Here is a 72,089-nt window from a genome sequence, read left to right as displayed (position 1 = left end):
GAAGGCGTCGTCATTTGCGTCATATTGCGGCGGCGAGTCAATGGGGCGCGTGATAGGCTATCGGCATCAGAGTGCTTTCGTCCGGACTTATAGGTTACAGTGATATCATATTCTTGCAGTCTTACCCCCGTATTCACAAACGCTCCTTGACTCGACCCTCCACTTGAAACGCTCCTTGAGGGTCGTTTTTCATTTCACAAATCGCCCTCGACTTGAAACGCTCCTCAAGTGAAGGAAAACCCGAGCGCTTTCCTCGAGAATCTCAAGGTAGCATCGAGGCTACCTTGGGCAGCTCCTTCACTCGAGTGTTATGGCGGACTACGCTTCGTTTGTCGATTACGTTCTCCGTGTCGACGAGCTATTCGGCGTCGTCATGGACGACAGCGATATTGCAGACGTACCACGACAGAGGCTGAGGGACCGCCTGAATCCCGTGGAACACTTCACCAACAGCGAATTTCTCGCACGCTATCGGTTCACGAAGTCTACCGTGAAGAAGCTGCTTGACTGCCTGCCTCTTAAACAGAACGCCAGCAGCCGTGGCCACCCTCTGCCACCAATGCTTCAAGTTCTTCTCGCTTTACGCTTTTATGGAGCGGGCACATTTCAAGTTGTGACAGGTGACCTAGTGAACGTGTCGCAACCGACAGTGAGCCGCGTCGTCGAACGTGTCTCACGACTAATTGCTGCGCACTTGTTCCCGGTCGTCGTGAAGTTTCCTAGCACAGATAGCGAGTTCCGTGCGACGATGGTGGATTTCTACCACATTGCCAAGTTTCCTGAGGTGACGGGGTGCATAGACTGCACCCACATCCGCATCAAGGCACCGGGTGGGCCGAATGGCGAAGTTTACCGCAATCGGAAGGGTTCCTTCTCCATAAATGTACAGGTAAATTGCTACCTCTTTTCTTTTCTCTATATTAGCGCAGCATTAATTCTTAAAGAGACAGTCATGTGTTAATGTCTACCAGCTTCAATAAACAGTATACTGGCTAATTGGATCAGTCATGGTAGAAATCAATTAACTATCGTGATATCGTGATAATGCGCGGTGATATGGCCGAGTAAATGAAGATTGGCGTAGCAATAGTGCTAGACGTTTTATATTAGAAGACTATCGTACATATTGGGGCTCATCTTATCTTTGAATTTCTTTAGATCACCAAAAGGGAAGTATGGCCTTGCAATTCTAGAAAGCAGTGGCTGCTTCTGCTCAGAAAAAGACAATCGTGTATGTATGAATTGCGCGGCTTACATTCACTTCAGCTGAAAAAAAAATGACAACCGATTTTTCTTTTTCATTAGGTCATTGCAGGGCCGCAGCTGCAATTTTACGACGTCGTGTCTAGCTGGCCCGGATCCGTACATGACAGTCGAATCTTCGACAACAGTCGTGCACGTGTTCTCTACGAGACAAAACGAATGCCTGGACTTCTACTTGGCGATGCTGGCTATGCATGCATGCCCTTCCTAATGACCCCACTAGCTTCCTCCGGACGTCCGAACAGCCCCGAGAGCAAGTGAGTACCGCTGCATAAAGCAAAAAGCACAATAATCCTTATGTAATGACGTACAGTTTCTTGCGTTTGAAGGTTTAATTAGAGTAAGCGTGATCGATATTTTAGTAGTAATGACGTAAATTTCCAAAATATAGCTTTGTATTATTACCTTCATGTATTTCATGCAATCTGTTCTTGCTACATCGAATATAAGACGCAATATAATTAACATATTAGCTGCAAGAGCTTTGACGACTGACCTGCTTATGATGCCAAGGTATAAAGTGCGTCTCAGAGTAGTTAGCATAAGGGTAAACTAACATTGTCTGTTTTGCACACGTATCAAGCGGCTCACATCCGCACCCGCAACACTGTAGAGAGAGCTTTCGGTGTGTGGAAGCGTCGCTTCCCGTGTTTGGACATGGGGCTTCAGCACTTGACGGAGCGTTCTGCGGTCATTACGACAGCCTGTGCTGCCCTGCATAACCTGGCAGTCCTGAGGCAGGACCCGGAACCTCCAGCTGTGGTGATCCCACAACACTTGAGGCGGCAGCAGCCTGATGTGGCGAGGCAAACTGACACACTGAATGGATCGCAATGTCGAATGAGGCGTATTGCTCGAACATTTAACTAAAACATCATAAAAGCGAATTTGCACCTACGTTAATCCAGATTTCAAAACGAGCACATATTGGAAACTCCAATTATGTGCAAGTTAAGATAAGGAATGACATCAAAGTGCAAGCACACTTTACTGCTCAGGACACTCCTTTAGTACTTCTTTCATATGTATATTTTGGTGCTTTTTTCGTGTATTGTGTATATTATTGCTTATTCGCACCAGTAGCTTCAATCATTAACCACAGTTGCAGCTGTATCATACTCCTTACATATTAAAGCATAGACGTGTGTGAAAATATAATGAAACATTTAGTTTTATGCCTGCTGGCTTTATGTAAGTTGCTGCTTCTTTGCCTCTAATTCAAGAAACAGCATCTGGCGCTCCATGTCATCGCGCCACTTTTGCTGCTCCAGCTGCTGTTGCCGCAATTGCACTTCGATTTGGTGCAGTTCCTGTTTCCGTTGTTCGTCCATCCTGTGACGTTGTCGTTGCTGGAGGAGCTGCTGCCGACGCAAGCGCATCTCTACAGAGTGCAGTTCTGCTTTGCGCTCCTCATCTTTCTGAATCACCTTTAGTCGGGCAGCTCCTTCAGGTGCGAGCACCCGCTCTATCGCAGCTGTGCGGCCTCGTGCTGGTCTCAGTTGCTGAGGTGTGTCAATGAGAGCCGCAGCGTCTGAAGCTTCCACTCGAGCAGGTGTTGGCACTACATGTGGCGTGGTCTCAGTCGTCGATAGCGGCACGGTACTGGGACCTGCCAAGACAGCACTTTCCTGAGCCGGCAGTGGTGCCTGAACTGGATTATCTGCACACATAAAACAAACATTAACTTAGAGCCTAGGACGCACTGCAGTTGAAAACTCATTTTTGTAAGCAGTGTCGATTCATAGTTTGAACACCTTATGAATACAAATACACATACATGAAGGCACACTGTTCAGACAGTCACAAGTGATCAGTCACACACGAAATGGAAAGCGCTAGTGGCTCTAAACTTTAACCCAGGCCAGCAAGTGAAAAGAAAAAGTAAGCAGCTTATCCATATGATGCCCTCCAAGTGTGTTAGTCACAGAAATAAATAGGAAAAGTGTGTTCCAGTCTAGACTCAGTGTTGCCGTAACAACAGACTAAAGTTTCACTACTAAATAGTGGCGCCTGAGTAGCATGTAAATTGAAATAGCAATAGATACAACTTCACTCTGTGATGTTTCTGACAGATGTTAGTTGCACAAATATGCTGTCAAAGGAGGCTCAATTCCACACAGGTTCCAGTGCTGCTGGATAAGCAAGCTATTTAGTTTCACTGCTGGCTGGATGCGTCTCCGCTGTAGCATGAAATTTCAGATAGCAGGAGAAACAACTTATCTGATGATGCCTGCTACATGTTAGTCGCAGAAATCAGCTGCAAAGAAGACATGTCGCCAGGAGCCGGTGCTGCTGGAGGAGCATGAGCGTTAGAACCGAAGGCGCCCGAGCTGTAGAAGGCGACATGCCCGTTGCTTCTGATAGAGCGCAGACTTCCGAAGCTGGCTGTGGTACCACAGGGGTAGGGCCTGAAAATACAAAGGAAGCAGAACTAGTGCCCCACAGGCAGTTGGTGCAATCAAAAGAGCATTCATACATTGGAACTTTACTGTAGAGGCACTTTTGTTTGTCTGCATGCACACTTATTTTTGCACATGTACACACAGGAACCACAATGAATGTCTTCATGTTATCAGCATTAAAATTGGATAACAGGTTGTAGGGGGCACATTGCAGGCACTATGCAAACACACAGGCACCTCGGAAAGAATGAGAGATGGGGACAGCTCGTACAAGTGCATGCTAATTTTGCAGGACACAAATTGGAAAAAAGAGGCTGTCCTTCACGAACAGGGGCTTCAACAGCCGCCAAATGTTGAGTTGACTGGCGGAGTGAAGCATTTCAGCCGTGGCAGGTGAAAGTTAGCCGTTTATTGAAAGGCCAGCTATTTCCTGCGCTGGAAGTAGTGCTATGGAAGAGAGGATCTGCACATAGAAAACAACCAGGCTCAATTACAGCTCTAAAGGGATGCAAGCCAATCAAACTAGCCTTAATCTTCGTGTTTACTTATGACACACAGACACCTCAAGGTTAAAAATACTTTCCCATGACAATTATTTAGTGAAGTAACAGCAAGATGCTGGCACAACATGGTGTATTGCTGTTAGATAGTAACGACAGAAACGTAAATTTTAGTGAAACAGACACACAAGCTATGTGAACACCTGCGCCAGCTGCGTTACTCACAAAAATAAACGACACAGAAACAGAACATCTCAGAAACAGTATACATCCATGCAGTCATATCACAACACAACGGCAGCAACATGCCAATTAACAGTTTTTGCCAAATCTGGCTTCACCAAGCCACTCGTCCATGCTGTCTTGATTTCCAGATACCATAGCCTCAAAGATGCGCGCAGGTGGTAGAGACAGTACTGGCTGGTTGGTATGGGCTCCGTCGCTGTCGTATGGGTTTGGGAGCCGTGTTCCAATGTGAGAGGCAGCCGCCCCGACAAGCGCCAATGATGGGCTCATTGGCCGGCAGGTAGGTGGTCCACCCCCTGACGTAAGATAGTGTAAATGTATGTGCACATTCAAAATTACAGGTTACAAAACAACGCACACGCATAAACGCGACGAGCAGCTTATCGAACTGTAACGTCAACATATTCTATTACATACAGATACTAGCTACGCTTTCTGATTATGCCGATAACTATTCGCGTGCGCATAACGTGCGCAGAATATTTGTCGTTAACCTGACACCAGCAAAAGCATTTTTTTCACTTTGCATTACCTTTATTAATAAAATTGTGCAGCAGCTCGGGGATACGCAGCGTATACTAGAAGGGGGGCGGGCGGTGGGTTGAGTGGTTCAATGATGCTGAGGCTGCATACAATTCTTTTACACATTTAGTTTCACCGTAGTCTTCAGACCTCCGCGGTGCTTAATTTTGCCAAGCAAATGTAAGGTGAAGTTCTCACCTGTTGCGTACAAATCCCGCTTTTCTTCGGAATCTTTCTTCTTCCATTTCGATTTTTCGTTGTCCCACAGCTTCCGCAGCTGCATCACCGTAACGCGACGAATGCCTGGTTGGCTGTTATATTCTTCGGCCAGCTTCTCCCAGGCACTGTCCTTGGCGCGCTTCGATACATTATCAGTTTGGCGATTTTGTATAACCGCTCTGTGCCTCACCACTAGGTTACGGAGCAGTTCCCGTTCTTCAAGCGTGTAGACGAACCTCGACACGCCGGTCTTATCGCCACGACGATTAACGCAGTTGTCGCTATTCATGCTCATTTTAAACATAAAAACGCGCACAGAACACGGCAGAAAAAGCTGACAGGAGGAGCAGCAGCCGGCAACAGAAGCATGCGCGTGCGAACCTTCAGATTTTTACGGATTCTGCTCTGGCACGGCTTGGCGAAGCTTGGCTACTAGCCAGTTTTGCCTACATCAACGTTTGATTGACCAAATATTATGTTGCAAGTGTAATAAATTCACAGATACATTGAAGAAAACTTCATCAATTACAATAAAAAACATGTCGTAAACGTTTAAAGTGTTTTTCGCTGTTTTTATTGCAATATTTTGCCACACACTCTCGTTATCAGGGGCGCTTTCCGGAAGTCGCTCACCGTTGAAGTGAAGGCCGGTTTCTCAAGCAGTCCCTTGACGGAGTAATGCTCAAGTAGTGTTCACGAAACGCAACGACGCCTTGAGTGAAGGAAAGCGCGTCACCTCGACTTGGCGAAGTCAAGGTGAAGCGCCAAGTGAAGGCGCGTTTAAGAATACGGGGGTTAGGCTCCACCGCGCCAGCCGTCCTGAAGGATCCTTTAAATTCGCTAGCCAACACAAGGCGTGATGGTCGGTGACGACTTTGAATGGCCTGCCATATGGGTAAGGGCGAAATTTCGCTGTAGCCCAAACGATGGTGAGGCATTCCTTTTCAGTTGTAGAATAATTGCCTTCAGCTTTTGACAACGACCGGCTACCGTAAGCTATCAGGTGTTCATGTCCATCTTTTCTCTGGACTAGGACGGCACCGAGGCCTAGGCTACTGGCGTCAGTGTGGATTTCGGTATCGGCGTCCTCGTCGAAATGCGCAAGTACGGGCGGTGACTGCATGCGTCGTTTGAGTTCTTGAAATGCATCGGCCTGCGGCGTTTCCCACTTGAACTCGACGCCACATTTAGTTAGCTGTGTCAGCGGCTCAGCGATGCGTGAAAAGGCCTTGACAAAGCGCCTATAGTAGGCGCACATGCCAAGGAATCTACGCACTGCCTTCTTGTCGATGGGCTGCGGGAACTTTGCGATGGCAGCTGTCTTCTGCGGGTCGGGGCGGACTCCAGACTTGCTGAGGAAGTGGCCTAGAAACAGAAGTTCATCGTAAGCGAAGCGGCACTTTTCTGGCTTCAGAGTGAGCCCTGATGACTTGATGGCCTCTAGTACTGTCGCTAGCCGCCTAAGGTGATCGTCGAAATTTCTGGCGAAGACAACAACGTCGTCCAAGTAAACAAGACAGGTCTGCCACTTCAATACTGCTAACACCGTGTCCATGACGCGCTGGAAGGTTGCAGGCGCCGAGTACAGTCCGAATGGCATGACCTTGATCTCGCAGAGGCCGTCTGACGTGATGAAGGTGGTCTTTTCGCGATCTCTCTCGTCGACTTCTATTTGCCAGTAGCCAGACTTGAGATCCATCGACGAGAAGTATTTTGCGTTGCAGAGCCGATCTAATGCGTCGTCTATCCGTGGCAGGGTTACACATCCTTTTTTGTTATCTTGTTCAGTCGACGATAATCGACGCAGAAACGTAAGGTTCCGTCCTTTCTTGTCAGAATGACAACAGGGGATGCCCACGGGCTTTTCGACGGCGCGATGATGTGGCGTAGCATTTCGTCGACTTGTTGCCTAATAGCTTCACGTTATTGCGTGAAAACTCGGCAAGGGCTCTGGCGGAGTGGTCGAGCGCACTCCTCAGTGATTATGCAATGCTTTGCGACTGGTGTCTGTCGAATCCTTGATGACGTCGAGAAGCAGCCTTTGTATCGTCGGAGCAGACTTCTGAGGTGTTCTTGGTTAATCATGGGGAGACTTGGATTGATGTTGTAGTCTGGTTCGGGAACCATGGTCGTCGGGATAGATGCGGCAGAATCCGAGAGGACAAACGTATTACAGGTTTCCAGAATTTCCTCGATGTACGCGGTCGTCGTGCCCTTGTTGATGTGCTTGAACTCCTGGCTGAAGTTTGTCAGCAACACTTCAGTTTTCCCTCCGCGCAGTCGAGCGATCCCTCTTGCGACGCAAATTTCACGGTCGAGCAATAGACGTTGGTCACCCTCGATGACGCCTTCTACGTCGGCAGGTGATTTGGTGCCGAAGGAAATGACAATGCTGGAGCGAGACGGGATGCTCACTTGATCTTCGAGCACACTCAAGGCGTGGTGAATACGAGGCCTCTCCGGCGGTATCGCTTTATCTTCCGACAGCGTTACTGACTTCGACTTCAGGTCGATGATTGCGCCGTGTTGGTCCAGGACGTCCATACCGAGAATGACGTCTCGTGGACACTGTTGGAGGATAACCAAGTTGGCAGGGTAAGTTCGGAAATGAACGGAAATGATTGCCGTGCAGATTCCAGTCGGCGTGATGAGGTGTCCTCCAGCGGTCCGAATGTGAGGGCCTTCCCATGCAGTTTTTACTTTCTTCAACTGGGCGGCGATGTGTCCACTCGTGAGGGAGTAATCAGCCCCTGTGTCGACTAAGGCGGTAACTGTGTGGCCGTCGAGAAGCACGCCGAGGTCGGTGGTTCTTTGTCTTGCATTGCAGTTCGGTCTTGGCGTGGGATCACGGCTGCGTCGTGTTGAGCTGTGGCTGGTATGTAACGTCGTCAGGTCGTCTTTTATCGTCGTTTTCTTTGCTTCCACACTACGTCGGGACGGCGGCGTGTGGTTATGTCGTCGAGGTAGGTTCTTCGGCGTCTTCGTCGGCGGCGGAGGATCTTCGTCAGTTCGGCGAACAGCAACCGCATCACCATCCGTGGCTGCTTTTAGTTTTCCGGATACGGGCTTGCTGACCGGCCCCGGGCTGGGCCAGTGTATGATCGGCGCTGCGGCGACATATAGCGGTCTGGTGATGGCGAATGAGACGGTCATCGAGGGCTCCACTTTGTGGCGGCAAGGTAGTCGGCGATATTGCGAGGTCGTTCGCCAATCTGTGGTTGCGGCGCGTTAACGGCGAACCCTCGCAGTCCCATCTACCGGTATGGGCATCGGCGGTCAACGTGACCCGCTTCTCCGCAGTGGTAGCAGAGCGGGCGGTGGTCAGGAGCGCGCCAAATGTCCGTCTTCCTCACGTAGTGGCGCTGAGCGACGGACGGGCGTGCTGATGGTGGCGGCGGTCTACGACGAAATTGTGGAGTTAAAGGGCCCTGGCGCGGTCGTGCACGGGGGCCTTGACGGCGGGCGATGGCGGCGTAGGTCATCGCATCTGGCTGGGGCTGCGGTGATTCTGGTTGCACCAGGAACTCCAAGCGATCAGTGCACCTCTTCTTTCACGATGTCGGCGATCGAGGCCACTTGAGGCAGCGACGAAGGCAAGACCTTGCGCAGTTCTTCGCGCACAATGGCCCTGATGGTCTCGCGCAGATCATCCGTGGCCACTGATTGCATTCCTGTGTAGTGGGTAGAGTTTCTACGGTGGTTCAATTGCCGGTTCCGCATTTCGAGTGTCTTCTCGATGCTGGTGGCCTCGTGTAGGAACTCTACTACGGTCTTCGGTGGGCTTCGTATCATTGCGCCGAAAAGTTCTTCCTTCACACCACGCATGAGATGGCGGACTTTCTTCTCCTCGGGCATATCTGGGTTGGCGTGGCGGAACAGACGGTTCATTTCTTCCGTGAAGATGGCAACTTTCTCGTTAGGTAGCGGCACTCGGGCGTCTAGCATGGCTTCGGCCTTTTCCTTGCGCACGACGCTCGTAAAGGTGCGCAGGAAGCCGCTACGGAAGAGGTCCAATGTTGTCAAGGTCGACTCCGGTTTCTCAAACCACGTTCTGGCAGCATCTTCTAAGGCAAAGTGTACATGCCGCTGCTTGTCGTCGGAGTCCAAGTTATTAAAAGTCGCGATTCATTCGAAGGTTTCCAGCCAGGATTCCGGGTCTTCCGTCGCTGCTCCATGGAAGGTCGGTGGGTCTCGATGTTGCTGTGGGATAGCGGGGGACGCTGGGGTAGCCATTGGGGTTGTTTTCACCACGATCTTCTTTGTCGACTCAGGTAGAAGTGCATGCTCTGGGGGTCAGTCTTTGCAGTCTGCGGCTAGCACGCTGGTCTTGGGCGATGTTGGTTTTGTCCTCGGGCTTCGGGCTTGGATCGCGGCTTTGCGGGGGCGTTCGGGGTACATGAACGTACTAGCACCTCCACCAGATGTCACGTGGTAGTGACGGTTAAGAAGGCAGTAATACTGTGATTAACTTAACGTGCATTTTATTGGGCGAACTTGTGCCCTCAAAACTAGGCTACACTCAAAGAACAACGGTAGCGAAGAACACACTCGGCGATCGTCGAAAATCTGATCAGCGGGTCAGGCGCGTCGGCTTTTATACAGCAGTCGTCGAATGTTCCAGACTAATCGTTGGGACCCGCGTGCCTTCCACAAAGTTCTACACCATTCGCGTCAGGCGATGAAGTCAGATAACACAAGGGTCGGCTACAACAGACAGCGGATAGAAGCATCGATAACTTTCCAGAACCTTCTTATACATGCGGGCGCGTCCCGCGCGGTGCGATAACATTTGTTAGGCGGCGGAACGTGGTCGCCCGATAAATGACACGTGTCAATATCATGGAGTTCTTTTTTTTTTTCATTTCGGTAATTAGTATCGAAAGAAAGAGATTTGGTCGCTTTATAACAACGTTAGTGGCCGTGGTGGTGATGTACAAAAGCGAGATTAGCCTGGCACACCTGGCCGGCCATTTCTCCGATTTTGCGTCTCTTTCTAGGCGAAATAGGTCGCCATGTGACGCTCAGTCTATTCTCTCGCAGACTTGTGAGAAGAATATGTAATAATTGCACTCAAATTCTTTTGGTGGCGGTGCGGTGAACGGGCGAACGCGGTTGCGCTTGTCGGCGGTGTAGCAGACGCCCGGAAAAGGAAGCTGCATACTATGGCTGAGCAGTGATTTGCTGTAACCATATAGCCTCAAGTGCACATGCATGATCTGCGATCATGCTATCAGGTGACAGCAATTTTTTCATTTCTTGTCGTATAATCTGAGCTTTGCTTCCTCCTCGATCTCATACGACACCGTAAATTAATTGCGCTGCGACTGCGGTTGGACCCTTATCTCAGCCTAATAACTTTCTGGCTCAGAAATTGCACACGAACGGCGCAGCTTAGTGAATTCCACCCCAGTTTCGCAATTACACGTGCCCTGAAGTTGGTAATTAAGAGAATAACGATAATATTTTAATTCAGTGTTGTAATTGCGGCCTATACTGAGGCCGCTTGCTCGGTAGTAAGCTAATCAGCAATTAAGTCTTATTTAATTGAATCCCGGCCACTGAGGCCTCATTTCAATGGAGGCGTAATGCGAAAACACCCGTAGGCTTAGATTTGGGTGCACGTTGAAGAACCCCAGGTTGTCCAATTTATTCCAGAGTCCCCCACTACGGTGTGTCTCATAATCATATTGTGGTTAGGCACGTAAAACGCCATAATTTAGCTCTAAATAAGTAAATAAAATTAGCCTACCTTACGTGCCAGATACCACGTTATCATTATGAGCAGCGCTGCAGGAGGGGGTAGGCTACGGGAGAATTTTTACTACCTGGGACTCTTTAACTCACATCTAAATGACGGTACATCAACGTTCTTGCATTCCGACCCCATGCGAATGTGTCCGCCGCAACAGGGATTGAGTCCGCGAGCTCCAACTCAGCAGCGGAACACCAAAGCCACAGGGCTAATGAGGCGCGTAGAGTAACGCGCTTTGTCACTCTTTCTCGCACGGAAGAGTGCTGGTGGCTGTGACTTTTGTGCATCTGAGCCTTAAATTCTATATCCTTTCTTTGCGAGTCTGTTTATGGCATAATATATCACTACGGAGTATCTTAAATGTCACTTACCACACACAAGAAAAGTGTGCATAACAATGCAATTCACGAAACAAACCAGCATTAAATCAGGAAGACATAAAATATTAGGAAAGCGCCTATATAATTTAACGTTAAAGGCCGATAAAGGTTACAAGGAGGCAATTTAGTGGCAAAAACGACCAAGAGGAAAAATAAATGTTAGGCACGGTAACTCCTAGTTTCCCAATCTGTCTGTGGGCAGAATACATCCCTAAACATACTCACTTATTTATTTTTGCTGTTAACATTCCGTTGAATAAGAAAACATGACTGAATAGACAATAAATAGTGGCGTTATATCGGAAAATTAACAAAATTTCCGAAGAAAAAAGAATACTACTTCCTTGGAGGAAGGTACCTAAGAAGAAGAAAGAAGAAGAGCTCCCTCCATGCCTGGCAGTCGCAAGATGCTAGATTCATCTTCAGAGAAGGTAAGTGGACGCCCCCGTCTGCCGGGAGCAAATATAATGTGGTTCGCAATCGCACAATTAACTACAGGCTACAGCAAACGACCGCTACTTATGACATCCAGCGAAATATCAAGTTCAGTTTTGCGGCATGATGGCGATCAGATTGAAATTAGGCTCCAGGCGCTTTCATAGTAGAAATCTCGTCTCCAAAAGGATGTGCTGCGAGAATTTTAGGCGAGAGTAGCGTTTTTAACAACCTTATTTCGGGGGAGTTCCACCCTGCTAATACCCGGGGCGCCCGTACTCGCAGCACATTTCTTTTTGAAATTTTTGTCCACTGCCTGCGGATCAGAAATGGAGCTTATCTAAGAGATGTTTTGTGAATACCAAACCTTATTTGCCTTTCGAACATGTTCAAACGACTTTAGGAAAATTGCGAGAAGTTTATGATGTAGAAATTCTCATACTACCACATATTCGGATTTGCCCGGTCATGGCCAATGAGCTGTTCTTGCGGCGACGCCTTACTATCGCTGCTTTATCATGTAAGGTGTTACAATTTGCTTGTTAACCACGTTTTGAGCTTGAATGTAAGTTTCCCACATCAAGGTATTATCCTTCAGCAACGTCAAGGTGTTTCCCACGTCAAGCTAGTAGCCACTGAATACAGCTTACGTTGTCAATACTTATATATTTTGTCATGTTTTTCATAAATAGAATATTTTAAGACTCATCCAACTCACTCTTCTTCTACATGGAAGCTGTTTAAGAGGAAGCTTTAGCTCGAGTGCTGCTATCTAAATACATGTACACAGAGAATTCGTTTTTCTCGGCAACCACTACACTAAATTTGACGAGGTTTGTTGGCGAGCTCAAAATCTAGTGACTGTTTGTTTCGAGTTTTGATTAGGATCATGAGTTTTTTATTAAAAATGGGCAAAAATTTCACATTTTCAGAAAACTAAACTATCAAGTTTACAACCCCGTAACTCATCAATGAAAAGTGATATCATAATTATGTGAACTGCATCTAATAGTACATCTAACGCGGACAATATTGATATGTTACATATGACTCTAAAGAAGTTTAGTAATATGGAAATACAGCTTTTGCAGAACCCTTGTACACAAAGCAACAAATTCACGTAAGATATAAAATGACATGTAAAATTCGTCCGCTTTGAATTTTCTAATAGGTGCCGTTTAGAGAACCGCGATATCAGTTCTTGATGCAGAGCTATTCATTTGTAAATTTTGTGCTTCTACTCGTTCAAACGTTCACATTTTTGAAAACCTCTTTAACAAAATTCAGGCCGTAAATTGAAGTGCCGCTTGAAACAGTCACTAGAATTTACCTTTGACTCTCAAATGCAACATATTTTATTAGAATCTTTCCAGGGGTTATCTCGGAAAAGCGTTTTTGCGTTTTATATGTATTTCAATAGGCTGCGTCGGAGTTGGGCCTGAGCTAAAGCTTCATTTTAAGACTGCGGTAACTTTCGTGTGGCGAAAACGGCGGTGAACGGTGGGTGCGGCAGTGTAGTCGGTATCACATATGAGAACAGCCAGCAACGCAACCTGCGTCAGAGACACCGAACTTGCTTTAAAAATGGTTATCATTAAGTATAAAACAAAAGTTGATTTCGTATAGCTCACTCAAATAAAAAACTTCTTTAGCGCTGTTCATCATAGCCAGCAATGCGTGGTTTTTTTGCTCACGTCGCGCCTTGCAGTCTCCGCGCTAGAGATCAGCTAGGAATCGCCTGCTGAAGTAAAAACTGACGGCACTATCGGCATCAAATTTCAGTTGAACAGAAGGCATCAACAGAACCTGTGCGCAGGACATTGGTGAGAACGCACAGCCGGAAGCTGACGTAGGTGATAAATCACCGTTTTGAAGGAAGGACTTGTAACGATCTAGAAAGTCCTTAGGGGCTGTATTTTCGTTTGGACCTTACGCGAGTACCTATTCTATTTTGACAATGTATCACCCTCGCCTGAGGAGTTTTTGTCGAACTTTGGGCTATACATCACCATTAAAGGCTCGTTTATACAGGGTGCTTTTAGAGCGCAGCTCTTAGCAGCCCGTTCCTGTAGCGAGCGTCGGCATTCTCACTCGTAACCGAGCGAAAGAACGCGTCGAAGGTTGAAGGCGAACAAGGAGCGCAGCGCGAGATGAAAGATTGCAACATCGATGAGCGCAAGGAGGAAAGCGGAGTGGAGGGTACGGCGAAAGCATTAGAGGAAAACCGCAGGGCCGCGCAAGACCCACTTTGCGGCGACGATGGCTACAAGATGGCGCCAGAGTTGCACGCGTCGTTTGTATTTAAAGAAAGCGCTGCATAAGCAGATGTCTGTCTGCAGCGGCTGCTATGAATCGCGCCCACGCGTCGCCTCTCGCGATCTCCCAATCAGCGAGGGAGTCACGCCACACAGCACTCCGTTTGCAAGGCGCCGCGCAAGGCAGATGGTTCGCGCCAGCCACTATATCGGGAAATGAAAACACGCATACAGCTACGCTCAAATTTCGCAATAAGGAGTATCGTAATCGGTGATATATATATATATATATATATATATATATATATATATATATATATTTATATATATATATATATATATTGTCGCGAAGCACTTTGAGCAGAAAGCGTTGGCGACTAGAACGCTGAAGCAGCGAGAGGTAGTGTAGCCGACCGAGCACCGAAACAAGGTTGTTCTTTCTCGTCGTCGCTGTCTCTCTCCTAGCCACAGCCCCACTGCTCCCTATTTTACAGTACAGTTATCTCCCCCGCGGAAAAGGGAGCCGTCCCGGCGACCTACGGGTAGGAGAGCACAGGCGGATCATAGTAGGGCTTGAGACGCTGGGCATGCACAATTTCGCGTCCACGACGGCGATGATCCAAAGGTAGCTCGAGGGGTTCCACAATATAGTTGACTGGAGACGTTTGGTTGATCATGCGGTATGGGCCTTGGTACTTCGACGCGAGTTTCGGTGACAGTCCGGTGGTAGAGGCTGGAACCCAAAGCCACATTAGCGAGCCAGGAGCATACAATACAGGAGCATTGGAACTTTCTCGATGGTGCTTCTGGCGTTGCTGGTCTTCTGACGTAAATATACGGGAAAGCTTGCGACACTCTTCTGCGTGTGCAGCAGCTTCGGATAGGGTAGTCGTTTCCGTGGAGTCAGGGCGATACGGAAGGATAGTATCCATTGTGGAAAAAGGTTCGCGTCCGTACAGGAGAAAGAAGGGCGAAAATCCCGTGGTAGTCTGCGTGGCGGTGTTGTAAGCGTAGGTCAGGAAAGGTAGAACATGGTCCCATTTGGTTTGGTCGGATGCAACGTACATGGCCAGCATGTCACCAAGAGTGCGATTAAAGCGCTCGGTCATGCCATTAGTCTGCGGATGATACGCAGTAGTGGTGCGATGAATGATGCGGCATTCTTTGAGGAGAGCCTCGATGACGTCGGAGAGGAAGACGCGGCCTCTGTCACTGAGTAGTTCCCTGGGAGCTCCGTGGCGAAGGATGATGTGGCGCAGGAGGAACCAGGCGACGTCACGTGCAGAAGCGCTGGACAAAGGGGAAGTTTCCGCATAGCGCGTAAGATGGTCGATGGCCACGATTACCCAGCGATTGCCATCTGAGGTGGTTGGCAGAGGTCCATAAATGTCGATGCCTACTCGATCAAAAGCACGTGCTGGGCAAGGCAAAGGCTGCAATGGCGCGGTTGAACGACGAGGGGGATCTTTACGGCGTTGGCAAACCAGACAGGAGCGGACATAATGATGGATGAATCGATACATCCCCCGCCAGTAGTAACGAAGGCGTAGACGCGCGTATGTCTTCAGTACCCCTGCATGCGCGCACTGGGGATCGTCGTGGAACGCTGCGCAAATATCCGAACGCAGGTGTCGCGGGATGACAAGCAACCATTTGCGGCCGTCCGGGAGGTAGTTGCGACGGTACAAGAGCCCGTCGCGAATGGAGAAGTGATGTGCTTGGCGACGTAATGCGCGATTGGTAGTGGGTGTCGATGGGCTGGACAAAAAACGCAGCATGGACACAATCCATGGGTCTTTCTTCTGCTCCAGAAGACTCGGACAATGAAGCCTTCGGGAAGCTAGCCTCGTCTGTTAGGGGCGAACGAGACAAGGCATCCGCATCCGAATGTTTTCGGCCAGAACGATACAGCACGCAAATGTCGTACTCCTGCAGTCGAAGGGCCCATCGAGCAAGACGACCGGACGGTTCTTTTAAGGACGACAGCCAGCACAGCGAATGGTGATCAGTTATGACATCAAACGGGCGGCCATAAAGATACAGACGGAATTTGGTTATGGCCCAAATTATACCCAGGCATTCCTTTTCTGTGACAGAATAGTTCGATTCAGGTTTAGTGAGTGCACGACTGGCGAAGGCAACGACGTACTCATCGAAGCCAGCCTTTCTCTGAGCGAGAACGGCCCCAAGGCCAATGCCACTGGCATCCGTGTGTATTTCAGTTGGAGCACTTGGGTCGAAATGGCGCAGGATTGGTGGTGACGTCAAGAGACGACGCAGCTTCGTGAAGGCGGCATCGCAATCCGGTGACCAGGTTGAAAGGTTGTGGCCACCATGAAGAAGCTGCGTTAAAGGTGCTATTATAGAGGCAAAATTGCGGATGAAACGGCGAAAGTATGACGCTAATCCAATGAAGCTGCGCAGTTGTTTCAAAGTCGTTGGTCGGGGAAACTGGGCAACAGCTTGTAGTTTCGCCGGATCAGGGAGTACACCTTCTTTCGACACGACATGGCCGAGGATGACCAGCTGGCGGGCAGCGAAGTGACACTTCTTCAAGTTAAGCTGGAGGCCCGCATCGGCGATGCACTTTAGGACGCGTTCAAGTCGAAGTAAGTGGGCAGGAAAGTCCGGTGAAAAGATAACGAAGTCGTCCAGATAACATAGGCATATCTGCCATTTGAGGCCGCGCAAGATGTTGTCCATCATTCTTTCAAATGTGGCAGGCGCATTACACAGGCCAAATGGCATCACGGTGAATTCAAATAAACCGTCAGGTGTGATGAAGGCCGTTTTCGGACGGTCTGACTCAGCCACTGGCACTTGCCAGTACCCGGATCGTAAGTCTAAGGATGAGTAGAATTCAGCGCCTTGGAGGCAGTCTAGCGCGTCGTCAATACGGGCTAGCGGATAAACGTCCTTGCGTGTGATCTTATTAAGTCGCCGGTAGTCCACGCAAAAGAGATTTGTGCCATCTTTCTTTTTTACCAGCACTACAGGAGAAGCCCAGGGACTGTGCGAAGGTTGTATGACACCGCGTTCGAGCATGTCTGCAACTTGCTCAGCGATCACGCTACGCTCCGTGGCGGATACACGATACGGCCTGTGGCGTAAAGGCGCATGGTTGCCAGTGGCGATGTGATGGACAACAGTAGAAGTGCGGCCTAAGCGAGATTGTTGTAGGTCGAATGACGTGCGAAAGCGGTCTAGAAGATGGACGATCTGGGCGTGCTGCGCTGGAGTGAGGTTGGGATCAACATTCTGGTAAAATGTTGGGTCACACGGCGGCGTGGGAGGAGAAACTTGAAGGCCCAGAGTGTCAACCGGAGGAGAAGCCGGGTCGTCAGGCACATCGTAAAGGAAACTTGCTTCGATTCCGTCGGCATAACCAAGACACTCATTGTGGAGCAGCCTAGCAGGGCAAGGAAACAGGTTTGATACATAAAGTGCGCTCGAACCTTGTCGAATGGCAAGAAGGGCAAAAGGAAGCAAGAAAGGATGGCGGCGAGTAACAAGCTTAGACGGCGTGAAAAAAACTGTGGAGTCGGAAAACCCAACGCAGGAAACGGGTACAAGTGCGGCAGAGTATGGAGAAATCTCGGTGTCGGCGGTGACGAACACACGACCGGAAGTGTCATCAGTATCTTCAAAAACGTTGGTGCCGAATGGCGACAGCACGAGTTCAGCACGGGCGCAATCTATAACGGCATGATGAGAGGACAGAAAGTCCCATCCTAAAATCATGGCATGGGAGCAGCGAGGCAGAACAAAGAACTCAATATGGTATAAAGCGCCGCTTATAACAACACGCACGGTACACTTCCCTAAGGGTTCAATCGGCGCAGCGCTTGCTCTACGTAATGAAATGGCTGAATAAGTCGTCGCTACTTTTCTAAGGGTAAGACGAAGCTGGTCCGAAATCACTGATATTGCAGCTCCCGTGTCTACAAGCGCATGAACGGCAATGTCTTCTGCATAAACTTCAAGGACATTCGCAGGAAATAAATGAGGTCTTGAGGAGTTCGCTAAGATCGCAGTTCTTGCCTCCGGAACTGCGGTCCTTAGTTTTCCTCTCGGATAGCTTCAGGACGACGGATAAGCGGCGACAGAGAACGCCGACGGGGAGACGGAGACCGACGGGTATTGAAGGGTCGGGAAAGAGGAGACGAGGCTTCGAAGGGCTGAGCGGCAGTAGCAGAACGGGACGGAGAGTCGAAACCGTTACTTTGTGCCCTCGGAGAATCCGAAGGATACCATCCACGCCGACGGCAAAGCCGTGCTACATGCCCAGGTAGGCCGCACGAATAACAGATAGGCCGATTGTCATGGGTGCGCCATGGATTGAGAACAGCGGGCGGAGACTGTTGGAAATATTGGCCATGTGGGCGCACGGGCTGCTGTGGCGACCAGTAGCTGCTTGGGGGGGCAGGAGAATATGTTGCAGCTGTTTGCGGAGGTGAGGGAAAGGCACTAGTAAGTCTGGATTGATTACCTGCAGAAGGAGGCCTTGGATTAGCGACAACGGCAGCGTACGTAAGTGGCACAGGCGTAGGAGGCGGTTGATGAGCAAGTGGTACTGCGTTAGCGACTTGTTCTTGTATAATGTGACGGAGATCTGGAGACAAGCGCGGCTCTGAGGCTGGAGCGACTGGCAGAAGAGAGAGTTGGCGCGCCACTTCTTCTCGTACAAATTGCTTGATTCTGTCAAAAATTTCTGGACTGCAAGGAGTAGAGGTGACACCATCACTCAGAGGTGAAAGCGCGACGTCCGGAGCGAGTGCTTGGCGCGTAGAAAGCCGTTGTTTGCGCAGCTCCTCATAGCTCTGGCAAAGCGTTATGATGTCGTTGACCGTCTGAGGATTCCTTGCCAAGAGCATTTGGAAGGCGTCATCTTCCATGCCTTTCAAGATGTTTTTGACCTTGGCATCTTCGGTCATATCTGGGTCTATACGCCGGCAGATGTCAACTACATCTTCAATGTAGCTCGTAAAGGTTTCGCCCTTTTGTTGGGCACGACAGCGAAGCTGTTGTTCAGCCCGAAGTTTGCGCACAGCAGGGCGACCGAATACTTCCTGAAGTGCCGTTCGGAATGCTGACCAGGTGGAAAAGTCAGCCTCATGGTTGCGGAACCAAAGATGGGCGACCCCGGAACGATAGAATGGTACGTAGCCAAGCTTTTCAGCTTCAGACCATTTGTTGTGTGCACTCACTCGGTTGTATGATGACAGCCAGTCCTCTACGTCATGATCGTCAGTGCCATTGAATATGGGAGGATCCCGTTGGAGTGGCGCACCAGGACAGACGACTGGAGGCGGTGCCATGGGTGGCGCGGTAGTACTAGTCTCCTCAGGCATGGGAGATGTGAGAGGGATCGTCCGGCTTCGGAGTTCCAGGTTTGCAATAAGTCCAGCACCTTCCACCAAATGTCGCGAAGCACTTTGAGCAGAAAGCGTTCGCGACTAGAACGCTGAAGCAGCGAGAGGTAGTGTAGCCGACCGAGCACCGAAACAAGGTTGTTCTTTCTCGTCGTCGCTGTCTCTCTCCTAGCCACAGCCCCACTGCTCCTTATTTTACAGTACCATATATATATATATTATTGCTTGTTGCAGCCAGCACAATTTTAACCCTTCGCCTCAATTACTCGGTGGTTACATCTCCGCGAAATCAAAATGCTTATTTGAATAATAAACGTATTTACGCTAAGTGGTTAATTATTTAGGGCAAAAATATTAATCTACGAATTGCAGCTCGTGAATCCGCAAGGCCTATCCTCTTGGAACGAGGTCTCGGGTTTGCAGCAATTTCTATATATCATATCTCTAAATGTCCGACGTAATGCATTGGCCTCCTAGTTACCTTGGTGCTTCAGTGCATAAATCAAAGCTTTATTAAAGGAAAAGTAACAGAAACGGCAGTTAAGAAAGAAGCCGGCAAATTGCACCCACTGTGAGAACCGATATTATGCGAAGCAGTGTGCGGGGAGCATACCAAGTTAGCGAAACGACCATGAGAGCACTGAGACGTAGGCGGCTGCTTTTTTGACCCACGTGACACGCATCTCATGACCTATCAGTTATGTTCGTCATACACTCTAGTCATACAATACCAATTTTGGCAATCACCAAGTCAAGAAAATGACCATGAGAGCACCAAGACGAACGCGGCTAGATAGATAAATAGATATGGTCATAGTGAGAAATGTTCGCCAAGAACAGCTTCACAAAGAAAAACAAAAGAAAGAAAACACCATATCGACCGGCGTAGCCCGAGGGTCTGCGAGCGTCGGTCGAAGTCTACGTGTCGCACTGCACGCTGTCCAAATGTGCCGTGGAAGGAGCAATTTATAGTCTGACGTTTTCAGCGTGCCAGGCAGCGGCCAGCGTTGTCGGATAGGCCGCGCTACAGTACACTGTGGCCGCCCTGGCAACGCCAGGATCGGCGAAGATTTCCCTTTGGAGTGTTTCGCTATTGTGTATTAGAATGGGCTAGTGTGTCGTTCGTGCAGGAAAACAATGGGAGAACCGTGGTCGCTTCGGCGATGACGCTGGCAGAAGGGCGCTGTGACCTACCGCTGTGCCTAGCGTGCGAAAGCTCAATTTGCTGTGCAAAATTGTCTGCATTTATGAACTAAAATGCTCTCAAAACACAGCTCAAATCATTATAATTTGCAAAAATAAATATTACGAACTGTTAGCCTACATCAATAATGCCGCCTAAGCTTGCACGTTTACAATCACACAACATTCAGTGTACCCGCCGCGGTTGCTTAGTGGACATAATGTTGGGCTGCTAAGCACGAGTTTGGGGGACGGAATCTCGGCCACTGCGGTCGCATTTCCATGTGGGTGAAATGCTAAAACACCGTGTACTTAGGTTTAGGTGAACGTTGACGAACCATATGTGGTACAATAAATCCGTCCACTGCGGCGTGCCTCGCAATGAATTCCTGGTTGTGGCACGTAAAATTTCATAATTAGGTTTTTAATTTAGCATACAGTGTTCCTGATTGCCTGCTCAGTGTTTCGGTTGCAGAAGACAAACAAACGCTCTTCGGCTCGTTCCGTTCGGTGAGCACGCTTATGTTCTTGTTATCAAAGTATTTCGAAACACACGACGATGAGAAGTCCGGAAAGAGCACCCACACAGTGCCAGATGGGTTGTGCGTTATTCCTTTCCCACTGAATCAGCCAGAAATGTGGCGGCCAGGATTCGCTGAAGCGAAAAGAATAATGTTCTGTTGCGAATGTTGCCACCATCGTTTTGACATTTCGCTCCGCAAAAGGGCGTAGAAGGGCAAGCATGCCAATGTGCCAGACATGAAGAAGCCCGGAGTTGTTCTAAAGGTTGCGCAGGAATAACAATGCATAAAAACGCCGCTCATGTGCCCCATACTGATGGTAAACCAGCGAAGCTGAAATGTGCGGCCCCGATGTTTATCGCTGGGTTAATTTGGACGGTTCGTTAAACTCTTTCTCAATTATTGGTAACGTCCTTGTGTTTCTTAATGAGGTTACGCACATGTTTGGCTTTGGTTTATCATATTGTTTATTTGAAATGCCGCACATTGGGCTTCGCATAACCACTATCATGGAGGGGTGCAATCTGCGGTTCATTGTGTTATTCCAGCGGGTTCATCAAAGTATTTCCGAAATATGTTACACATTTTTGTTTGGTAATGCGTTATCTATAGTGTTTAGGGCTGGGTTGTGCACTGTAGTTACCAAGTGACACACAGGGGCCCCATATTTCATTTAATTAAAGACATAGACACATATTTGAACTTATTGCGAAGCCGGTGAGACAATGCTACGCGCTGGCTTTGCTGCGATAGGGAAACGACGCTATATCGACGTGGCCAACTGCACGCCGCACTTTGCACCGGCGGGCTTCCGTGGTCGGACCGCGAGCCATTAGCCTAGGCATATACAGCTTTGCTGTAAAAGTACTTCTTTAATTATGTCATGATGATATTGTCTTAACCCTGTCCCCCTCTGTGTCCGTCCCCTGCAATAATACCTAGATTTACTTGTATGCCTATTCAACGCTAAATTTGTCCATGCAATGGACAAATTTGTAAGACTAATGCAATGACTCATACCCCCTCTAAAGAAAGGCTAAACAAACGCACCCAGTAGGGTTTCTGTGGTCGGGCGTAAGAGTGTTTCGCCTAGGCATATACAGCTTCGCTGTAAAAAAAAAAGAGTCAGTGCCCTTCCACTTTGTGAAAAAGGATGACCAGGGAATCTGTGAATGCGAGCCCCATAATGGCGAATTGCACCTCCGCCACGGGTCCACCTGGTCTTGTACCATCTCCGGGATGTCCCATGTGTGGGAAGTGCTTAATAGTGCAGCAATATCAAACCGCTTTTGCGGGAAAACCGGTTATCAGGTTATTCCATTGACCGGTTATTCGAATTTGAAAACCGGGTATCCAGAGTTATCGGTTATTCGGTTGGTTATTCAGTGATTAGTAACCGGCTATTCAGATTCGGATACTGTGGTATTTGTTCATCTGTACTTGGGCCCAAATAACCTCTCTTTCTTTCTTGTATTAGATCTATAGTTATTTCTGCAACCACTCGTGCAAATCCGATATCCTGTCTCGTTAACCTCCTTACCCTTCCATCTTTAAGTTTATCTTTCCGAATGGCTGTACTCTCTAAAATGGTACTAGAGGTTGTCCCCCTGAAATTATTCGAAGCACCCGCTATTTTAGTCGAAGCGCCAGTAAGTTAACTTTCAGTGCCAAACAATTTATTCTACGCCCCACATATTTTAATCCTAACGCCAATTAATTTAATCCAAAGTAAATACGGATTTGCGGAGGTGTTATAGACGTTCAAAAAAATGTCAAAATGTTATAATTTTGCGCCGACCAGACATAAGTGAAGAGCTTTATTGAAGAACATTGTCTTGTGACTCCAAATACCTTTCCCGCGCCATACATCTTCGAAATATTGAACTGTTATGGACATTATATTACTGGCTTGAACAGGTCATGCAAAACGAAGCTATTTGATGGGTTTGCTGACATGCACTGATACAAAGGGGCATCCAGCAACAAACTGTTGATTTCTAAAGCTAATAGAAGCTGGCTGCCTATCATCATTTCTTTTCTGCAAGGCCGTTGATATGGACATCAAATGAACGAGCTTCGAACAATCTCAGCGATTATCACCACGTAACGCATCCGAGATCACGTCAAAGAGGGTGCTAGGGGATCTCACGTAACATTCACCAGCATATTCCTGATTCTCAACTATATCGGCATGAATATCAAACGATCTGCCTTCGAACGAGCTCTGTGATAGTACCCACGAAGAGTACGCTAGGCCAAGTGTTAAAGAATGTCACGCTACCTTGCGTAACTTACGGAAGCCCACATGTGATTCACAAACACAGTGAAATGGGTGTCAAACGAATGGGAATCGCAATAGCTATGCGAAGAAACACACGTATCCAACGTCAAATTACGTGGGAGACGCTGTCCTGTGATCTCACGTATATGTCGTTGGCCCATGCGTGATTCCCATTCATACTCTACTGACGTGGAACAAGGTCTGCGATGGCACGCACTTCGCGTACTTCATATCAAGTAAAAAAGAGTCACATGACATTACGTAATTTTAGCTAGCCCATGGGTACTTGGAAACCATGCGGACATGGATATCAAACGAACGGGAATCGCAAAAGCCATGCGATGATACCCATGTGCCGAAAGTCAAATTATGTTGGAAAGGGTGTCACGTGATCTCACGTATCTTCTGCAAGCCTATGTATGATTCCCAACCATACTGACATAGATATGAAACGATCGGGCTTCGAGCAAGGTTGGCGACGGTACGCCATTGACGTACGTCTGACCATGTGGAAAAGAGTGACGTGACATCACGTAACTTTAGCCAGGTTCGTGGCTCTTTTCCCACCATACTGACATAGTGGACAACCCGCCACCCTTCCTACCATCTGCCCACCATCCTTCAACAAATCTGCGATTACCTGATCCTCCCTAGCGGCCTTCCCCCTTTGGGAGCTATGCGAAGGGGGAAAGCAGCTGGGGAGGATAAGGTAACCGCAGATCTGTTGAAGGATGGTGGGAAGATTCTTCTAGAAAAACTGGCCACTCTGTGTACGCAATGCCACACCCACCGTGGTTGGTCAGTGGCTGTGGTGTTGGGCTGCTGAGCAGGAGGTCGCGGGATCGAATCCCGGCCGCGGCGGCCGCATTTCGATGGAGGCGAAATGCGAAAAACACCCGCGTACTTAGATTTAGGTGCACGTTAAAGAACCCCAGGTGGTCGAAATTTCCGGAGTCCTCCACTACGGCGTGCCTCATAATCAGAAAGTGGTTTTGGCACGTTCAACCCTATAATTTAATACACAATGCCTCATGACTTCGAGCGTACCGGAATCTTGGAAGAACGCTAACATAATCGCAATCGATAACAAAGGGGACGCCAAAGACTTCAAAAATTATAGACCGATCAGCTTACTGTCCGTTAGCTACAAAGTATTTACTAGGGTAATCGCAAATAGAATCGGGAACACCTTGGACTTCTGTTAGCCAAAGGACCAGGCAGGATTCCGTAAAGGCTACTCAACGATAGACCATATTCACACTATCAATCAGGTGATAGAGAAATGTGCGGAATATAACCAACCCTTACATATACTTTCATTGATTACGAGAAAGCATTTGATTCTCTCGAAACCTCAGCAGTCATGGAGGCATTACGGAATCAGGGTGTAGACGAGCCGTATGTAAAAATACTGAAAGATATTTATAGCGGCTCCACAGCCACCGTAGTCCTCCATAAAGAAAGCAACAAAATCCCAATAATGAAAGGCGTCAGTAAGGGAGACACGATCTCTCCAATGCTATTCACAGCGTGTTTACAGGAGGTATTCAGAGACCTGGATTGGGAAGAATTTGGGATAAGAGTTAATGGAGAATACTTCAGTAACTTGCAATTCGCTGATGATATTGCCTTGCTTAGTAACTCAGGGGACCAAGTGCAATGCATGCTCACTGATCTGGAGAGGCAAAGCACAAGGGTGGGTGTAGAAATTAATCTGCAGAAAACTAATGTTTATCAGTCTCGGAAGAGAACTGCAGTTTACGATGGGTAGCGTTGCACTGGAAGTGGTAAGGCAATACATCTACTTAGGACAGGTAGTGACCGCGGATCCGGATCATGAGACTGAAATAATCAGAAGAATAAGAATGGGCTGGGGTGCGTTTGGCAGGCATTCTCAGATCATGAACAGCAGGTTACCATTATCCCTCAAGAGAAAAGTGTATAACAGCTGTGTCTTACCAGTACTCACGTACGGGGCAGAAACCTGGAGGCTTACGAAAAAGGTTCTACTTGAATTGAAGACGACGCAACGAGCTATGGAAAGAAGAATGATGGGTGTAACTTTAAGGGGTAAGAAAAGATCAGATTTGGTCAGGGAACAAACGCGAGATATTGACGTCTTAATTGAGATCAAGAAAAAGAAATGAGCATGGGCAGGACATGTAATAAGAAGGGAAGATAACCGATGGTCATTAAGGATTACGGGCTGGATTCCAAGGGAAGGGAAGCGTAGCAGGGGGCGGCAGAAAGTTAGGTGGCTGGATGGGATTAAGAAGTTTGCAGGGACAACATGGCTACAATCAGTACATGACCGGGGTAGTCAAAGAAGTATGGCAGAGGCCTTTGCCCTGCAGTGGGCGTAACCAGGCTGATGGTGATGATGATGATGATTATGATTATGATGACTGAGATGGTAATGAAACGAATGGTCTTCGATGAAGCTCTCTGATGGCACCCGCCAAGACGCGTCCGACCAAGTGGTAGATAGTGTCACGTGACCTAACCTACCTTTCGAAAGTCCACATACGTGATTCACAAACACTGACAAGGGTATCGAACGAACGATAATTGCAAAAGATAGTACGCACGTTGCGAACGTCAAATCAGATGAGAAAGCGTGTCACGTGACCTTACGTATCTTTCGCCAGGCTTATGGGTCATTGCCCACCATACTCACATGGATATCAAACCAACCGGCTTCGAAGGAGCTCTGCAATGGTATGCACGTCACGTACTTCAGATCACGTGAAGAAGAGTCACTTAACATCACGTAATGTTTGTAAGTCCTTGGTAAATTTACAACTATACGGACATCGATATCAAACGAACGGTAATCAAAAAAGCTATGCGATGGTGCCAGCGTAGCGAACCTCAGACCGGGTGGCGAAATGCATCACATGACGCCACATAACTTTGGCATCCCCATGCGTGCTTCCCAATCATATTTTTCATTTATTGTCACCTATTTGGACATGGATACTATAAGAACTGGCTTCGAAGACGCTCTGCAGTGGTGCCGATGAGGAGCACGTCAGACCACGTGATAAGAAGTGTAACGGGCCCTCACGGGACTAGCTCCCGTCATTCGGTGATTCACAAACATAAAGACGTCACGTGCACAGGGTTTAGGTGACCTTCAACAGCGTCTGCTTGGATGCTCAATCTGGAACCAGATTGAGCATCGGAGAGGGTCCCGTAGGAATGACGATATGATGTAAAAGCAAAAAACTGAAGTTCAATGCATCATTACGGGTGAACGGATGTTCAGTGTGCCTGCTCGTGCGCGCATGGGCAGATAATATGTGTTCGTTGAGTCTCGCTTACCTCCTTATACGCTACACCATACGGGCAACCTAATTCTCTCTTGCTCCTTCGTAGAGGGCCGTGTCAGCACATCGGTCAGCCTACACAGACGAATACGGAGAAACACCGCTCACTGGTATAGTGGTGGGAAGCGTAGGTCACGTCGCGTCAACACACTCGTCAACCCACTGGCCAAGCCGCACAGAGGAATTCAGAGCGATACCACTCCCTGGCGTAGAAGGGGAGAACGGAGGATGACGGAGAGTGGGATTTGCACTTTTGCATAATACCGTCGCACATCCCCAACGGATAAGTTTTTTCATGTTGAGGAGTATGACAATCCGGTACGTCGTCTCAGGCACTTGGCATCCTTTCGATTCATCGCCGCACACAGTGAACCATCACAACATGCGCACTAATCGCACGGAAATCAAACAGCCAGTGCGTCCTTTACCTCGCAACACCACAAAAACAGGGGTGAAAAACGCGTCACGAGACTTCACGTAACTATGAAGTGGGCGTGAATGACTGCTGACCCGACTGACGTAGATTCACGGCGAGAGAAATGTACCCTGAAAGCCATGTGGTACTGATAAAAGAAATGAAATGGTAAAGCTTGCCATATATTTTTCTTTCCTCGCACACACACAGGAAGCCCAAAATACTTGCAAATTCTTGCTTTGGTAGTTGCTCTTCACACCTTAACCATGCTATCTAATTATTGTTATCGTCTCGCTGCTGGGAATGCTGGGCTGCTTCATGCGTTATCACTGCACAACATTGCTTACTATGTGAAAAGAGGTAGGTGCCTTTCCGAACCCTGGGTGAGCAGAAGGATGACTAGGCGTAATAAATAACAACAGTCGCTTCTATATTGTTTTAAATATTCGTCATACTACTCTGGCTCGAACATGTTTAGTGCCAGCTTTCACCTGATTTCGCCACTCCACGGAGCAGAAATTGTGAACAGAATAAAATCGGTGAGAATTATCCTGGTGTAATTTCTCTACTTCAAGCAACGCACTGCTTGAACTCGTGTGGCGTTGTACTATATCTTCTCTAATTTTTTCTAATATTTCCATTCGCCATTTTCATCTACATGCGCGCTTCGCGATGCACTGAGGTGCGCAAATAACAAGAATGTTTCATATCGTAGCACACTGTGCACATCAAAAGGATACAAGTCAGAGAATTTTCTCACCTGCATCGCTGCGCTTTCTCGTGACAACTTTTTCCAGATTTCTCTACAGCACATGCGGCTTATTTGGGACACCTTGCTCAATTTATGTTAATATGTTTATTTAACATCAGAAACATGTTAAATAAACATCTTGTATTGTATTGTATTGTATTGTATTGTATTGTATTGTATTGTATTGTATTGTATTGTATTGCATTGTATTGTTAACCAACGTGCGCGCAAAAGGAATAGACAGAGTTTCGTTCAAGCAACGATGAACCTTGCAGGCACCACCGAGCTTTAGCAAACATGTTTACCTATCATGTACATATCAGATTATTATCGCTTACCACTACTGCCTGAGCTTCCTAACAGCTTCATTTCCCAACAACGAAAACCTATTTCTGGACTGAGGGTGACGTTTTCGAATGGAGGTGGAAGAAAAAAAAGTTCAATAAATTGTATTAGCACGCAATGCTTCCTCGATGGTTGCAAACATTTCCCCTGAAGATCCTGACTCAATGTGGCGTAATTACGCACAATGTCGCACAGCATCCAAATGAAGAAGATCATTACGAGAATTCGATATCATCGTTAATGTGTGAACAGCAACTATCGAAACCAGAATTTGGAAGTATTTCAGTCGTGCTGTGCGTGTGCGAGAAAAGAAAAAAAATTATAGCAAGGATTACTAATTCATGTCTTCTATCAGTACCACATCACTTTCAAAGTGCATTCCGCTCGTCGTGATATCAACGGCAATAGATTCAGCAGTTAATCACGTTCAAGGAAAATTTACGTGAAGTCACGTGACGCGCTTTTCACCTCCGTATTTGTGGTGTTGCGTGGCAAAGGTCACGTGGCTGTTCGATTCCCATTTATTTAGTATGCATACCAGTATGTCTGTGAATCATCCAATGACTGGACAAACACCCGTGAAGTCACACAACACTCCTTCTCACGTAGTCTGACGTGCTCTTCATGGACACCATCGCAGAGCCTCTTGGAAGCCGGTTCGTATGCTATCCATGTCAATATGGTTGAGAAACATCTACGGACCCGAGAAAGCTATGTGAGGTGACGCGATGCCCTTCGCCACCTGCTCTGAGGTTCGCTAGGAGGTCACTACCGCATAGCTTTCTTGATTCCAGTTCGTTTGATATTTATGTCGGACTGGTTGGAAATTACCCATAGTCTGGCTAAAGTTGCGTGATGTCGCGTGACTCTTTTCTACGTGGTCGTACGCGAAATGCGTACCATCGCAGACCTTGTTCGAAGCCCGATCGTTTGATATCAAGGGCAGTGTGGTCGGGAATCGTGCATGAGTTAGTGAAAGATACGTGAAATCACTTGACACCCTTTCCCATGTGATTTCACTTTTGCTACGTGAGAACCATCGCATAGCTTTTGCGATTGCCATTCGTATGATATCCATGTCCGCATAGTTTCTAATTAGCCATGTTCTAGCTAGAGTTATGTGATGTCACGTGACTTTTTTTCGCGTAATGAAGTACGGGAAGTGCGTGCCATCGCAGACCTTGTTCGAAGCGCGATCGTTTGATATCCACGTCAGTATGATTGGGAATCACGCATGGGCCAGCGAATTATACGTGAGGTCACGGGACAGCGTCTCCCACGTGATTTGGTATTCGCTACGTGGGTACCATCGCATAGCTCTTGCAATTCCTGTTCGTTTGACCTCCATATCACTGTGTGAATCACATGGAGGTTTCTAAAAGTTACGCAAGGTCACGGGACATCCTTTGCCACGTGGTCTAGTGTACCCTTCAAGGGCACTATGACAGAGTTTCTTCGAAGGCCCATCGTTCGATATCCATGTCCATATGGTTCAGAATGATGAATATGCCGGCTAATGATACGTGAGATCCCGTAACATCCCCTTCCAGAAGAGTACGGATTTTGGCGCTGTTGTCTGTGTCCCTTCACTCGTCCTGTTTAGCGCTGTTTTTTATTGCTCGTAATCCTCTTCCACATAATCTCATATGTGTTACGTGGTTCTAATCGCAGAGATTGTTCCATATCCATGTCAACGGGCCTTCGAGGAAACAAAATTACGAGAGTTGACATGACGCTCTTTTCAGCCTGTTTTTATCAGCATTAGAAATCGTCGGTTTGTTGTTGGATGCCCCTGTGTTTCGATGCATGTTAGAAAAGGCATCAAATAGCTACGTTTTACTTGACCGGTTCATGGCAGTAATGTCCAGAACAGTGCATTATTTAGATTATTTGTCACGCGGGAAAGGCATTTTTGTTTTCACATGACAACGCTCATCAAGAAAGTTCTTCAGTTATGTATGGTCGGCGCAAAATTATAACCATTCGTCCTTATTTAGAACATCCTAGAACATCTCCGCAAATACATCTTTACTTTGAATTAAATTCACTGGCATTAAGAATAAAATATGTGGTGTGTAGATAAATAATTTGGCGCTGAGATTAAATGTGTGGCCGTTGAGTCAAGTTCACTGGCGCTTGGACTAAACAGCTGCCGCTTGGATTAATTTGAGTGAGAAGATCTAGTAGATTCGAATATTTGAATATCCGTCTAATCAGTTGTTTATATCGGATATCCTCAATATCCGTTCCTTGAAATCCGGATAACCGGATAAGCGGTTTCCGAGACCGTATTCGCTTCCCTCCGGTTCAACCGCATAGCCGGTTCGACGTATATTTGCAAGCACTAGTGCTTAACGCCTGCTTCACCTCCACCGTGGGTCGGCCCGCGTCGCACAATCTTCGGGATCGGCCCACATATGAAAAATTGTTGGTTTATGCGCCGGAATTTCACCCCAAACAGCTTTGCAGTAAAAAATGTTTAACCAACCCAGTGCTGGCCGCGCATATAATAAAGGCCAACGCGGTAGGAAAGTGCCGGCTCTACCGTAATCAAGAGCAGGTGCATTAAATGGCTACAGGCAGAGTAGATTCGTTGGAGTAATTACGACGATTACTCACTATCGTCACAACCATGTCACAGTTATCCGCGGCGCACCGGACGCTGCCGGTCTGGTCACGCAAGATGGCGCCATTTTTCGAAGGAGGTGGCGCAATACCCGCGCCGTGGACTTGAAGAGAGCACAGTCAACCCTGTCTCATCGCCAAAAGATGAAAATCAAGTGTATGGTGCACTGCATCTGCCTTTTGACCGCCGCCTATTGGAATTGACAAATAAAACTTCGGCGCAGTAGAAGTGACAGTTTGAGTGATATTGTGAACAAACATTAGGAAGAACTCGGATGCAATATTTTTTGTAACTGTTTGGGCAGTAGCTAGCGTATGTAATGCAATCCTGTACAAAGGGTTGCGGGATAGAGACCGCATTCCCTTAAGTCTAGGCTGGTTGACAGTGACCTTATAACGGCTCTGGCTTCTTTTGGCTCAAGGTCACTTGAAGGTTACCCAAAACGGGAGGTAAAAGCATTTCATGCGTTACGATTCAGCAGCCATTCCCATCTGTGAAGCTGAATGACAAGGGAAGCAGCATAGATGGTATATGTAAATGTACAACGCAGAGACACACAAACATTTTGGCATTGTTAATGAAAAAAAAAAACTCATTGTCCTGACCGTTGGTCACCCTGGCGATAGTTACGCACAAACATTATTGTATCCCCTCTGTTATTAGATTCGCCGTCACGTTAGACAATAAATGGCTCACGCCCCCTTAAGCTATGCTTCATTCCACCGCAAAAAAAAAATTAATGCGGGCCTTCTTTACGACGACGGAAGAAAAATGAAATTCTACGCTGCAATGATGAGCGGCCACGGAGCCAGGTCGGGCAGAAGAAGATGTCGAGCCATTGCCGATGATGATAGTTCATTATCATGGTGGTAGTTTCCTCTTGTCAATGAGTGGCTCATAGGCCCTTAAGCAATGACAAATATCCCCGTTAGCGGCCTGCCCTTTAAGACGATAGAAGAGAAGTGAAATTCTGCGCTGAATTGATGAGCACCAACGAAGCCACCTGTGGAAGGAGACGGCGACGATGAGTGCGTGAACAGTGGCACGAGCGCCATCGCCCGGTTGCGCCAAGGAGCGCCAACAAGCTAGTTCGCGGACGACGGATGGGCCCTAGCCACATACAGCTTTGCTGTAAAAAGCACCGCAAGCAGTCGCAGAGCTCCGCACGAACATGCACGACCTCTGCGACAACCATAACTGCTTATCCCCGAGGCACTGTGTTGCACCATTATGGCTCCGCTTGCCAGTAGTGACTCCAGGCTACAACAACAGATCACGCTGCAGCTCACGCAAGCTATCGCACGATGTACTCTTGTCTAGCGGCTTCGGCATGTTGTATTACAGCACCGACGGCGTCAATGCACGCCAAACTCCGACAGTCATGGTAACTACGTTCGACGCTAGACTGTAGGAGAGTCCACTTTTCGCGAGCGTAGAGCAACTGTGCCCAACTACGCTGCGCATGGCGTGTTCTGCGCTACAACCACAAAAGGTACAACTTTAAAGAGGAAGCGTTAACTCGAGCCTAGCTCCGATGCCGCCTGTTAAATGCGTAAGCATTTCTATGTCCACCGAAGGAGAAATTTGTCCGTCCGTCAGATAAGACGAATTCAATGGCTAATATCCCCCTAAACAATGGCCCATACTCTGTAAGCAATCAAAATACATTTGCAACGATTTAACGCGGGTAAATCCACATTGTCGAGCGATAGCACGGTTTTGCTTTTCGGGAAAGGACACAGATGCTGCTGGGCGCCGTCAGCAACTAGCGCATCTAGAATTGCTCCACAATACAACACAGAGACGCTGCTTTGTGCTGCAGCAGCATCGAGCGAATTGACCTTCACGCTGCGTCTCGCATCAACGCGAACCAAGCTTCGAAAGCACGGCGCATACGAAGCTACCAGCACTCGACGCACTTTGTACACATCGCAGATCGCTTTGAAGATGACGCCCTCGCGACCGCGCACTTAGTCCGCATCCCAGATCACTTTCATGATGTGGGCGTCCACGTGGCGTACGCAGCAGCTGCTGGTAGTGGCAGGCTAAGTTTCAGTTTGACCTTGCCTGAGCTCGAAGGTCAGATTTACGGAACCAGTCGTTTTCTGGGTTTGTACTTGGAGTAGTAGAGCTATCGCTATAAAACGCAGTGACTTATACCCACGTAAGGCAGAGGCTACAAGCGGTCAGGAAGTGAAGCGAACAGTGCATGCATTCATTGGAATCACACATACAACACAGAAAACGCCATACATTTCAATAAAAAGCCAGATCAAGACAAGCCTCCGAACCGTCAATAAAGCATTGCATGCCCCCGTCAGCAATTGTAATGGTGCTTTTGCAACACCTTCGCTGGGCATCTATGTTGACAAGGGCCGATAAGGGTTGATAAGGGACGGATCATGTTCGATTAGGGTTATTACGACCGACGAGGGTTGATAAGAATTTACGCCCTTCAAATCAAGTTTCTTAACATTGATAATGACACCGGGCTGCGTGGAGATGAGCAAGTGGCACAATGCTTAAGCTCATTTAGACAACTTCCCGCGGAGTTTCTGAGTAAATCCTTTTCAAATACATGTAAAACGCAGAAATGTCTTGCTGAGATAACCCCTTCGCCTATTTGAATAAAGTTTCTTGGCCTCTAGAGGCACAGGTAATGTCTAGTGACTGTTGGAAGCGAAATCTTGATTATAGGGTTGGATGTTTTTACATATATTTCTAAAGAATCTAAGTTAAAAAGAATAGAAGCATGAAGTCTACAGATGCGTAGCTATGCACTAAGAACATATATTGCACTTCTGTGAACTGAATCCGTCAGAGCATCTAAAGTGAATAAATTTGGTATATCAAATTATATCTAACAGCAATTTGTTACAATGGTTCCAAGGTTCGTGCAAAGGTCCTATTCACATATCAGTGGTATAATTGAGAGCCATGTATGATAACTCTATTTTATCTGCTTTAGATCTGCTATCCGATGCAATTGATAGAATTCCGCTATCTTCTTTAATTACCGAGCTACGGAGTTGTAAGCTTGTAAGATTCGTTTTCTCAAAACTTGCGATTTTTAAGAAGCTTTACAAAAGAATTGATTCGCTAAATGCACAATTTCCTAGTGATAGCTTATACATTTTAACTTCATATTTGAAATGCAGCAAACTTCATAAAATATACTGTAGTGGTTGCCGAGAAAAAGAATCTCTCATTCCCCATTTATTTAGGTGGGAGATCCCGAACTAAAGCGTCCTCTTAACAACCACGAATGCAATCCAACGAGGCCGTTGGAACACAGAGCGCGACGCCGGCGCCGATTGGGCTGGCGCGTAATACAGGAACATGCGTCGGATATACCGAAGACCATACAAGTACTAAGCTCGAGATATTGCGAAGCACTTGCAAAGACTTGGGTATAGATAAATAATCGTGCGTGATACCGTGAAGCATTCGCGTCATCTCGGGTAGATTTCGGGCACTGCCAAGACAGGCGCATAGTTCGCAGAAGTCGCTAGCACAGCTACGCTGTCTGTCATGCATGAGTCGTTCATATCGGCATGCATGTGCAATTTTATTTGCATTTGATACAAAAGCGCCAAATGGCTCACTGCGCGAAAAAGCCAACGTCTGGTGTCTGTTGCAGCGAAATGGCACCTGGGTTCTCATTGGCTCATACCCTACGCCATGAGCGCGCCTCGACAGAGTTCCCGTTGGCTGCAACGCCACAGCACGAGCGTGCCTCGACGGTGGTGGTAGTGAAACATTTAGTGCCAAATAAATGAAGAGGGGGCCAAAGTCCCCCTTACATGGCACAAGGCAGCCCATAGGGGTCGGCCTTTATAGAGAAAAGGGGATCCCTTGAAGGGCTATCCGCTTCAGGGCATCGGCGATGATCCGGCGTTGGTCTGTAGCAGCGGAGCTGGCCAGGAGAGTCTCCCAATATGACTCCGCCGTGGTTGGGGATAGAGGGTGCGGAAAGGTAGGGCATGTCAGGAGGACGTGATGAAAGTCTCCCGCTTTCCCGCAGAGGCTACAGGAGGACAGGAACTGAAGGGAGTATCAGGCGTGAAGCAGAATAGGGCAGGTCTGGAGATGCCTCGACGCAGCATAGCGGGCGAAAGGGACCACTTGCTGCCGCAGTGGAGCGCCGGGGGTTGTGTGAGGGAAGATGGCATAGCCGCGATGCCAAATCACTCTCGCTCTCGCTCTCGACAGCCTGTGTTATCCATGCGTTCCTCAACCGCCCATGCTCTCGCCTGCGTTCTAACTGAGCCAAAGTAAGGGTAAATCAAAACGCACCAAGCATCCCAACGCGCTCGTCAAACGCTTTTCTCGAAATCTCAAGAGAGAGCATCAACTGGGATGTTTTGATCAATGTCGGAGCTTATGTTATTTGTAGAATGTCGTAATTGGGTATCACAAGACGGATCTTTACGGAAGTCATGCTGGTTAGGGGGGAAGTCATTCACAGAGGTTAGAAATGTAGGAATGAGGGAGCAAAATACACGTTCCATTAATCTCGGAAGAGACGCTGGTTAGAGAAATTGGCAAACTGCATGTGTATTCTATCGTACAAGACGCCGTGTTCTAATTTGAAGAACACTCCGCAGAATCACGCTTCGCAATGCACACGCGTGTTACCTTAAAGAAAAAAACGTGTGACGACGAAAAAACAGGCCATATTATACTTGTAGTCGAGGTCCACAATCACAGATGCATCTGAGCATGTATTTCGTTTGAAAATGCAAGTTTTCGTTGAACACCTGAAATTCATGTCGAGATAATTGGAGGGCAGCCCCTTAGGCGTCGTTAAATGAATAAAGAAAACTTTAAAGCACAAGGCGACTGAGGCTAGGTTCCATCCTAGGTCATCTGCTTCTAGTACAATCATCGATGATGCAAGAGTGACAGCGCGTTGCTTAAAGACACGTTTAATAAACGACGCGACATAAGAACCGCAGTGTGGTCCCTCTGTATTTAACAAAAATGCTGGCTGTAGGGGGCCAAGAAACCACGATCTAATTATGAGGCATGCAGTATTGGGAGACTCCAAAATAATTTTGATCACCTGCGTTTTAACGTGCACGCAGTTTACCGTACGCGAGCGTTTTTCGCATTTTCTCATCGAAGTGCGGCCGCCACGGCAGGTATCGCACCCGCGACTTTGACTTCAGCAGTCCGGTGCCATAGTCACAGTGGCTACCGTGAGTGCGCTACTATCCTTTTGCATGAGATTCCTTCTAAACTGCTTAAGTTGCGCCAAGCCTAAACAATCTCACCTTTTGGTTATTACAGATTTCACGCTTGAACAGAGTCACTGTGCTTTTCTCTCGCAGAAAGAATCAAACAACCCTACGCCTGAGAGCACTGACGATTACGAGCTGCACCAGACCAGCAAATCGAGCGAGCCTTCAACAAACACCTCGTACAAAGTGACGACTAGTAGAACCAAAATGGGGAAGGCGGCACACGCTCGAAGGGCCAGCTTCGAGGTTGACTCACGTTTGGTCGATGCATCACCCTCCGAAAGCGATGCACCAAGAACAACCGAGCCGCCTCTTTCCGAGACGAGTCAATCGCATCCACAGCTGCTCGGGCTGTTGGCGCAGGGTATGAGTCTACTGTCACTTGGTCCTAATGGTAAATTATAAATTCTGACTCCTGCGCCGAGGTATACATAGAATATTTCGTTTTGAAAACCTTTAGTTTCACACGGAGTTCTTCTTTTACATGCATCTTAATGGTAATTTTGACTAGTCTATAGTCTGGACTAGTATGCCGAATTAAAGTCTGTACTATAGTGCGCGAAACGAGAACAAAAGCTTTCTACTCAATGCGTCCTCAGTTCTAATGGCAAGAGCCGAGGTGTAAATGATAATACCTCAACAAAGTCTTTCCATACTGCCAATAAAATGACAAATTTCTTAAATTATTCTACGTATCCTAGACCTACGGAACAGTCGCTACGATTGGTAACACTGCGCTAAAAGCTTAGCGCCTCTGAGCCCAACGCTTTCCTTCAGTAGTGGCGCCGCTTGTCAGTGAAATCTGGAATTCTCGACCAACAGTATGCGACCTGTTTTGCAGGCCCTACGTCCTCTACGAGCAGCCGCATCTCACTGACGGGCCAATCGGTTGACTCTCGCGGGGGAACGTCGCTTACCAGGACTGACGACGACCGATTAAGTCACAGATCTGATGCTGGTTTCCGGTCCTCCACATGTTGCCGGAAAGGCACTCCTCATCAGGTCAGCCTATGTTTTTCGGATCCAGATACGCTTGGCACGACGCGAACCAAGCTCTTCGAGTCTCGCTCCCTCGTTGCTCACGATGCGCATGAGCAGAGGGAGCTGCTGTTCAGCTACGTGGTGGTCGCGCTCACCGTGCTCGCACTGTGCGCAATACTCACCGCCATACTGGTGCTCGCGGTGCCCACAGATCTACACAACACCGTCTGCACGACGGCGGCATGCACTGCGCTGGACTCCCTGCTGGCTGCTAGCGTGGACAAAACTCGAGATCCATGTGTCAACTTCTACGCGCATGTATGCAGTGGCTGGGCGCAGACTCAGAACCAGTCGGTGTACCGAAGTCACCTTGAAGAATTCCTTGCACACGTGCACTGGATCTTCCAGCGCGTGCACGTTCCTTCCCAGGCGCAGACGGCACAGCAGATGGTTGCCGCTTTCTACCAGACGTGCACGGCCGTGCTGGTTGACGGCACCAACGAGCTGTCCGCCTTCCGCCACCATCTCCGTATGGCGGGAGTGACATGGCCTCACATGTCCGCCGAGCCAGACCTCATCACTACAGTGGCTTCAGTGTATGCTGCCTTTCAAGTAACGGCGATGCTGCGCGTACGGCTCTCTAGGCGCAACGCGAGCAACGTACTCGAAGTCGCGCCCGATATGGCATTCCTCCGCGGGTGGCAGGCCACTCGCCAACAGCTCATACATGCTGGCGCCTATGCGCGTTTCTTCGAGCAGACCAAGACTAAGTATGCCGGACACGAGAAGCCTGCAAATTCCGCGCTCAGCTACGAAATGTTCGTCAAAGTAGAGGACACCGTTCTAGAGGCATTATTAGCTCACCGGGGACAATCAGGCGACGAAGTCCAAATCAGCCCCATCGACAGGCTCGCTCAAATCACCAGGCACGTTCCCACAACAACATGGCGCATGGTCGTCGACAAACTAGGGCTCCCAGATAGTGTGCTCGTCTTCATCGTAAACTTGGAGCTCATTAAGGAGGTGGACGAGCTCTTTGCTACACTTGGTGAGCAGCGCCTCCATTACTACTTGGGATGGTGCGTGGTGCAACAAATGATGCGCTACATCGGCAAGGATCTCGCGAGCAGCTGGCATGACTACGAGGGCACCAGAGCAGGAACGAGCATGGCAAGCGAATGGCGCGCGCGAGCAGAGTGTATGCACTTGAGCGAGAAACTTGTGGGCCAATTCACCTTCGGTAGTTTCATCAGCCGGGAAACAGCGGCCGAAGACTTCACATACGTTTCCTCCATGGTGCGCGCCATCTCCGGCCAACTGATACACGTAAAGCGGAGCGGGTCTGAGAGTGTCCACAGTGACCAGCTCACTGTAGACGAGGCCGACTTCCACGTCGAGTTCCACGAAGCGACCATGCGGGTCGTAGATGAGGCGCTCGCGAACCATGGCCTGTCCAACCGATCATCACTGCTTAGCAATTGGATGGACATCACTGCTGCGGTGGGCAGCATTAACACGACGTTCAGGGATAGGATACCAACCACATACACCCGCGACCTCGTAGCAAAACAACGGTACGACCTCTACGACTACCGAAGTGGGACACTCACGCTCCCTCCCTTCTTTGCGATGCTTCCAGTCTACACGCGACACTTGACTGACACGGCCAATTTTGGCGCTCTCGGCACGCTGTTCGCCACCGCCATCTTCCGGCTTTTCGTTGCCAAGCTCGCCAGGTACTTGCCAAGTATCAAGTTTGACGAGGATCTGAGAAGGCTTCCCTGCTTCAGCGAGTTAGCTGTTCATACTAGGGACTACATTGAAGTCTATTACCACGCCGCGTCTATCCGTCTGGCACTGATGGCGCTGCGGTCCCTTCCAAAAAAAGACCACCAGCGACTTCGAATGTTTGACAGAGACCGGCTTTTTTTCGTCCTGATGTGCTATCTCCTCTGCACATCCAACACTTCAGAGGACACCATCTACGCTGAAACCGTCTGCAACGAAGCCGCCAAGAACAGCCTAGAATTTTCCGTGGCATTTCGATGTTCTCGGGGGGCGCTTATGAATCCGTGGGAAAGGTGTAATTTATAGATTCTCCTGGCATTACAAAAAGGGAGCATTAACGGCCTTATCGCAATGCGCAATGGACCAGTGTTCTACAAAGCATCTTACAGCACGGCTTGCTCACGTATAACAAGTGCTGTTTTGTTAAGTGAGGTGTCGCATGTGATAACTGCTGCTTACGTGCACTATCCGTGCTTTATTATGTTGTACTGCGCAACTAAACACACCAGGTTGCCTTGTATCATGGTATTGTGGCTGGTATTGTATAATTCTGGATATTTCATGAATCGTAGTAGGCCTACTTGTAAAAAATAGGCCTCGAAAACTGCATCGCTCGTGTTAGGTTAGGTGAATGGCTGATCATGCACTGACTAGTTGTAGAGATGACTCATGGCATGCCTTTCTGGAAGCGCATGAAGAGCCTTACGCGCAATTGGGCTATAACGTTAGATGGTTACGGTATGCAGATTCATACCTCCTGGCTACCTTCTTCAATTCTGAGCGCTCCCAAGATGCAAAGACTGAATGTCATAAATCGTAATAAAAGAGAAACCGCATTTAACCGCGTTTGCTTTTTCACTTATTCGGTATATTCTGGTAAGCCAACCATGATAAGGACTTCAGTAACTATGGAACATACCTGCTGATGGACATCGTGAAATGATTAGCCGGCGAGCATAAAAATACTTTTTTGAGAAGGGGCAAATACTTTTCTTCCTATTTGCGACACCACTAATTGGCCAGCAACAATGCACGCTCACGGTGTCAGTCATACATTTATTGACCGTATTTCATAAGTTCATTCAGTGAAATGACTGGCTTACTGGGATTATAGCAACATGTTTATTTGCTGCGCCTCGTTCGCGCAGGTTACCGTCTTGCATATGCTCTCTCTGGGTGCAGCTACATCTCGGCACAGGAGCCCCGATTATGCGATAGAGGATGTGACTATCTTCTCGCAAACTGTCGACGACAAGCTAAGATTTCGGTACACGCTCCGCCCTCAAAACTTACATTGTATCTGCAATCTGTGCGTCTGCGCTCTACAAGGCAGCCCCCCGAGAGGCGCCGATATTTAGAAGTTTATTAGTGTATCTAGCACCCTCATCGTTTCTATTTTGTGCAAATGCATAAGGTTACGAGGCAAGGTGAGCAGACGACAGTCGTGAGAGTGTACAGTGCAACATTAAATTGGTTGACCTATTGGTTTGGAGAGCGGGCCGATATTGAATGTCAGGAAAATTACGTCATCCAATGAATTTAAGCCACCTTTTCCGAAGTCCGCTACATCTTTCCTCCTCGCACATACGATGACATTGCCGACCCTTTGTGAACGTTGTTACTTCTTATGCATGAAGCCAACCAAGTGCGCCGACGAGGCACACAGTTGCAACGTCACGTGAGTACCGCCAGCTGCATATTCATTTGATGTAGTTTTCGAAACATTTGGTAGTGTCAAATTGCATTGCTTTCCACAGTTATCTGTTGATTTAGAGTGTCGTTGCACGATTCTTTGAATGTTGATCTTGATGATCATGATGACGATTTATTGCCATCTCTTCCGATGCGGGCCGGGGGCAAATAGTCATCTAGCCTGCTCCACTAAATGAAGTAATGCATAAATATTTGTTGGTAGCATTTAGTCTATGCCAGATTACTGTTTTCTCTCTTTCGTACGAACGTATATATCTACATCCCCTCCCCACGTGTAAGGTAGCAAACTGGACAAAGCCTGGTTAGCACCGCTACCTTTCCTTCCTCCCTTCTCTCTATCTCTCTATACCTATGCCTCTAATGTATTGGGCCTTATGCATCTCTTCCCTGATTTTTCCGTCAACACTCTAAGCGTCTGTTGCTGATTTCTACTGCTTATCGCCAAATGTTTGCATTCGCTTCAGGTCCCAGCGCTTCTGGAAAGTTCACAGTTCCTACCGCTATCGGTGATCAAATCCCATCGTATTCCGCTAAGATGTGCAGAGTTGTCTCCGCATTTTTGCTGCAACACACATTTTTCCTCCATTTGCGAACATTTGCTGCGCTATGTGTTTGTCCATAGGAACCCACTCGCTTTTTGCTGTAGCGTAAATTTCTCTTTTTAATTTATTATTCACTCCACTTCTAAATCTCTATGGTCCTTTTTGTTTACCCTCATTACGTGCTATTTGCTGTCTCCCTTTGTTTTACCTTCTTTTTGATTACTCGTAGTTGTCTATTTACACTTTCAATCATCCTGTACATATGCGCTATTTTTGCAATGTTTGTCCTTCTATCATTAAGCCTTCTTTATTTTTCTTTTCTTTCCGCATTTCAGTGCTTCGCGCTGCAAATATCGCGCCGTGAACTTATACCAACGCAGCCAAATCGCTGTTCCAGTCACCCTTTGCAGTCACCCGTAGACAATAGACTACGCTAAACTTGATCCTAGTGTATGTCAGAGAATTATGAATTAGTGTCACGCCGTCATCAATTCACTTCACTTCACTTTATTTTCTTAAAGACCCTACAAGGGAGTGTTACGTAAGGAAGGGGGGTCGTAGAGAGATGTTATATATGCCACAGGTTGTTAGCAAGACAGGTACACGGATACACTTCGAATAAAACGTGATGGACAGGTGATTCAAAGAATGTCGTGGGGAAGGCCATTGCATTCTGAAGCTGAGCGGCAATAAAATGATGCACATGAAGTTGTGGTGCCAGAACGGGGTCGGGTGACGAAGTGTATGGCCCATGCCGGGGGAAGTGCGCGCGGCGGGTGCGATGTAAGGCGGATTGCTGAAAGAACTGCGATAAAACTTGTAGTAAAGTGATTGTGTGGCGATCCTGCGGGGAGACGAAAGAGTGGGCAGACCAGATAAATTTTTTAAGGGATAATACGCTGATGTCGTATGAATAAGAAGAATGAATGAAGCGAGCAGCACGATTTTGAACTGCTTCGATAGCGTTGATCAAATAAAGTTGGTGAGGACTCTAGATGGGTGATGCGTACTCAAGTTTGGGCCGAATTAGCGATTTGTAAGCCAAAAGTCTTACGTGGTAGGGTGAGTGACGCAGATGCTGTTTTAGAAATCCTAATTATCGGTTAGCCGAGGAAATAATATTCGTGACACGTGTGCACCAGGGGAGATCAGGGTTTAGTGTTACACCAAGGTATATATAGGAATCACTTGTTTCAACTGGTACGATAGCGATATTATAGGGTAATTGGAGCGGATTTCTGCGCCGGTGGAAGGAAACTAATTTACATTTCTTAAGATTAAGGGTCATTAGCCAGCGATTACTGAAGTCGAGCACTTTATTAAGGTCATTCCGTAGGGCTACTTGGTCAGATGTGTTTGTTATATTGCGGTAGATAACACAGTCGTCAGCGAACATGCGGATGTTACATACTAAATTGTTGGCCAAGTCGTTGATATCTATTAGAAATAAAAGTGGGCCGAGGACAGATCCCTGCGGCTCGCCGCACGTTACAGGGAGCGAGTTAGACTTGACATTGTTAAGGGAAAACAAGCTGAGAGCGGTTAGTTAGAAATTAGGCGAACCCCTTTAGAACATCGGGTGGCAGGTTTAGTTGAGAGAGCTTCATTAGTAGAGACCTGTGTGGTACTTTATCAAAAGCCTTGGTGAAGCCAAGAAAAATAGCATCTGTTTGTAGGTTAGTGTCGAGGTTAGCATGCAGGTCGTGAAGAAAGACAGCTAGTTGGGATTCGTATGAGAGGCTTTCTCGATATCCATGTTGAGAGGGATTATAAAAGCTGCTGGAATCAAGGAACTGCATGCATCATTTGCGAATACATGATATGTTCCATGAGTTCTACTGGTTAGTGATATGGGCCTGTAATTTGGCGGACAGACTCTGTGGCCTGCTTTGTGAACCAGAATGACCTTCCTACACTTGCAGCCGTAAGGGAGAGTTCCTGATGAGAGTGACTGGAAAAACAGAAATAGTAAAAATTCAGCAGATATGTGTTTAGTGTTTTTCAAGAGCTTGGAATTTATTTCGTCCGTACCTGCAGAAGATGACAGCTTCATTTTTTCAATTAAAGACAGGATATAAGGGAAACTTAGGCTTATGGGTGGCATTTTAGGCAAACTAACAGAAAACAGTTTTGTTTCAGTAGGGTTAGGCTCATTCGTAAAGACAGATGAAAAGGCTACATTAAATATATTGGGACTTTCTGAACAACCTGCTTCTTGACCAGATTGATTAGTAAGGATAACAGGAGGGGTGCCATGTGGGTTTAGAATTTACCAAAAATGTTTGGGTGAATCAGGAAGAATTTCTGGTAGCTGAGTGTGAAAAAATCAGTACCTTGCGTTTCCCACTTCTCTTAAATTTGCTTTTTCTGCAATGTTGTATTTGTCCCATGCGCAAACACTGTTTCTAGTATGTCGCGACACGAATAAGGAGCTTCTTGTTTTATTGTTTTCAAGTGGTTCTATTGACCTAGTAAGCCGAGATTTTTGGCGGGTGAGACAAGTCACCTTACGCATGAATTCATCAGCTAGCCGGTTCATTTTGTTTTTGGAGAGTAACCAGTTGTCGTTAATAGGTCGCTCCCAAAAACCGTCTTGAAACGACAGAAGAAAGGCATCAAGTCCACGAATGATTGCCTCATAGTTCCCCTTGTCATATAGTCTAATTGTTTTACTGCAAGCTTGACGTATTTCGGGAACAGACGCAAAATTAGCGTGAATTATTTTGCGGCCACTTATTTCATTTAGATATGTTATAGAAGACAGGCTGCCTGGATCCGTGGTTAAGATTATGTGAAGAATATTGGCGGTATCGGAAGTGACTCGTGCAGGTTGTGATATCAACTGAGTGAGATTAAAATTCAGGCTGACGTCAAGAAAATCGTTAGCTGCTTTTGCATTGGGTGCTGACGAGGGTAGGTTCATCCAATCGATGTTCGGAAAGTTAGTCTCCGAAGGGAACGACGCGAGCATTTGGGTGCTTGGTCGACAGTTTGGTTAAAATACTAATAAATTCGCGTGATAACTCTAGACTGCTTCTAGGAAGCCTGTAGCAAACACCTAGGAGCACCGACTGTGGTGCGGAACGGCACATCAAGCATAATATTTAAAGGTCGGAGGATATTTTGATAGCAGAGCATGAAAGTTGTTTGTTTGCAGCATTGAGAACGCCCCCGCCACGTGTGTCGGGACTGTCCTTTCTAAAAAGATTAAAGATTCAAATAAATTCAAATAAAATTCAAATAAAATTTAGTGCCCTTCCACTTTGTGAAGAAGAATAACCACCGAAGCTGTATTGGGATGACTATATTGACAACTATATTAATATATATGGTTACTGCTGTAGTGATGGAATAAAGACCCATAGGCGCAACTTCGTGGTTTTTATCGTCGTTAGTTGGTCTCGTTCTTTACCACACACAGTCACTTTGTGGTCGCTGTGGTACACTGCGGTCGGTTGTACTGCTATGCCAGATACATTCTTGCCAAATGTTGAATCTATACATGACTGGGTACGCGCGGTCGACATATTGCCGTCCGCGTAGCAATCAATGGCAAACGGTTCCAACAGGAAGGATACAATCCACTTGCCGTCGGGCCGCGCTAGGTCAACGATAAAGTCGACGATTGGGGGCTACAATATTGCGCTTTAGCATACTTTTCGAACTTCCAATGGGAGCGAAGGAGTGCCGCCATCCCACATTTTCCATGTGGTCATAAGGTCATGCGTCATAACATGGTCGATAAGGTGATCACATTCAGAGTGACGACCGCGCCATTTTGTTTTTTTCGCGCATGCGCATGGGTTTTCACGGGCGAACAGATGGAAGGGCGGACGGACGAATCGGCTACCCATATACAGCTTCGCTGTAAAACATTTTGCTCAGACAGTTGGGAGAGCTGAGTAAGCTGGCTACAAGTGCCTATTAACACGAAACTACGCGTATTTATTTACTTCCTTTGCCTTTCTTTAGAAGGGCGTGAACTTTTTTCTGTGTTTCTTCTTCTTGCTTGTGCGCGCAAGCCAAGGCAAGATGAAGTTTACCTTTAGTCTGGGAAATCTACCATTAAGCAGTAATAACAACTGGAGAGAGAATTATGTCCTTTCTTTTGTTAACGTAGCGCGCATATTTCATATTGATTTTTGTTTTAATATTGATATTTCAAACGTTCTTTTATAATAGAAAAAGAAAGGAAATTGCTTTATTCTACAATTTCTTAATTTACAAGTTCTTCCTTAAAGTAATGATGTGATAAAGTTCTCACCATATTTACCAGAAACGCAAACAAAAGAACCACACAAACGAGAATAAAGCTCAGTAACGTAAAAAGAACAAACACACACACATGCGCGACGTGTTAGCTCCGTCTTATTACACTGGCCTAATTTTTCTTTTGGCACAAACGCCCATTTACAGAATATTTATTATTTTGTGGTGTTTCTGTAACACAATAGAAAATTCAAGAAGGGAGTTCACAGAAAAGTGGAGACTCGAAGGGATGAACAATAGACGTACAAGGAATGTCCGCTAGTGCCAACGTTCCGACAAGCCGACCTCTATTCGTCAGGACAGTTGCCACCCTTACGATGAGAAGTCCTCTTGTCGGAACGTTGGCGTCAGCTGACTTTGATCAGTGTTCGGATACTGTTCAGTACGACAGGAAATTGTCCTTACGCATAAAATTTCTGCTAAGTTAAAGAGAAAAGAACTGACAGAACAGAGAAATGCGAAACTATAACAGAACTTGTAGTATTCAAAAAGCAGAAATTGTTCTCATACATAACTTTCGAGGTAAAAAGACAATAACGTAACAGAAAAACTAGCAAAAACAGAAAAGGCAACGTTCCAAATGTTGGATTGGTCACTAAAAGACAAAGAAAAGTATTTGTTAAATACCAAGAAAAAGAAAAATAGACAACAGAGCCTTACTGAATTTTTTTTTTTGCGAAAATATAAATCAGAGTTCTTTTTATTTATTTATATTTACAGCGAAGCGTGCACATTCTCTTCTTAGCTTAACTTCATCCTAGAGTAATACAGACCTTGTTTAGTAACCAGTTCCTAAATCAGTTGATATCGCAACCACGTTCTTGGAAGTATTCGGGATCGCAGTTTTCAGGTACGATGGGGCCGCCAAACGGCAACCAACGAAAGCAGTCATCCGATGATAGAAAGAATACCTTCGTCGAGAAAACGCGTGAGCTGCGCTTCGTCGTCGTTGTCTTTTGTGACTTTGCGCGTGTGGAAAGCGAATTACGAAGGATTTTCTTGAAACATCGCCATGGCACTTTGGCTTTTCAAAAATGGGAACCAAGTACAAAAGCAATCGCATGTGCTCTGTGCTGCAACGGTCAAACCACACCGTAAAAGACGTCGCTAGCCGTCATAGTTTTCCTTCGGACAATCGACGAAAGAAAGCGGTGGGCGATGAAACAGAGCATCCGAAACCCTGTTTTGGGATGTAAAACCCCCGAATTAACCTCACTAGACACCCGTTAGACAGTCTCACATTCATATACGTGTAACCAGGGTATCTGAGAAAGAAGAATGCTCGTATCCTTCGTTTGTTAATTCAGATTATTTACGGTCACTCCTGAGGAGAACCACTCACGATCGAGGAATTCTATACCAATCGGTCTCAATCGTGAGTGCCCCGTCTGGTCGGTGTCGCACGGGCACTTACGATCGCGATAAAGTCCGATTGAGATGAAATTCATCCATTGCGACTGGCTCGTTTGTGAACGCTGCAAAAGGAGCCGTTTGGGATATAGAGGAGATCCCAGTCGGGCTCGATGGCAATCGAAAGTGAACAAGTGCGTGGCTCAATGTGTCATTGATGTTTACTGGTATATTGGCTATGAGGCAGCGCATTCGTCACCCTCTCGAGGCTTATAAGTGTGACATTATGCACTCAAACATGAGTTGCTTCCTGAACGTGAAGTACAACGCCATGCACAATGATTCTATAGTCGGCAAGCAGTGGCAACAAGCGGCCGAAACTACACAGGCGGCGATGTCTGCGTACAGGTGATCATCTGATCGACAGCCGCTTAGGATAGGTTGTGGCGCCCTCTATAGTCGGTGAAAGTTGCGATAACATAATCGGAACAAGCACAAAAAGCAACATAGGCGTGCTGAAAAGCAGGCTATTTGGCTCAATGCCAGTCAACAGCTCCATAGCGACTTTCGCTTCTTCATGCGACGGAAAAACGCAGCGTATCGTGCGACGCGGTGCTCCCCAGACGACTCCACACCGAATCGAATCCTGCGACGCACGGAAGTGACGTCACTTTAATAAATAAACTAAAAACAATTGAAATATATCAAATCTTACTAAACAATGCATTTAACTTGTAACGGTATGAAAGAAAGTTGTTTTATGCGTTAATTAATGTACACATTTTGAATAAAGACAATATGGCAAAATGATTTCGTCTATACTGTCATGCGTTTCTCCATAATAATAGTCAGCGTTCAATTATACAACACAGAAAAATATTACACTATCTGCCAGGTGCCTGCAGAGATGGAAAGTAATTTTTTTGAGCGCCTCGTGCGTCACCCGAGAGCCCGAGAAATATGGTGGGGCCGCAAGCACACGCATGCTTCTCCCCCGTTTCCTCTCTGCAGCAGCAGACGACAAGCGCTGCAAGCGCACATGCCCACGTTTACGTCGCCACATGCTATGTTTACAGCAATCACCGAACGCCGCAATACGGATTTATATACAGTGTTACGGATACGTGAAACTGCAGTGTTCCCACTGTCACTCGAATGTTTTCTCAGAAGGTCGGGCCCATACGAGTTCTTTGCTAGCTGTCTACCACAAAAGTCTGTCACCATGATTCGTTTTCAGGATCGAAGCAACCAGTAAACCAGTTTTGACGCCCCTTTTCCTGCAGTGCCGTGTGTCTTAATGTCATCATAGCTGCGCAAATATTACTGACTCGGATTGCGGAGAAACCGATGCGGCCACCACCATTGTGCTCAATTATAAACAGAAGCTTTATTTTCCTGCATTCCCGGAATTAACCAGTCCTCGTGCGTATCGTCGAGTAAAATGAACGGATCCTTGAAAGAGTAACAGTAAACTGGGCCGGTCCCGAAGGTCTTGAATATGTATTCAAGATAATGTATATTAAAGGTGACCCAGTCGTGGGCCTTGCTTGTTGGGCTTGGAAGGCTTAAACAGAAGAAAACCATGCTTTGGCATTGGCCAATTATCAATTAAGGAAACACATTGTGAGGTCAGGCAAAGAATGCACCTGGGGAAGGTGAGAGCTTCACATTTTGAACCTATTTCCTATGGTGATGCAGAATATTAAGATTCTTTTTGTGAAGTGCTTGAACGAAAACAAGTAAACTTCAAGTATGCGCCACATTATAGCTATTATCATTCTGAGCTTAAAGCCTCCTTAAAGGGGCACTTGATCGAATTATACATACACGAGATATGAAAACACTTGCATCCTGTAACACTAATGATTCTTCAAGTTATATTTAAGAAAAATCTGTCATTTCAGGCATCTTCGTTATGCATAAAAAAGAAAGCCATTCTAATTCCTCTTCTCAAGGAAGCAAGATTAGGATCCATCTTTGGGAGCTGGCAACAGGTCTGTGCTACTTACTGTAGCTGTCTGTGCAAAGTCTTCGAGAAAATGAGAAATCATTATCTCGATCCTACACTCTCTAGAAAGCTAAATAAGCCATATCAATGCGGCTTTAGGGAGGGCAAGTTAACGATCAATGACATTTGGTATACACTGAACCCATCAGATTCTATCTATCTACATATTTCCAGATATAAAAAAGCTTGTTACATAACATGGCACTATGGGATCTGGTTAGGCTTACCAGAAACAAGCATCTGTGACATGCTGAGCACAACAAAACTATGTGAGCCGATCTCTCACCGCTATTGGTTTTTTCGTCACGTACAAGGCAGAAACGCCAAACTCACTAATCCTTGAATTGCAAGCCTCTCATGATGGCATCTAGTCCATCTGTACAGCCCCCAACATCACAATAGTGGAAGTCCCTCTCTATCTCTTATGATAAAAGATTCAATCACTTACTGCAGTGAAGCTGCTCAAACAAGTTACAATTAAGAATGCTACAAATCTGTCAATAAATTCACAAACTCTACACTTCCTCACATCTTAGTATTGAGGTGCACTGAGTACAAAGGCGCAGATGGAATTAGTTCAAGCATTTCAGCAGACCAATTGGCTCAATCAACTGCCTTATTTGTGACACTTAACGGTATTCCTTGCATCTAATCCCCATGATTTTCACCACGCACTGGAATCTTGCCTCTGGTGGGACACGTATATATGTGCCTTACTTCTCCGATAAGTCTGCTCCTTGCCTGTGACCTTACCCGGACACAGGGAATCTCTTCAGAGACTTTGTCCTGGAGTGACCCTTAGACAATCCCTAACTTGGGCTTAGGAATCGCCTAAAGTTGACTAAGAAATGTGCCCCAAGTGCTCAACTCCTGTAGCAACGTCAGGGGCATATACCGGGGGGGGGGGGGGGCAAGACGGACACATCCCCCCTTCCCCAAGATGTCTTTATGTGGCTGGCAGAGCCCCGATCTCCCCACATCCCCCTACTCCCTCAACGTCTGCATCCCCAGTCAAGTGTGTCACTTGACTAGGATTGCAGAGGGATGCAGCCTCATGCTAATATTCACTCAGATCCTGAACACTGCTGCCACACTGCAGTAGATGGCATGTCGAATACTCTGATCTAATTACACAGCCAACATGCAGACTGCCATTCATAATGCATGTTAAGAGCATTGCTGCCAGATCTTGAGCAGATCAATTCTTGGAAATCGTTTAATGACCCATACTACGCATTCGCCACCTCAACAGCAACAATGCAAATGTTGCGACACCTCATTCCTTAAACTTCCAAGCTTGTGCTAGGCGTGCATATATGCAACTGCAATACTTAAAACTGAAATATAAGTATACGTGCTCAGAGTTCATCACTGACGCCTCAAAATCACAAGCAAGAGTATTGTTTGCAGCACTGGGACCTTCGTTTAATGCATGTGAGGCTGTTAACCTGCAAACAAGCATCCTTACAAGCAAAGCAACAACAGTTATTTTCCCCATAAAATATATTCTGGCCAAAAGCATTCATAAAGCTGTATTACTGCGAATTGACTGCCTTCGCACAGTGGAAATAATGAAAACATAAAAACCATGAGAACGTGGTACTAAGCCACGTTCTCATGCCACGTTGGTACAAAGCCATGTGCATGGCCTAATTGCATATGGTGCCTGCTCGCCGTGGCTTAGAATGAAATGAGCTTGCAGCACCAGCAGATTCCGAATCCTGAGGGCCCAGATTTCCCCTAAGAATGCTGTAATTTTAGCGCTCATATTGTGCAATGAGGTCCCCCTTCTCGTTTGCATATTTTGACGTAGGCCCCCCTGTCGAGGCTGCCCAGGATTCATCTCTGGCTCACAGATTAGGAAGAAGCATCCATCACTTATAGAGGCCCTGAAAGTGGAGCTCACGTTTCATTCACGAACCTAAAGCTTTTCTTGCGTAAAATGGTTAGAAGTTATTTGCAAGATACATGGAATATATAAAGGTCAGTAATGAATTACACACAGTGCAGAATAACTAAAAAAATTATATTATGGGGTTTTACGTGCCAAAACCACTTTCTGATTATGAGGCACGCCGTAGTGGAGGACTCCGGAAATTTCGACCACCTGGGGTTCTTTAACGTGCACCTAAATCTAAGTACACGGGTGTTTTCGCATTTCGCTCCCATCGAAATGCGGCCGCCGTGGCCGGGATTCGATCCCGCGACCTCGTGCTCAGCAACCCAACACCATAGCCACTGAGCAACCACGGCGGGTAACAGAATAACTCAAAGGTGGGCGAGTGGGTGCACATGCATAGCAACGCCTTGCATGGCAGCACGACGCAACACAGACGAAAGAAGAGAGGTGAAGAAAGTAAAGACTGGGCACGCATACACACAAATTTCCTTTGTTTAAGGAAAACGCGAGTACATATATATATGTATATATATATATATATATATATATATATATATATATATATATATATATATATATATATATATATATATATATATATATATATATATATATATATGTATATATATATATATATATTGACACGTGTACTTATCTTTATCGGGCGACCACGGTTCGCCGCTTAACTGTAATCGAACAGCGCGGGACGCGCCTGCATGTATCCGAAGTTTTTGGAAAGTTATCGATACTTCTACCCGGCTAGCTGTTGTCGCCGAACGTTGTGTTATCTGATTTTATCGTGTGACGCGAATGGTGTAGAACTTTGTGGAAGGTACGCGGGTCCGAACGATTAGTCTGGAACATTCGACGACTGCTGTATAAAAGCCGACGCGCTTGACTCGCTGATCAGATTTCCGACGATCGCCGACCGTGTTCGCCGCTATCGTTGTGCTGTAAGTGTAGCCTGTTTTTGTGTGGGCACAGGTTCGCCCAATAAAAGCTAGTTTTGTATTCCACCGTATTGCTGCTTTTCTTCACCGTCACTACCACGTGACAATATATATATATATATATATATATATATGTATATATATATATATATATATATATATGTATATATATCGTGAAGCAACAGTATACACAACAAAAATGAATCACAAAAGTAGATTCTGTAAGCCAATGACAGAGAATGGTAGAGTAGGCATGTGTAAATATAAAAAGGGGACAAAAATTAAAACGTAACAATAATTAATTTCACTCTAGCACACCCATATAGATAGTTGCATTTCTTAGTCACGAGGGTCACTAATCATACATGCCTAATACATTTGTCTTGTAATTAGTTGATACAAAGTGTTTCAATTATTTCACTCATTAATTTGTTACAATGATGGGAAAGCATAAGTGTGTGATTGAGCATGGGGTTACATCAACATGAGTGACATTAACTGGCCAAATGTTAAGACAGTCGAGACGAAGTGAATGGATGGTGGTGCTTCTGCACTCCCGTGTTACACCTCGTCACAAGATAACGGGATTGGGTATACCAAGTCTAGTTAGCAGGATACATACTTGGACGCATGCTTTGTTTGGCAACCATATTTTGCTTTTTTGTTTTTTCCTTTCTACACTGAGTGCAGCCTGATCCCAATGGAAAGACAAGCAAAGTGGCTGGAATTTGGAATCTGGAGAATAAAAATGGGTGGAATGTATACATTCATACCTTCTGATGAGCAGTGAGCCATCAACATGCAACAAGTTTGGAAGGTACACCTGTTCTCAATGTCTTTATGGAGAACAGGTAGCCTAGCCATAAAACATGTCTATAAAACAGGTACATCCATAAAACTGCATAACAGCAATTTAGTATTACATTATATCTTTATTTTTATTTAGTTATTTGACAAACACTGTCAGCCTTGCATAGGCTGTGACAGGAAGTGCGATATAATGTGCACCTGTTTACCTTTCAGTACAGCTGTTTTCCTTGGCAACAATCTACTTTTCAATAACAAAACTGTCAGGTACTTTTCTCAGTGGTGTAGGCATGCTAGATATACACAGTGTCTTCAAAGTCGTAAATCATAGATAGCATTGCCTCCAGTTGAAGGCTTAAGTTGCAATGCTGCAGTGCACATAGAGTGCCAGCTTCCAAACCATTGTGCGTAAGAGCTATGGAAAGGCCCAGAGTGCTTGGTAAATGACCACATCAGTTTAAATGCATTATCTTCTCATCTTCTCGTGCATTTTAGCAAAAACAAACATCACATGTAGGCTTGTAATTTTAACAGTAGATATATTTTACACTCCTATACAGCTAGTAATTTTAAGCCTGTATACAGCCAATATTATTTATAGCAATCCATTTTTAAGCCTAAATATATCATGCAACATTTATGGTATTCTTTAGTCATTCCAGGTCTTTGTACTATTAAACATCAGACAGAATCAGACAAAAAAGGGACATCAGCGTAAAAAGAATATGCATAAGGCTCTGACTTGCATAAACTTGACCATGATTGCTACAGAAAGGTAGTTTCGGCAGTTTTAGGCACTTGGCAGCTGGAACTATGTGCCAGCTAACACTGCCCTAACCAGCACCATTGCCACTCCCGCCACCGCATCTTAGGTTATGTAATGACGTTTATATAATGACCAGTGCGACATTTTTAGAGGCATTCACCTGCCGTACATTCTGTTACGCGTGCACATTCACAGAGTTGACCGTTAGTTCTGTAGCACGCAAAAAATACGAACTTTATTTAAAAATTATCTACGCCATAAGCTGCGCACATATGCTCTTAAATAAAAGAGCCATGTAAAGGTTATGTTGACGCTTCTTTATTCCCGTTAAAGCGAATGATTATTGTAGTAAACGCACTTTTATGTATATGTATTAACCATAAGGCCAAAACTGCCTTTCTGTCGCAATCATGGTCAAGTTTAGGCAAGTCAGAGCCTTGTGCATGTTGTTTTTAACCTGATATCCCTTTTTCTTAGCACATTGCTGTGTTCTGGCGAAGCTCTCATTTCTACCACCTATATTGTCCTTACAAACAAAATAATGCAACTTGTTTTTAATTTACGATGTTCTTTCTTTATTTTGATTCTTATATCGCATTCATTTTCGTCAATACTTCATATTTGAAGTGAATTGTAAAACTGATAATTTGTGATACAACAAAAATATTGGGCACAGTTGTTGAATAGGTTAAGGTCTCACAGTCCGCGAAATTTCAAAAGCCTCCACGGATTGGTTTAGTTCATAAAAAATCGTAGATATAGCATACTGAAAAGATTTTGCGCCAAAAAACAACACACAAAAGAAAGACGATGACACCACGGGCGCTCGTGGTGTCGTCGTCTTTCTTGCGCGTGTTGTTATTGGCGCAATATCTTTTCAGTATGCAAGATCACCAACTAGCCCAGCAGTTAACTCTTCTAAAGTAAGTATAGCAACTTTTGAAAATTGTAGCAAATTAAGCAGTTATGTAAAACACTTCCGTTTTGCACGGCTAGCTAGCCCTTCTTTACATCTATGTTTTACAGACAAAAATATATGCTTTGTAGGTGTAATATATTGTATTTCACATTGTTGCGAATTTCCTAGAATGCCTTGCGCATGAAATAGGTGCCCCCCCCCTGAGGAATTCCCCTATATTTGTCCTCCTAAATATTCATTTGGCAAAAAAGTCATATTTACTTTCGTGCTACCGAGTGTTACCCGCATAAAATATAAAATGGTCTACCCAATCTAAAAAATACATTTTTTGACCCCTGTTGATCTCTCGTGTGATCACCCAACATGGAGATGATGAAAACTGACACTATTTAAACATCAGTACGTGAGACAGGTTTGTGACCAAGATTTCCAAAGTTGTCTGCATGCTTGACTGCAAAGGATGTTTAAATGTGTAAGCGTGGTGCTGCTATATCAGCATACAGCATAGACAGTAGTGATAGCCAAGGCTTTACTAGCTATCAAAATAAAGCTTTGCATGTTGCCTTAGATATGATGTGCATCTTATAAGTATACAGCACTTTCCTGTGAAAATTGTTTTAAGAGAGCAAGATACCTTTTGCCAACAATTGAAGCACAAGAATATATAGCCTCAAGGCAGCTTTTGTAGGCTAAAATAGCTTCACTGTTCAGGGAACATGCTGGTTTACCCACACAGGTACTAATGCAGCCTATACTTTCTAATAAAGCAGGTGTGATAGCAGCTGACATCCTTGCCTAACTTCTTCCTTTTCTCATCACAAAGACATCACATATGAACCTAGAGTATCCTCATAGTACTAAATGAGAGCACAAAAGTACACATTAGCCTGCCCGTAGTTTCCAGGTCTCAATTTTTCTTCTCTTCGATGCTGTCTAGAATCTTCGCCAACCTTCCTAGATGATTTAGTGTGGCAGGATCTGATAGCGTGCATAATTAGTGTCTCACAGTCTTGCAATAAGCCTTTTATTTGTGTCAAATGGAGAGGTGTGTGCATGTAAAGGAAAAATAATTTTTAATGCTGTAAATGGGATGATGACTGCGATCCCGCCTATGTTGCCCTGAAAATCATAATCTGGGTAAATTGCACAGTGTCCTCTAGGCATCCTGATATCTCACGTAAGAAATAGCTGCATAATTACTTCTCCTAAATATTATTCTTGTATTAGTGCTAATATAAGTACAGTGCCATACAGCAGGAGGTCAGAAAATGTCATTATCAAGGGAGGATCTCTGTAAACACGAGATGAGAGAGCTGCAGTTAATAGAGAGATCAGTTATCGTAGCTGTCTTACATGCTTGCACAGAATGACAAGTTCCATAATTGTGCTAAGCTGGGCACGCAATTTAAGCATTTGGATTGAGATAAGAAATGATTCACTACCATTACTGCCCTCACTTCTCATATGGCGAAATCTAGTATAGCCCACTGCTGAGCACTCGGTCAACGAAACTGTGCTTGATAGGCGATCCATGGTCAAATTAAAAAAAACTTGCAAGTTGGTGTGTCACCTCAGTGTGAGCTTTACGAACACTTGGCTGAATTCTGTATACTAAGTCCAAATTCAAGGTCGATGACTTCAAGACTGGCTTAGGCAAGTTTGAGCCTAAACCAGAAAGATGAATTCCAAGGCTAAGGAGAGGTAGCTCATTCATTCTTAGCATGACTGACAGGTTGATTCCTAGCTCAAAGTCAGTTTTGAAGACTGACCTTACTTTTCTTTATCTTAATTGTTAGTAACATGAATGCAGCAGGACTTACCTATAGATAGTTGGGGACCAACAGTCTCTGCATACTCAGTCAGTACGTCAAGAGCATTTTGCAGCTGTTTGCATTGCATGTCAAGGTTCCCATACGTTGATCAAATCACCATGCCATCAGCATAGATCAAGAACTCAATGCTTGTGACCTCTTGTAGGCTCCATGCAGGAGGAAGGATGAATAGCAAGGGGGCCAGAACTGAGCCATGTGGCACACTATGGTTTAAAGTACAGCTAGGATCCATTATGAAAACAATTTACATGCGCAATAATTCTTCTCAGACTCAAATATATGAGTACCACTTTTGTTACCTGCCTTGGTAGACAAAATATTTTATGTTTCAAAAATAACCCAGATTATGTTCCGCATTATTGTATGCATTGGTTGTATCAGTTGCTGCTACCGTCCACAACTAGTGGCTGTGAGGGGGATAAGCAGGACACCATCTCGAAGGAGAGACAGGCCATCCTCTGCGCCTAAGGACAATCTGAATCCAATCATTGCTGCTGGGTACATTTAATTGATATATTCAAGCTCCCATGTTTCTCAAAGTGCATACGTGGCCATCATTAACTTCATTAACCATTTTATGTCTGCTGCAGGATTGAAAGCTTCAGTCATATCCTTGCCTTGCATTAGCTGACTCCATTCTATGCCAGTGAATTATGCTATCTCGAATTACACCTTACAAAGACATCGCATATGAACCTAGAGTATTCTCATAGTAATAAATGATAGCACAAAAGTACACATTAGTCGGCCGTAGTTTCCAGGTCTCAATTTTTCTTCTCTTCAATGCTGTCTAGAATCTTCGCCAGCTTTCCTAGATGATGTAGTGTGGCAGGATCTGATATCGTGCATAATTAGTGTCTTGTAGCCTCCATGCAGGATGCTTGGCATTTGCTCGAATTGCACCTCCCAATCCTCTGCTGCACATTACTGCCCTCCTTTACTCTAGTACCGATTTTGGTACTCTTAAAGTTAACTGTCTTGCATATTATATATGATAACTGATCATTTCTAGTATCATCTATTCCTTGTTAATATATAGGATATTATAAGTCATGCTGCACATAAAAGTGATATGTCCTGTAGCAAGTATTATCAGTGCAAATGTTGCAATGTATAAAAGACAGAGTGAACAGCAGCAACGCAAGCAAATTAAGTGATGGCTGACTGCCTGTGAAATGAGATGCATGCGGGAGTTAATCCACATTTCTTTAATAGAAAATTTGGCACATATATTGCGATTACAAGCCAATTTTACAATTTCATAATAAGAGTGTGCAAATATTCAATATTTCGAATATGAATCAAATAGTCTTTGTTATTCAATTCGTATTCGATTCGAGAATTCACTATTTGAGGTTGTCGAATAGTACATTTGTTTTGTTCAAATACTGTAAGGGACAACAACACTTCTTGCAGTCAACAAGGAGGAATACTGATATAAATAGAGAATCGCTAAATGGTTGTAGTGCAGGATAACTGTGATTGTTGCACAAACGGTCCAGTTTCTAAACAAAGATATGGAGGAAGTCATTTACATGCTATAGTTCAGTAAGCATGTGCTGCCTTAGGAAGACTGTGCATTTGCTCTGCTTAATTAAACAAAGCAATTGATTATTTGGTCAATGCCTCCATATGATTCGATTCCTTCAAAATGATATGCAGGGCTGCAGTATTGCCCTTAGCTCCTTCACTGAGCTATATACTCGACTATACTCTACTACATGTGTCTGGGACATGCTGTTCATTCTTTTTATTCGTGTCATGGTCATTGTGCTTGCCTTTGCTTCTCATTTACAAGATTCCTAGTTGACTTGACATCTATTTGTTGGTGGCACTACGCGCATCCAAAAAGGCCAGCATGTCTCCTTAACAGACCCCATGGCATTTTTCATTTCATTATTTTAGAAATTGGGAATATTCAATATTTGATTTGATATTCAGAAGTAACGTTTCTTGAATATTGCTATCTATTCAATGAGAAAATTTCACTATCCAAGCATGCCTATTCCATATTAAAACTGCGAAAATGAACAGCTTAGGTTTCAGTGCATGAGAACATTGACACTTATAATTGCTGTATGTGGCTTACGTACTGTGTGCATAACTTCTCCGCTTATATTACAAGCAAGAAAGGAGCAAAAACATTGCTTGGAGGTAGGAGACAGCTGAAAAGTGAAGCTTGCTTGATATGTCAAGCATTGGGGGCCCCCAGATGGTAGTGATGGCTGACAGCAAGCTTGTGTATGAAATTGGTTATGTCTTATTTTTTGCTCCACAATGGCTCTGACGAAGTGCCATAGGAGCGCTGCGCCAAGAAGGCTGCAGCAGAGAGAGTTCACAGTGCTTTGCGCAAAGGGAGTGACAGACTGTAAGGAGTTGAAATATACTTCTTAATTTTGACAGCTGATGCTATCTTGGCATACGTGCTATTTGAAAGTTGCACATATCTACTAGGAATGCGTTGAAATTTTCACTTTTCTTTATACATGCTGGGATTTGTGTGCAAAAAGCCATGAAATGTTTTGGTAATTCTCATGAATAAAAACACTTTTTATTGATTTACTATTCCTGTATTTTGACTAAGCACACAAGCCGTAGAATCCTTAAGTTTTGCAGTGACGTGTGTAAATGATTATATAACTAATATTGCACTGCACAGCACTTCCTTCGTTTCAAGCAGCTATGCACAGACATTTGTTCAATGAGAGAATGAATGTTTGCATTCACCGTCGGCGCTCAGCGTTGCCCATGTATTAATTAAATTTACTAATACCTTAGCTACTTCTGCTGCAAGATTTATGGCAACGCTTGTGTAGTCTTAGTAAACTTGACGGAGTTGTAACGGCATCACCTGGTCTTCCTGAAAAAGACACATTGAGATGCAAACTCGTGCAGAGTGGCACAAAATGTTTTCACTTCACATCACGCTCAAAAGCGCCATCTGTGCGTTCATGCCATTTCATGCAGCCCTACTTCTGCTGCGGGTTTTACCGCAACGCTTGGGAGTGCAGTGAAGTTCGACAAGTTTGTAATTGTGTCACACGATATGAGCGAATTTCACGCTTTGAGCCTGACTCTTGAGCGGAGCGGCAGCAAACGGTTACATACACCTTAAGCACAAGCGCACTGTGGAGTCATTCGTTCGATTCCACGATGCGTTTGCGTCTGCCGAGGGCTTTACCTCAACGCGTTGGCAGTGCGGTGAAGTTCAACAAGTTTGTAATTATGTCGCTCGATGTGACTGAATTTCACGCTTTGAGGCTGAATCTTGAGCGGAGCGGCAGCAAATGGTTACGTTCTCCTTAAGCACAAGCCCACTGTGGAGTCACTCGTTCAATTCCACGATGTGTTTGCGTCTATCGAGGGCTTTGCCTCAATGCTTGGGAAGTGTGGTGAAGTTCGACAAGTTTGTAGTTATGTCGCACGATATAACCGAATTTCACGCTTTGAGACTGAATCTTGAGTGGAATGGCAGCAAATGGTTACATTCACCTTAAGCACAAGCGCACTGTGGAGTCACTCGTTCGATTCCATGATGTCTTTGCGTCTGTCGAGGGCTTTACCTCAACGCTTGTGTAGGGCTGTGAAGCTTCATAAATTCTAATAACATCGCATGGTCTGATAGAATTTCATGCACTAAAGCGTTCAATTATGTGTTGAGAGGGAATGAAACTTCACACTGAGCTCGCAGCTTCACAAGCATAGGCTATTTTTTTTTATCAATGATAATGCTTGGCAGGTTTTATTTGATAAATGAATGAGTTCTCTTTACAGCATGCATGGTAGTCATGCTGTGAAACGTGCAACGGCAGTCATCAGCCATAGCTGGCGCTTTTTCGAATGTTTTATTATGCTTCTGTAAATTAAGCCTGTTCGTTCATGTTTACGCTTCACATAAGACTTGAGTGTGATTCTCTCACAGGAAAAGCGTGTAGCAGGCATGTGCGTTGAATAGCCGTGAACAATGACTGACCTAGAGGGAACGTAATGTACGATGTGCATTGACGCGGTTCACCGTACGTAGCTTTGAGCATTGGATATGCAAAGTGGGTAGCGATATCGCAGAACTTTCGCTTGACACCGCTTCTAGCAGAACCGGCGCGTAGCAATAAACAAATGAAATGCTAAAGGCAGCTCTAACACTCACATTGTTCAGGTACGAAAGAGATGCCGGCAAGCATTGCAAGTCAATCCAACCCTCTTATGCGCTAGCGAATCGTAGTGTTCGTGAGTTCGCGTCTCTTATGCGCGTTGTTTGAATTTCAAACGTGACAATCACTTCTTAATGCTTTTCAACAATGACGAGTTTGACGGTGAGTTTTACGATGCGGTTACGAGGAGTTTTACAATGATTGTATTTAAACAAGTGCGTCCGGTTTCGGGCTGCTATAACTGTTCCGCGTCTGGATGGACAAGTAGCGCCTTTTGCAAACAGCATTTTCTAGTGCGGGATTTGGTACTGCGTCCGAGAAAATTTGCACTTATTATGTAGTAACGAATAGTTATTGATACTCCCAAACAATGAGTGCCAACTAACATCGAATTTACGCGCGTTGGGTGTTCGCACTGAAATCTGTGCCGATGTGTGGTGCAAGGGAACTCCCTGTACTCAGTTTTGTAGGAAACTCTATGCTCTTGCTGATGGCTGAGTTCTTTCATAGTATGGGGCATACCGCCCCAGATGGTGCAACGTGTTCAGCTCTTAGTATCCATAACCGGAGAACACGGAGGCAGCTCGCCCTAGACGCGGGTGCACTCGGCCGCTGTTTTTGCTCCATCACCATTCAACCGTCTAATCCTCCGTTGAACCGTTTTCTTCTGTATCAAGCCACTTGCTGCTTCCCACAGTGGCACCATTTCATACAGCATGATGCAGGAACTAATTTCAATGTTCTGCTTGCATACAGCACCATGTCATGTCTTTCCCAGTGAAGGCTGCATTAATTGATGCACTAGGCATGCTTGAACTCGGGTTTAGCTGTACTGAAACTTTGCTCAAGCAAAGTGGCATCGTGACTGTTCTACTACCATTCTTACACTTCGCCCCTGCCATCCATTCTGAAAGTGTGACACCTGATTTAATGTGAACACATTTTGATGAAGGAGTTTTTAATACATTGATGAATTAACAAGACCTTGCTCCACCAAACTCGAGCAGGCTAAGCTTGGTGTGTCAGTAGAGTGAGCTTGATTTCTTCTCTGCTCATAATGCCGACATACATGATTGACAGACAGGTGAAAGGTTCGACTTAACGAACATAGTGGTGTCACTTCTAGGTGCTTGACACATTAAGAAATAGCATGACATACTTACAGGTGGAACATTAGCATGACATATGAGCATGACACATTAACGCATAATATAAACAGCTGCAAGGAGCCACTAATGGGATTTTACTGGGACAATGTTAGTTTATTACGTTCAATGTGATAGCATTATAGGTGAACTTCAACCGCTTTGAAGGATCTAGCAGAAAATGTAGCCTGATCCCAAAGGCAGTGCAGGCTAACACAGCATCTCAAAGTACTAGCTGTCAAGAGGGAAGAATGCGAGAAACTGGCACGTTTTGCACGCACCAGATGTTTCAAAGAGTAACTTTGGCACAAGAGAAAAAAATGTGCAATTATGGGTTAACGGTTAGAACATTGGGCCACTTTGCTGGAAGACAGATTCAATCCCAGCAACAGTGACACACTGCTTTATAACCTTGTGGGTGTACTTCATCCACTTTGGAGGTGGGTTGAGTGTGTACGATTGTGTCACAGTGTGCATGAAATCACAAGTTTGTGTGAGGTACAAGTTATAGGAACGTCACTTTGATAAATGAGTATGTGCAAGATTACACATGCATATAAATGTCACAATAATCACAACCTATAACATACTTAGACACTTAGCGGTGCTATGTTTTAGTCTAGTTTTCTTAATTTACTTATGCTCAATGGCTGGAGATACATTAGCACATGCAAAGAATCCTCGAAACGGAATTCTGTCACACTCTGCACATAACTTATGCGGTTAGGCACGGGGGAAAGGGTGTGGGTCAAGTGCATAGCTTCACCGCAGCATGGTAGGATGTTTAGTGGTGCAGTCAACGAATAAATTTTTCTGCTACGTGTATGTTTAGTCTGCTCTACCAACTCTGAAATGCCAAGGAAAGAAGTGTGTAGTAACTTTCACATGATTATTTACATTTCTTTCTTGGTGCAGAGAAAAGGCACTTTAAGCCATACGGGTTCACTTTATGGCGGAAACATTAGAGTACCTAGAACAGCTACTCGTGGCCTGAAGCATCCAAACAATAGGGTGATATGAATTTCAATGTGGCAAAGTATGTTGTGTAAGTCTTAGTTTTTATTGGTTAGCTTAGCCTGCAGCGAAATAATAAAAAGCCATCAATTCCTAGTAGCTTAATCATGAAATGCTTAAGTTGTGCATGTTTACGTGTTTTCTCCACACCACATTTAATTTCTAGCTTTTCCTCTAGATGTTTAATAATACAAATGAGCTTTCACGTTGCTACTTATTTAATTGAAAATGGTTGTATGCTCAACAGTGTTACAGTGTAGTGGAAGTCAGTATGTGAACAAAGCATGGAAAGGTTTATTTAGGTGCTTTAGGTGCGTGCTCTACACCAAGTTTTACCAATCATTGTGAACTTGGAATCATTTTTATCCATCAGATATGTCACCTTTTCATACCCATTTCATGTAGTGAAGCAGGCTACCTTTATATAGCTCTTTTAATGAGCATACAGATTTTTCTGCTACATTAAAGTAACACTTAGATAGGCTACACTGTCATACACCATAAAAATGTGCTGTATTCCTTCAGTCAAACAAAATAAGAATAACTGTGAATTAATATTGAGGCCCTTTTGAAGTAACATTCAAAATGCCCTTTTCTACACGTTCACTGAACATCCATGTAATATACACAAGTCTTGCGGCGAAATGTCTATGGGATACCCAGAAAATGTTCTAGAAAAAGAAGAAATTTATGTATAGAGCATGCAAAAATGTAACCTTGATGACTGAATTGTGTTACAATTCTTTAAAGTATGCTCAGATTAGGTACAGGGGCCCAACACTTGATCACCCATGCAACTGTGAAAGACAATCGAACAGTAAATGTGTGTTGTGCTTTTCAAGCGAGTTCATTGCAACAAAGTGTAATCTGGACTTGAGTGTTGGGTTGTTATAGAGTGCTGCCCTTAAGGATGATTTTTTTAAGTGCTCTCGTCTCTGTTCATTTGTGTTCATGACCAATAAACATTGTAGACAAAGCTATACCTTGCCTCAATTTTAACAGTGACAAGCACCTGATCAAGGAGGAGTATTTAAAAAGACTCGCCTAGGACTTAATTGGCACATACTTAACGTAGTTAGTGCAAAAAGAAACTGTTGTGTGTAGGCTAGTTTGTTCTTGAACATGGAAGTCAAGTTGTACTGCATAGATGCCAAGACACTCAAGATGGTGAACAATCATCTTCTGTGTTTCGTATGAACTATGCAGTGCAAGTTGATTTCATAGCAGGTGAGTGTTATGCATTTGCAAAAAAGATTAAAAAAGTCATAGCTTATATGCTGTACTGGCCTGTTACATATACAATGCGAGCTTTTTAAGAAAATCGAAACAGGCTTTGCGCTTTGCCAAGACCACCATTAAGGCTTCGGACTGCGTGGCTGTTAGGTCAGAACCAAACCCGGCTGCAGGAGGGAAAGAATCATCCAAACCTGAGGTTGGTGCTGGCGATGAAGAAGGCCAAAGCCTGACTATAGAGATAGGTTGAGTCTCGGCGAGGGCTGCCACAGTCATCCCTTTGGGCAGCATCACAGGATCTGGGGTCGTGTTGCAAGCAGACAGGAGGGCGCGGCCACGTGAAAACCGCACGAGACAGGTGGCAATGAGAATTCCGCGAGAAGTACAGCGGGAAGAAAGGGCCACTAGGGCGTCTCCGTCGGCGATATCACTGGATGTTACGGCTACAACGTCTTCGTGAACAGGACGTAGGACGTAGTCTGCAGCGATGGCCAAATTCATGCATGAAAGTGAAGAGTCCCTAAAAGGTGCAAGCGCTGTATCCGTGATATGAACAACTTCCTCTCTACATGAAATGACGGCTGAAGCAGAATGTAGGAAGTCCCAACCAGTATAAGTTCATGGATACACGTTGGAAGGATGATAAACTCAATGTGCTGGCGTATGTCGTCGATGAGAACACGAGCAGTACACTGTCCGTCGGGGTGAATGATTTCATTATTAACACCACGCAAAATAGGTCAAAGATAAGGCGTTTTTACTTTCCGGAGCCGGGAACACAGATCACTACGAAGAACAGAAACGGCGGCACCGGTATCAATGAGAGCTGACGCGGGAACACCTTCGGCAGTTACAGAAAGCATGTTAGCCGGGCGAACAGGAGGAATTTTTGAAGATCAATAAGAAGCAGTTTCCCCTCCAAAAACTGCAAAAGTTAGTTTTCCGAGTGCTGGTCGACAAGATGGGAATAGGGGCGAAGCGGTGATGTAAAGCGCCGGTAAGGCGATGGAGAACGACGTCTGGCCGAACGGGAACTATGAGGCAGATTGGGAGCAGCTGGTGGGGACGGAGAACCGTGTTGAGGGAACGAGTACGATGCGGGATAGTAGGCGTCTGGTTGGCGAGTGCGGTCTCTCTCGTGCTCAGCATAGCCTCGTCTTTCATCCTGCTGGCGACGGCGGCAGAAGCGAGATATATGGCCGCGTTTACCACAGTAAAAACAAACAGGACGAGGTGGACGTCACTGACGGTAGGATGGTGCAGCAAGTGCTCTGGTCCCCATCGAAGCCAAATGGTCATAGGCACGGACGTCAGTGGGCACGGAGGTCGCGGTAGGGGTGGGTAGCGAAGCAACATCCGCGTAGGTAGGTGTGGGGCGCGCTACCGGAGCAAGATGCGTCGTGGGTGTAGTCGTTGCTGTCAACTCCTGCTTTAAGACCTCACGCAAGTCGAAGATGGGGGTTGGGGCGCAGGCAGTAGGTGGACGCCTTAGGCCTTGTAGTTGAAGCTCTTCGCGGATGATGGTGCGGATAAGAGCACGTAGATCTGGAGAGTGGGGAACCTGAGGATCGCTGCTGTCATGTGGAAGACGAATAGACTGCAGCTCGTCTAGGCGTTGACACGTGGAAGTGATGTCTTGGACAGAAGCCGGATTTTGCATGGTTAAGGCGTTGAACGCGACAGACCCAATGCCTTTTAGGATGTGGCGAACGCGTTCGGCTTCCGTCATGCTAGGATTCGCACGGTCGCACAGAGCCAAGACATCCTCTATGTATGAGGTATAAGACTCTTGTGGAAGTTGGAGGCACGTTTCCAGCTTCTGTTTGGCGACTTCTGCACGGCCAGACGAGGAAGTGAAGATTTGCCGCAGCTTGGACGTAAACGTGGACCAATCCGCGATGTCAGATTCGTGGTTGAAATACCGTGTCTTGGCAACACCGGTTAAGTAGAATGCGACGTGCCTCAATTTCTGGGTGTCGTTCCACTTAATGCAAGAACTCACGCGGTCGTAGTGGTCGATCCAATCGTCGACGTCGTCACCGCGGAGTCCCGCAAAGACAGGGGGATCGCGCTGAGGGCTCGTCACAGTCCAAGAGGGCGGGTTATCTGGGTGGTAGGGTTAGAGGCGCCGGAAGAGCCGGGGTTGGAAGTGTCCATCATTGTAGGCGTAGCTGGGCGCAGGCGCCGACCGGAACGGAGTTCCAGGGAGGACGGGAACGCGAGAGGACATCGGGGTCTTTACGTACCTCCACTACTTTATAATACCGAGGCCGATCAAGTTGTCCAGCGCTGTTTATTCCAAGAAAGGCAACGCCCCAGCTCATGCGCGAAGAAGTAGAAGAACAGGGACGATGATGATCGCTATGTACAAATGAAAACGACGAAGTCCGTTAATAGTGCTTAGAATATGTATAATCTGTCTTTTATTGGCAGAACCATTACAGCAAAATATACAAGTCTGATTTTCCATCTTATACTGTAGTTTAATATTTAGATAGAGGTACAGACGCTCCTCATGACTTGATGGTAGTGTGAATGCATGCAGCTGGTACATCTAGTGGACCTGTACAAGAGAGCGAAAAAACGCAGGTGAGGTACAAAGGACTAAAAAGAATCTGCAACTTGCACTCTGAGATGAACATGTCACTGTGACAACCTGAGTGCTGCTGTTTAGCATTTTCGTAGCCTGTTGGTCCGCGGGCACAAGTGCCTGTCTTGCATGAAGCTGCTTAGCGCACCTTCATGACAAAAGTTTGCTTTATCCGCGACCCGACAACGTGCTCTGTAGCGGTCAGGCTCCGCCGAGAGTCTTGCGGCAACGAGAAGGTAATGGGGCAATGTGAGTACAGATTTTGGTTGCTAAAGCAGTACCAGACCGATGGCAAGCAAATTTTGTAACACAGCTGAATATCCGAAATACTTGCTACTACTTAGAAGCTGATTGATCAGGTTTTCAAATTGAATAATACAAAGTGAACCTGCCCACATTAAAGCTTCAACCACAAGAAACACGTTCCTGACGGTTTGTTGACGCCAGCTGGTGTCGTCAAGAACGATGAGATGCTGGAGTTGATACTCTAGATGCTGAATTGTGCCCACATCAAATCAAATAGCCTGCCAAACATATGTTGGAAACTTGTTGCTTGTGTTGGGCCTTAGTAATCCTGATGCCGCAGGCAACCATAAAGCAGTTGCACAGCTGCCAATGGATCTAGGTTAATGCATGGACAATGAACAAATAAACCTCTTCACAGCATTGAAGTATACAGCCATATTGCTAACGGGGCTCTGGAACAATAATAGCTTCACATCACCGGTTTGCGTCAGTGTTTACTGGTAGCTTGTAGATACACTGAAACCCGATTTAACAAATTGGCCTATGCACTAAAAATAGGTTCATTATATCAGGTAATTCTGTAAATCCAAACGCGTCTATAACGAAAGGAAACAAACTTTTGTATTGTGTTTGTCCTACACGAATCTGTTGTCCACAGTGGAAAAATTAAGTCAGAGTTACCTGTATTTTTGTAAACAAAACCACGCATAGTAGACCGCAATCTTTATTTTAACCTTAAACAGCTTGCCAATCACTAAAAATGGAGACTCGATAGGAGCTTGCTTGAACTACACTGCTGCTATGTTTCTGAGTATTCTAGCACTTAGGCACAGTTTAAGAAAAGTACGGAATAAAGATGCCTGTGTTACAAGTGAGTGTTTTGCATGAGTATCAGTCAGGAAGTTTTGTGTGTGCAATATACAGGATAATTCACTTTAAGCTGGTTTGTTATAGTTAGGTTTGTCTAAAGCTGTACAAAGAGAAAATGCTATGTACTACAAGTGTGGATTTTTTCCTTGGCACTAGCCAAACATGAGTTAGAGCACGCAATTACTTTTTTATCCATATTACCTGGTAAAAGGCGAAGGCATGCCCTGTGGAAAGTTTTTGAACAATATGCACAAGAAATATCCACTATTTTTCTGCCATACAGCGGTTGCCTGCATACAGAATGCAACTCATAAATACAATCTTTTGGCCGCACACGAATAGTGGGGGAGCTTGTGAGCAGAAAATCTTCCATGTTGCCTTTTTGTATGCATTTCAGCAAATATCTGCGCAGCATACTCTGACTAAGGTTTAAATTTTCTGGTCTCCTATCTGATGCTAAATAATACATATTCGCAATTGCAAACAAGCCACAGTCAAGCGTGTTGCACTGGTTTTGTGCCCCTTTAGTGCAAATGGTCAGCGTTGGTGACTGCAATTTTAGCATGTGACAGACTTGCCTGATGGCATCAGAAGGAGTACCTTGGTCAATTAAGTCATATACAAAGACTGTGTTTTCATCAGCGGCAACATTGGTTACCGTAAGCCAGTGATCGAGGTTTCGGAGATGCAAGATTTGAATAAAAGGGCTTTTTACTCTAGTATATAGTAAACGATGGCCAAGTAGCACATCTTGATAGGCATCCCAGTGAGGAAACTTTTCATGAATCAGGTATTGTGCTACGTTAATCACGCTGTCTAATATTGAGGTGCCCTGTACTAAAGCATTTAAATCGGCATCTGAAAGAGAGTAGCGTTTGCAGACATTTAGCATTTCTACTGCCACCATTGCAAGGCTTACCATTTGCTTTTGCGATGGCAAAAACTTGCGCTTAACAGCTTTCACTTTCTTTGGCCGTCATCCTCTTGCTTTTACCAAAGGTACAAGTTTTGTACTATTAGAATGCCTGCAACAGCTAGTAGCAGTCATTTGGGGTTAAGGAGCTGGTGTTTCTTGTAAGCTAAATGTAATTTCATTACTAGGAAAGATGGTTAAGTTTCTGAAGAATCCCTCGCATGATGCAAGTTTTTCCATTAGCACTTTCTCACCACAATTAGATGATACATTAGCCACAGTCTTGGACATTTCCCAAAGCCTCTTGTAGGTGTAAGAATACTTTTCTTGACCAGTGTCGAGCTTCACAAATGGCAGCAGCTGAATGCTGCTTGTCGCCACTGGTGTGGTACTAGAGGCCGTGCAGCTGTCACTCAGGAAATGATCCTTACACCACCTGTCCGGTTTGCATGCTATGTCAAAAAGGTCTTGCTGGGCAAAATGGCGAGCTGCTCTAATGTGCGCACAAGGCAAACTGTACTGGTTATAAAAAGCACACATGCAACGCGTCAGGCATAATGAAACACTGTGCTCAAAACTTGCTGAAGCCACTACATAAGAATTAGCAGTGGAAGTAACCAGATAACCTACTTCTTTAAACCGTTCGTACTGCTCAAGCACTTTATTTGTGGGTTCAGAAGTGCAATTACGGGCCAAGTCTAGTTGAAATGGCTCACTGACATAATTTACATTTAGATGCTGCTTCATTTCCTTAAACTTGAAAAATTTTAGAGATAGGAAATCCTTCTCAAGATAACTTACTAATGCTTCTATGGCTTGAACCAAATGCATGCTTGAAGTGAGATAACTTTTAATCTTTTCATTGTGACACTCAATGCGATGATTCATGTTATTACCAAATGCAGGAAGTTTTTGCCAATATCCATGTACCCACATTTCTTTACAGCAGTGCTAGTTCTGCATGTAATAAGAAATAAAACCTTTAGACGCCACAGCTTCGTGCTCAGCAAGCCTGTCAAAGTAGTCCTGCACAGTGAAGGAATAAACAATTTTTTTAAGAGAGGGAGTAACTAATCACGCTTGCAGTCTAGCTTTCTCATTGAATTTTTGCTGAAAGCATTGCAGCACATGCCATGTACACAACAAAACTTCACAATTAGGAAGAATCTTGATCAAAATGCGTAGCTCGTTCATGTCTTTATCTATCATGACTACTCTGCAAGCAGACACAATGAACGGGTTAAACTCTGCAAACCTGGCGAACATAGCCTGCACAATTTCAGTCGTTTGATTTCGCAAGAAGGCTTAACACACACGTCTCCCACGACCTCCACAATCCTCAAACAAAACAGAGTACAAGATATAGCCTTCAATGTTTACTTTTTGTGTTCCGTCAATAAGTAACATCTCTGGATACTTTTCCAAAATCTCACGCACGTGCGTTGTCTGAAGTACCCCAAACTGCAGGTTATGACGTCGATTCTATTCATAGTGAATGACCCAGTTTGGATTATTTGCTAACAAGGTGTCTATTTTTTCTAAAACCATTTCTCCGTGAGCCTGCTCATTGCGAATAGGAATAGAAAACCTTTGCTTGTAATTGTTAACATCTTTTGTAGTTAATTTCTTGCCCGTTTTCTGTCCGACCAAATTTTTTAAATACTTTGGGCCAATATTACATTTAGCAAAATCAAAGAATTCTACCTTCTCTGTGTCGTTCAGAAGCCTGCTTTGAGAATACAAGTCATAATACTTCGTAGGGTGATGATGCTTAGTTTGCAGCTTGCTTATTTTGTAGTGAAGAGTAGGTGATTTGCACAGGCTTGCTGAAACTGCCATTTCACAACTAATACCATTCTATGCTTACTTGGGTCGCTTTCCTGTGCCTCTTGGTTTTATAGCACGACCACAAACACAGCTATATAAAATCCTAATATACTCAAACTCTTTAGATTCTGTTGCAAATGTACTTCTGCGAGACCTATTTATTGTGACTATGTGCTTTTCCTCCCGGCTCAATTCATCAAAGCTTTACCTAAAAGAAATAAAATTACCAAATGTTGCATTTAAATAATCTTTGCTGCCTCCACCATGCAATAAAGTGACAGTGTTAGGAACTCTGGTTGTGTTAGCACCAGCTCTTTCACAAATAACCTGGGCATCAGAGCTGGCAGGCCTGCAGCTGGATGTCAAAGCAGCCTCACAACACCTACGTCAAGTGCGAGCACTGCACGAAGCTTTGTTAAGGTCACCAGCCTCTGTGCCAGGATTGCTCGTCATCTGCCCGCCATCTTGCATTGTTTCTGACCTACAGCATTTGCAGACAGTGACCTCATTTGGAACACCATTTATGACAGGTCTGCACTCAGCCATAGCAACTACCAAGCAGTCTTTATTCTGCCTGCTAGCCGCATGCTGCACCTTGCCAAAACTATCACAAATGGCGTCATGAGAGACACTGGCTTGTCCTTCAAGCTTCTTACCAGAGACAGCAGAAGGAGCAGACTCAGACTTTCCACTGTCAATGCATGTCTGTTTCTGGCTTACAACTGCTCTCAAAGGTGATGCGAACTTCAAGAACTTGGCAGCTGTCACAGCAAGAACGTTGCCTTCCATGTGTGCAGCCAGGTCACAGCTCCATTCTTGCTTGTGCAGTGCTGCAGACTTCGCCGTCTCCTCGATACTACCAATTTCCACTCCCTGTCGCCACAGTGTAAGACAGCCTCTGGCACTGCTGCTTTTCGAGCACTGGCCTCTCCTTCCCCCACAGCTGAGCACACAACAGGAGCACTCTCGTGCTTTTGTGTGGCTCTCCTAGTTTTGCTGACAAAAGTGGTGCTTGCACTTCGACCAGGGATCATTGACTCAGCAGACCTCTCCTCGGCTTTTCCCCTACTTGGTACACTTGTGCCATGGAAAATGGGGGAAGGCAGGCTGTCCCAGGTGGACCAAGCCTTGCTTCCCTTGCAACGGACACGGACACCGCCAACAAGTGAAAATCCATCACCTTGAAGGGTTCTGGTAGGCTGGTTGATGCCGTGCAAGGGAGTAGTGCTGGCTTTCCAGACAGGAGCTGGTGCTGTGGAAGGTCCACTTGCTGCTTGAGAAGAAATGAAAATATGCAAATCCAGCGGGTGAAAGTCAGCCTCGGAGATGGCAGGGATGCTGTCCTGCCGAGTCCAACCGGTCCATGAAGAAGGTGCCTGGGTCTTCTTGTAGGGCTGCTGGATGCGGTTTCTCTCCTGATGGATGGGCAGGGTGCAGGCCCCCTGGTACAGGAAGTCTACCAGCACCTTGTTACCAAAGCGGCTCGGGTGGACACCATCTCTGCTCAGGCAACTGGGCCAAGTGTCCACGCGACCACGCAGGAATGTGTAGCCGCAATCGTCGCAGCACTGCATTAGGGCAGTGGTAATCTTTATGTAGTTATCATGCAGGTCATGCAACCAAGAGGACTGAGCTTCCCATGAGCTGTACTGAGTCTGCCCCCGAGGAAGAATGGCAGAAAAAGCTACATGCACCATGGGATTTCTTTCTATGATTCCCTGAGCTAGCTGGCCATGCTTGTTCATGCACACGCTGACACTGTCAACAGTGTTGTTAGTGCCAACGTGCACAATGGCAACATCAAAACCAGCTAGCTTGTCAGCAATCATTGACAGCAAATGCTCAATCCTTACTCCTCTATGCGCGGCAACACTGACTGACAAACTACGAAGCGATGGGTAATACTGGTCTGTGCATTTCACCATCGAGTCGCCGGCAACCAAAACACCTGTTATGTTGCAAGCAGTGCAATCTAAAATGACACTTAGAATAAGAAAAGGACTGCCAGAAAATAAATCTGAGCTTTTTCACAAACGAAAGGAGGCTACCTTATAGACCAGAACACGATAGCCTTGCAGCCAGACTAACTGAACGCATACTCTCGCACCCGGGTTGCCCGGTCGACCAGCGCCATCCTGTACTGGGCTGCCAAAGTTTGTTCGCCGGCGACCGGTAGACATGGCAAGCGCCAGCTCTAGGACTCCAAAGTGCGGAAATGTGCCCGTTCACGCGGATC

General features: G+C 45.8%; 3 protein-coding genes across 3 annotated transcripts; 2 read left to right on the top strand and 1 right to left on the bottom strand.

Annotated features, from left to right (window-relative positions):
- The first annotated feature begins 544 nt into the window (after positions 1–544).
- On the top strand, positions 545–2,133 carry LOC126529964 (putative nuclease HARBI1). Its single transcript, XM_050177429.3, has 3 exons — positions 545–889; positions 1,306–1,520; positions 1,839–2,133. Exons 1-3 carry the CDS (start codon positions 560–562, stop codon positions 2,131–2,133), a joined length of 840 nt encoding a protein of 279 aa, XP_050033386.2. The 5' UTR covers positions 545–559.
- An 8-nt stretch (positions 2,134–2,141) lies between these two features.
- LOC126529962 (uncharacterized) lies at positions 2,142–5,522 on the bottom strand. Its single transcript, XM_072288290.1, has 3 exons — positions 5,132–5,522; positions 4,480–4,707; positions 2,142–2,947 (listed from the first exon to the last, which is right to left on the bottom strand). Exons 1-3 carry the CDS (start codon positions 5,454–5,456, stop codon positions 2,451–2,453), a joined length of 1,050 nt encoding a protein of 349 aa, XP_072144391.1. The 5' UTR covers positions 5,457–5,522; the 3' UTR covers positions 2,142–2,450.
- Positions 5,523–11,673: 6,151 nt separating this feature from the next.
- LOC126529873 (endothelin-converting enzyme 1-like) lies at positions 11,674–39,114 on the top strand. Its single transcript, XM_050177335.1, has 3 exons — positions 11,674–11,715; positions 36,130–36,295; positions 36,881–39,114. The coding sequence occupies exons 1-3, from the start codon at positions 11,674–11,676 to the stop codon at positions 39,112–39,114; spliced, it is 2,442 nt and encodes an 813-aa protein (XP_050033292.1).
- Positions 39,115–72,089: the final 32,975 nt, after the last annotated feature.

The sequence above is a fragment of the Dermacentor andersoni genome, chromosome 5, assembly GCF_023375885.2.
Source record: "Dermacentor andersoni chromosome 5, qqDerAnde1_hic_scaffold, whole genome shotgun sequence".
NCBI classification, from domain to species: Eukaryota; Metazoa; Arthropoda; class Arachnida; order Ixodida; family Ixodidae; genus Dermacentor; species Dermacentor andersoni.
This window is presented reverse-complemented; position numbering and strand designations above follow the sequence as displayed.

What these genes read in the sequence shown, in the direction of transcription:
- LOC126529964 (XM_050177429.3), top strand. Translation starts at nt 560, where the DNA reads ATGCTTCAAGTTCTTCTCGCTTTACGCTTTTATGGAGCGGGCACATTT. An exon ending in CCTTCTCCATAAATGTACAG is followed by an intron (nt 890 to 1,305) that starts GTAAATTGCTAC and finishes CTTTTTCATTAG; the next exon opens with GTCATTGCAGGGCCGCAGCT. An exon ending in CCGAACAGCCCCGAGAGCAA is followed by an intron (nt 1,521 to 1,838) that starts GTGAGTACCGCT and finishes TGTTTTGCACAC; the next exon opens with GTATCAAGCGGCTCACATCC.
- LOC126529962 (XM_072288290.1), bottom strand. Translation starts at nt 5,456, where the DNA reads ATGTTTAAAATGAGCATGAATAGCGACAACTGCGTTAATCGTCGTGGC. An exon ending in GCGGGATTTGTACGCAACAG is followed by an intron (nt 4,708 to 5,131) that starts GTGAGAACTTCA and finishes ATCTTACGTCAG; the next exon opens with GGGGTGGACCACCTACCTGC. An exon ending in CAGATTTGGCAAAAACTGTT is followed by an intron (nt 2,948 to 4,479) that starts AATTGGCATGTT and finishes CTAGGCTCTAAG; the next exon opens with TTAATGTTTGTTTTATGTGT.
- LOC126529873 (XM_050177335.1), top strand. Translation starts at nt 11,674, where the DNA reads ATGCCTGGCAGTCGCAAGATGCTAGATTCATCTTCAGAGAAG. An exon ending in TAGATTCATCTTCAGAGAAG is followed by an intron (nt 11,716 to 36,129) that starts GTAAGTGGACGC and finishes TTTCTCTCGCAG; the next exon opens with AAAGAATCAAACAACCCTAC. An exon ending in CAGCTTCGAGGTTGACTCAC is followed by an intron (nt 36,296 to 36,880) that starts GTTTGGTCGATG and finishes CCTGTTTTGCAG; the next exon opens with GCCCTACGTCCTCTACGAGC.